Genomic DNA, 72,089 nt, shown 5'->3' with positions numbered 1-72,089 from the left:
CTCGGGAAAACACTTTTTTTATTAATTTTGGTGCGTGGAATCCAAAACAATTCGTACTTTTTCGATTAGACTTCCCAATCAAAAGTTATGGACTAGAATCCAATTTCGAAAGAAAATTCAAAGGGCTGTAACTTTTGAACTTGTAGTCCAATCTTGGAACTGTTTGAAATTATGGATTCTACAGGCCACATTCTATAAAAAAAATTTTTTTCCGGGTCGGTCTGACACAATTTTTTTTCGGGCCTCAAAAAAAGGCAGTGTATAAACCTTCTTTTTTTACCAAAAATCGACTACACCAAAATTTCTCGGGAATTTTGGTGCGTAGAATCTTACACGTATAATGATACGGCACATTGGCAAAGAATTCTTAGTTAATTTATAACAGTCCTCAATCTGGGCAAATTCTAATAGTAATTGACTATTCTCCTCTACTCAATGTAGCTATGGTCCAGAAGTCATCCTCGAGCCAAAAATGGAATAAATAAAAGAGAAATATTTGACGATTTTAAAGTAACACATCGATGTAGCGAAACGGGATGTTTCATTAATAAAAAATGAAGTCAACGTGCCGTTGTGAATATTATAAAGGGTTAATAGGGCGAATAATTAAAATAAACGTCAGTTAATTGTGCGCAAAATAAGATAAGCTCTTTACAAAAAAAAAGCGAGATTAACAAGCAGTTTGAAATACAGGTTAGAGTGTATGATCCAGTCGACATATGTACAGAATTAAAAGTACACTCCATTTTCTTTACCGTATTCAATTGTTTCCAATTTCTAAAGAATAAAAGGTGCGTAATAGAGCATCTTAAAATGAAATGATATACATATTTTTGCGAGCACAATCCAATGTGTTCTTCTCAATCATGTTCGTAGTATAATCCATTGTTACTTTTCTACAAGAATAGTGAAGGTTTTAGGTTTTAGCTCAATAGTCCTTTGAGCAGGATTCGTATTACTAGATATTACGTCAGGACATCAGGACAAGATGCCTTTCCTCCGAAAGGAAACAAACAAATGGTTATTTTGAGATTGTGTACCCATTCTCTGTAATACACACTAAATAAAAGTTCTGTTCTCAACGTTTCATTGCCTTAAAATCTATATGGAAAGAAAAGGTCGACTAAACGCTGTACCCCTTCCTATTTTTATATTATATTAATCATCATTTTTGAATATTTTTATTGGTATTGTATGAATTTTTGTGATTAGTTAAACACTTTTCATCCAAACTCGACGTACGTGCACTTTAAGCATAAAGATTAATATACTTGCTGCGTGTGCGGTAAGTTCGCCCCGGAAAACTCGCCTCAGTAAATTCACCCCTTAAGATTCGCTCTAAGAATATTCGCGCCTCAAGAAAATTCCTCGCCAGAATATTGGTACCCGGAATATTCGCACCTGAAGACTCGACCCCCCCCCCCCCCATCGATACTACGCCAGCTCTCGTAAGGACGATATTACAAAATTACTAACCCCTGGGGTGACACTCAATTTTGCCAATTTTTTAAAAATTATAAAAATTGGATGACCCTAAAAATTGTGTGTGTTCGAAACTTCCACGAATAAATCTTCCGAAGGCGAATTTATCAGGCGCGAATATTCTGGAGGTGTAATATGTCGGAGGCGAATTTTCCAGGGGAAAACTTTCAAAATGCTTGTCAATACAGAAGGAACTTTTTGAGATCAATATATTCTCGAGATCCAAAATTGTTTCTCGTCCAAACTACAACTCCTCCTCGCTCTAATGTACAAAAGTAAGGGCTTAATTTCTGGTCAGATTCTGTAAAACATATACAAATTTTAAATTGTGGTAAAGACCTTTGTCAGTGTTTAGGTACACTTTACATTGAGTATAACAAAAAGTCAGGTTCAAGTGTAGGTGCTGGGTGAGTATCGAAGTCTTCGTGGGCAGATTTTGGCGGTCACTGATTAAAAAACCGCGTATTCTTTCGCCTTCGAAGTTCCACGTTGTATCCCCTTGTCCAACTATAGAAAATAGCCCGTCGACTGTCCGTCCGTCGCTTATGCCTCATCGCATATTTCAGCTTCTATAGGTACACTACACAAAATGTGTGTCGGTACACCCCTCGTACCCATTTAGAAGTTTCCTAAAATGATAGCTTATGAAAAATGCGACTATTTTTAGAATTGTTGCAATTAATTATAAATCGGTGATAAGTATGATTGAGGAGTGTGAAAAGTAAGGATTTTGCATATTCAACTTTTAAATTATAAATAACGATATGAGTGACGGAGAGGAATAGAAAAGAACGATAAAAAATGATAGACGTCCAACTTTTACACAAAGGATATCTTGCAATCACCATCTGTAAATGTGATAAACGACTCTCTTTTGTCATGAAGAGTTTTAGAAGTGAGTAAGCCTTCAGCGGTCTTCAATATAGAAGAACCTTAGGCGGGCACATAACAATTTAAAATCTAATTACAAGAGTTTGCCGTCCCACCTTTCAACTACTTCAAACTTACTGTTTAGTTTATATTAATATTGAAAGTGTAATCTGGACACAGACCTCTTTTAGCATCGCCCGGAGCACTCATAATTCCTATCATGAACACTACTTCCAGCTAACTTTGTAAAATTACTAATAAAAAACCTATTTAGGCTGTTTAAACTTAATCATTGTTGAAAACTTTCTTAAGATAGAACGGATATTTTACGATCCCGGTGTCATCATATCGGAAATTACCTAAGTCCCAATTTTACTTTAAGTGTCGTAGTCCCACCGATTTGGAAATACTGCATAAGTCTTACCTATACTGGCCCGTACAATCCTTTTCATAGATTAATGGGAAGAGATGTGGATCGCGAGAAAAGGGGACAGCTTAAAGCGATTTGACAGACTTCATTGGCGAATTCTTGAATACTGGCAATCGAAAGCTTTAGCATAAACCATTTATCTTTGTTATTTAACAGATCAATTTTGTCAACGAGCCGTTTTTAATTAATAGCGATACAATGCAAACTCGAATTCATTTGCATTTCTTTCAATATCTCGGTTATTAAGACACCTTCAAATTGCATTTCGGTTATCGGGTATTATTCTAACTATTATTATAAAGTTGCCCATTTCAATTAATCTGCCATTGCCTCGATTTAGTCGCATTATTGGTAAGGTAATTACTGCGTTTTCTACGACAATACCCTTCATCGATCATTATTTGACAAATGCAACTTGTACTTTATCGTCACCATTTTAGAGCGAATACCTAGTCATTTACTTTTATTTTCTAATAGAGATGATAATATTGCTGTTTTCATTAATTGTTTCAAATTTGATATTTGATATGATTTGTGACATTCTGTCTTTTACGGGAACATGATTGTCGATACACATTAAGGGGAATGTAGGGTGAAATCCATGAGGTTCTAATTGCAATTTCCAAGTATAATTATTCTGGCGATTGAACCTATATTTTGTGGATCCTCGATTTAGTTTGGAAGGGTTCTGAATTTTTCTCCAAGTTTGGGAGGCTATACCTTGGGTTTCACTAATTGCGTGGGTACGACCTTTTTGTCTTATCATTTGTGCCTCTTTTAGGTTTCTGCTCTTTGACGTTCAGCCGATTTAAATTCCACTGTTGCCGTAATATCTTAATTGTCTAATATCCCTCAGTTCTACATTTTAATTTTAATTACACATGTTACAGTCACGGAATTTTTCCATTTATCTTTACGCCTACCTCAATTACGACTATCAAAACCAAGCAAATCCTAATTTCCTATTCAAAATTCTATGGTCTGACGAATGCCACCTTTACAAACCGAAGATACACCGGAAAAGCATTTTGGAAAATTTCGTATGAGAAGATTTGGAGAGGCGCGATCTACTATATCCAGGACACTTCATCCAACGAGTTCACAAAGAGAGAATGGGACACCCTGTATGTTGATATTCATGAATTTGTATTTATGCATTGAATTACATTCGTAAACTGACTAATATTTCGTGTGAATTCAATTTTAGTTCCAATATAAAACCTGTAGCATTACTTATGAAATACCCCACGTTCAACTTTTGGGACTATATGTAAGATCTCATAATAAGGGATCATTTCCACCCACAATTGAATACCTAAGCATTAAAACGAAACGAAGAAAATCAATATCAGTTGATGAACGCTTAAATGAATATATTTTATGAAAACATAATGAATGTAGGTAAGAGAATATGAAAGTGAAATGTCAATGCAGAAGAATATAAGGAAAAATGGTAAAAAAAGTCACGATACTTCGCAAGAGTTGGGTAGAATCAAAATCCGACGACTGCGATGTGATGAACACTCGACTTGGTCGTTGCCGTTTGAGTGTCTCATTATACAAGCAAATATAACGACGAACAATAACAATCGAGTAGTGTGTAGTGTATTTCCATCAATGGCAGACAGAAGTTAAGGTTCCAACAGCATTCATTCGTTGAAAGTTTTTGAAAATGTAAGGTAAATGTGACGAATAACTTCCGAGCGAATAAATTCATAACGAGGTGATCCTTTTATGCCATTCCATTTTTATTAGGGAAAAATAACGTTAATGAGAATTACGTTAAAATGGAAACATTAAAATTATGATTATGTGTAATTAAGGCACTACAATCCTGTCATAATTATTAAAATGGTTAATTCTATTATTGCTAAATTTAAAAAATTAGTTCAGGCTCCTATTTCAAACTAACTATTGAACCGATAGGGTCGTTTGAAACTCAACTTGAAAGTTGAACACTTCTAATCAAGTAAATGAAACGGATCTTCGAACAGTGCTGATGTTCAATCAGTACTAGTACACCAGTGATTTTAATCCGAACCATCCTTTTGCTGACCATCTAGTAATAAATACATCCAGCATTTGTTAATTACTCAAAATTTATTGCAAAGTGACACCTTTCCCCAATTTCTTTTAAATTTACTCTCATGCAAAAATTACGGGTAAGCCTTTTTTTTCGAATGCTTTTTTTTTTAACAAAACAGAGTCGCTAGCTTACAATCTTTGACACATAAACTAATAATTTATCACGTGGGGCATAAACAGAATTCGGTTATGAGATGAAATTTACGTTCCTAACATGCCCGATTGTTTATGTGGTTCTTAAGGAATTGATATTTAGAAAGCGTTCGGGGGGTAGTCAAGAAAATGACTTGGTGCAGAGTAACCTGCTGAGTAGAAACATGCAATTTAGAGTGTTTCAATGAAATTCATCGAGTAAAGTGTCACCGGACTTCAGTTTCCACTGTACTTAAGGCAATATCTTTCTTTTACTATACGCTCACTGAATTCAAAATATATTAATTTGCAATAATCCTACATAAATCTGTGTGTGGTCTGATATGAATAAATGCAACAAATGGGGGCGTTAGTCAGGGACGGATTAAAGTTAAAAAGTTGCAGATTTGAGTATGTGTGTAATTGTGCAAGCTGCTAGTAAATTATATTAACTTAGCTGAAAGAATTAATTAATGCATCCTCTTATAATTGACTCATATTTTAATTTTATCATTTCACGAATATGCAAGTGTTCGAAAGAAGGTTACATTGGGTTTAGATAAATTGGTTACTACGTCTGACAGTAAGGTCAAATGGTGCCTTAAAAGCGACTAATCAAATTTTTCCCTTTACATATTGAAACTCTTTAAATGTAACAATGTAACACAAATCAACCACTCACCAACCTAAAGGGAATCGCCCGTCAGAGTTTTCAAACTAACAAAAATACATCCATCCTATACTCACGGCATGTTGCAACCATACTCAACCACAACTCAAAGACTGATGGCTAAAAAGCGTAAATTTGTGTGTGGAAAGGCCGTTAAAGTAAAAACTCCACAATGCGATAGTATGGCAGTAAATTTGCATTTATTTTATAGTGTCCGTAAGCTCTGTGTTGCGTTCGAAAACTCGCTCCCTCTTTTGATTTTCGAGGAATTTACAGGAAGCCTCGCGCCTTTTTGTGTCTTATGGTTCTCCAGCTTGCGTACCCGCATCCCTGATTTTTCGGTGTTAACTGCTTGATAGTAGAGAACTTTTGCGATCGCGTATACCAGTTTGCTACATCTCACGTGTGGGACTGCATGAGTGACGTTTGAGGGGTCGGACCACTCTATAATGAGAGCGATTATTTTGTGTTAATTTTTTTGCGATTTGTTCTATTGAAATATGAGGAAGAACAATTTCTACGTTCAAAAAGAGTCAAGGTCTCAGGAACATTCCACCAAACAAATATTCCTTATGTCAAGTTCAAGTTTTTAGTTTGTAGATTGTAATCCTTTTTTACTTTTTTAGTCATCTTCGTGCCGTCAATGAATTAATGTTTTAAACTGTAGCTGTCGCCATTGGGATGTGGTGTTCAGTTCCACGCTGGAAAAGTGAAACAAGCCATATTAGGTTACGTATATTACGGTGCAAATTAAGCATTTTTGTAGACAGTCCTGAAAGCAGGCGAAGCAATGAAAATTAAGACATATCTCCGCCATTCCTATTTGACCATTAAATAGGCGTTGCAAAATTGACTTAGCGTTGAGAGAGGGAATTATTTTGCACTAAATTACGCATTCTCGTTTTGATCAACTTCTGAATCCAGGATTATCTGCTAAAAGGTCGAATTGCCATTTGCCGATACGGGAGTCGACAAATCGGACTCGACCATGACAGATGACTTGTTAAAAGTTATAACGGAAACCTTATTAACACAAGTAGGTATACTCAGAGAAGTTGGAGCCTCAGGGATTAGCCACCCCTACCCATATAAGGTCTGAGGAGCTGTAGTTGCTTAAAGTAGGGTAAAAGATATTCAATTCTCAATAGGAACAAATTATCCCTACCATCTACACGGGGTGCCCGAAAAAACTGGATACGTGGAAAACTATAAAAATTTTTTTGTAATCATATTAACTCGTTTCGTTTACGTCCCCGTACATTGAAAAACTTTGAGCCTCTTCTCTCGTACCCCCTCCCCGCCCCCACCCACAAGTTTTCCAAGATAAGAACTTGTTTTAGTTTTTCCTCTCCTAGTTCTAGGCATAGAGTGGAGATCATTATGAAAATTACTTCCCCACCTACGACGACGATTCAATGCTGGGGGTGATTATAAAGCCAACTGGGGTTCCAGACTTACTAGGCCCAAAGGACTATAAAGCGCAACCACCTGAATTACCTATCCACCAGAGAACCTACAGATAGAAATAAAGTACCTACCTGACCTAGCACATTTCGGTATAGTACAAGAGGCAATGACTACGCTACTGCAAAATCGTGCTTCGAATTATCTTCTGACTACTCTCCTATTTTAATCACTTTATCAACATCCGCAAAAGGCATCTGATTATATGTAATAAAAACATAAACTGAGATGTCTTTTAAACCAGCGGTTCCCAAGTGGTGTTCCGGGGTTCCGCGAAGGATTCACGGGGGTTCCATGGGTAACAGCAGCACCAACTACAATTTTTTCACGTTTAAAGGCACACTTAATTATTTGGAATTAGATATACTAGCTAGGCTAGTTTATTTCCCTTCAAAGGCTGCCCCACTGCGAATCCTCTAGGTTTCGGAATCCCCAATCCATTGACTGGGACTGCTATATGGCGAAACCGGTCAGAGCGGTCGGATGTACCTTTGCTCGATCGAAAAGCAAGGCAGGTGGAAGAGGTGGCCGCATTAGTAAGCGTCATATAAGGACAGCATAACACGTCGATAGAACTCAGACCTGATAAGATTCGTAAGGAGGTTCGCAGCCACACTAGCTACCTGCGGACTGCAGACCTGCCTGTCTGGGAGTCACTGGAGCCATGAAAATCACGCCAACTTTGACCATGGACGCTACTCTTCTGAGACTAGAGTCTATACACTTGGCTGCGGAGGCAGAGGTCCGCATGGCTTCCATGGCTCAACGATTGAGACGAATGGAAGGATCGGGGCATGTGATCCGGGCTGTCTTACTAAGACTAAAGAATTATAAAGTTTCTCTCCCGGATAGAGAGCAGTGGCTGAATTCTGATCGCCCAATCCTCAAACCTGAGGGGCTGGTGTGGTTTACAGACGGTTCCCTAATGGAAAGGGGAACGGGCATGGGTATACGAGTGCATAGTGATCGACCGAGAGCTGACTTCAGCTTCTCCCTTGGTCACCATAGCACAATGTTTCAGGCTCTAGAGATGTTAGCCATCATGACCTGTACACAGGAAAACCCCCGTAGAAGTTAGCATATATACATATGCAGTGACAGTCAGGTGGCGCTGAGGGTCCTGTCAGCAGAGAGCTGATTGTAGGCGAACTCTAGGTATAGTGGTGGATAATGACATTTCGCGTTTTCAAGAAGCGCATAGAGCAAAGTCAGTGACGTCCATTTTAAATTTTGCAACAGTATCTGTGTTCTACTCATAATAATTTTGTCAATTAAATCTAAGGGAACTGCGGTGCTGATGGAATTGGAATGATTGCCCCCAGTAATTGGAGACGTTAATTATTGTATCGCACATTCTGTATAGGTAATTATCCAAATTGCTGGAAGCAGGCACGAATTGTATCATTGCCTAAAATTTCCAATCCTACCTCACTTAAAGACCTACGTCAAATTCGCATATACTACCAGATTTGTGTAAGACCATGGAGAAGGGGATTGCTATTCAATGTTCATCGCATTTGCAGCTTCATAAGATAATACCCATCGAACTGCAATCGGGTTTAAATCCCCGGCCACAGTTGGAATCCTGCGCTATTGAAAATTCTAGAGGATATAATTCATGCATAAGAAAGGAAACAATTAACTTGGTTAACCTTGGTTTTGCTAGACTACACCAAAGTTTTTGATACAATTAACCATGAATTATTGCCATGTTGCAGTACATGGGGCTATCCAGCGGAGCCAGGGAGTTAATGAACTGCTATCTCGCACTTCCTACGTGTGGACTATGGCGTACCACAAGGTCAATTTTGTTCAGTTCTTCCCGTCTATATTTTTGGAAGTAAGAAAGTTTGTAATATAAGCAAAGAGGGGGACTCTTTGATATAAGCATAGGTAGATAATAAAAATGAAACTGTAGGTGACAATGTAAAAATCTAGATGTGGTTATTATTGATACAGATCTGCGCTTCAAAGATCACTCACTTGCAGAACACAAAACAATTTTATATACTTAACTCTGTGGTACTGTGAAAACTAAATTATTTTGACTCTATAACGCCTGCCTTGATTCAATCCATGAAAGGAGAATACAAAAACTACTTACATCAGAAGTCATATGCTTGAGGCTTATGCTTATCTTTGGAATAAAAAAGTACAATCACATTAGTGATATGAGCTATAAGTGCATGTGGTTGGCTTAATCTGAAGCAGATGCGTTTCTTGCATCTGAGTCACCTACGTACAGTACCTGTATCAGAAAATCTCCTTTTAGAACATGACCTCAATTTACGGTTTAAAGGACACCGCCTTTTTTCAAACGATCCTTTTCAGATAGGATCATAAAACCGTACCTACAATATTGAGCTGGCTCGCGAAGGCAGTGGTGGGGTCTTTATCAGGTCCGATCCTACCCTAGGAATTGCTCCCTCACTTGTCAGGGCTAGGATTAAAAACGGGGTGATTGTCTATTCCAGTCTCAGAGGCAACAAACAGTCCACTTCTAAGCTTCCAAAACTGAAAGAAACCAAATTGGGAAGAAAACCAGTGTGCCTACACAGGGCACTGTGTGATCAACTATCACTTGCAGAACATTGGTCATGTAGGATAGCCCAAGTGCAGGCTCTGTGACGAGGTAGATGAAACTATCGCGCATGTGATCTGTCACTGTGACGCCTTGATCAGAGACAGACATGAGCTCCGGGGCAACAGTTATTTGAAACTGGGGAGAGTAAAGCAACTTAGGCTAAACAGAGGTCCTATGCTTTATTGAGAGGAACACGGGCTCTGTACCTGGTTGCGAAGGAAAAAGTCCCTTAGTATCCCAAAGTGCTCATCAGGCTCTCCTTATAGAATGGAATATTTTATATTATAAAAATTGCAGTCGACAGACTACTAAAAAATAGCAACCTCTAATAATATTCATAGAAGGTCGACTTAAAAATGAACATTTCTGAAGAGCTGGCAGACATGAGAAAAATTATGCGACTTTGATTGTAGCATAGATATATTCTTTGTGTAGGTATATCTGTGACTATATTAAGCGGTACAATGGACAAACTACCAAAAAATATAGCAGACAGATAATCTTGCCTTGAAAATTGTATTATGGTAAAAATTATGCTGTGAAAAATTTTAGAGGTAAGTTAAAAAATTGCGATGCGAGGAAAGATGCGGTCTTTGAATATAAAATTTATATTCAAAGATACGGTTCAGTGTAAAGTCACTAGATATAGAAAGTACCGCAATCATCCGCCATTTTTGGGCAAATTTGCTGCCAACTTAAAAAAATTGACAAATAAAATCTGAATAGCTGTCATTTTTTATAACCTAACTTCATAGTACTGTCATGTTTTATAAAAATATATACAGATATCTCCAAACAGGTGGAACAATCCCTAACATTAAAGTTACTAGATTCTAGTAACTTCCGCCATTTTTGGGCAAAAATCATGCGTTCTCTCTCTAACACACGAGCCCAATGGATTGCGGTACTTTCTATATTTAGTGACTTTAGTTCAGTGCAGATGGTAGCGCCCCCTATGATCCAATGAAGATATTATTCTTTGAAAGAATGTACGATCACAGACAAAAATAATGATAAAATGAAGCTTACTGCCACTTAGGCAACCAACCATACACTATCTAAATTGGCAACATTCTTCGTCACTGCCTTGAGACACACGCTACAGTAAGTAAAATTACAAAAATTATATAGTAATTACATACCTGCTGTAGCGTGTATATCAAGGCAGTGAAGAAGAAACACCGAAACAAAGACAACATGCACGATGCCGTGCGGCCACGACTCACCGTCGGAAAACTTACCTTTCAATGTTGCCATTTTATATAGTGTATGGTTGGTTGCCTAAGTAGAAGTAAGCTTCATTTATCATTATTTTTGTCGGCGATTGTACATAAAAATATATAAGTATACGTATACCTTATACCACACACAACGATTATGTCAAGGCGTTTCCAAGTTACTAATACAAATGAGGGGTGCAACTTTGTACTCAGGTATAAGTCATCTTATTTATATATACAATACTCACTCATGATCCTTCATTTGAGAACACCCTGCATAAACCCAGCACTGATTATGTCAGATCAATTTGTACATAGTCAAATAAAGGGGCAGAAACACATACTTCGTTAGGAATAAATGTCATTATTATTAGTAAAATATATTTTTCCAGCAAGTTATACAGCGTCTACAAGTTGAAGTGATGAAAGTAAACAATTAAAACAATTTTGGTACTATCAATAGAAAAATGTAATATTATAAAATACTGAAGATAACTAAGCTGCAACAATACAAAGTAAAAAATACATTAATCTTCACATAAAAGAGCTCCATAACAATTAAACATCTTTGTCAAATTCGAAAAAAACAATTATCTAGTTACTAATGTGCACTAATAAACAACAAAATGTAAGTTGGACAATATATTTGTAAAAGCCACATTGCAACGCCATTGTTCGGAAAGGAACGTCAGCATTTATTATCTGATAATCTAAGTTGTTAATTATAAAATGATATTGCTCGTAAAGTCGTAACTTATTTATGGTAAAAAATTCGAAGCTTTATATGATTTATACGAATAACTATCAGAAAAAAATTACGATGTTGCTACATCCTCCAATGAACACAGAAATGTGGTATTACTGCACACAACATGAGTTCTTATGACCATTCTTTAGCTTTAGTCGAGATTTGGGACGGTATTTCTCAAGAAAACCTAATTGCTTTGCGTTTATTGCTCCCCTCCTTTTCCTGCAACAGATACATCTCTCATTAATATAAATCATTCCCGCAATAGCAAAATGGCAACTGAAGATGAAGCGCAACAACATAGTTTTTAGAAGTGCGCTTACACTTAATCTACTTACTCTCTTATTAATTCTACGGCCTCTTCGTACTTCAGACCCAGCTCGATTAAGGCTAAAGCCACCATTACGGGCGCCCTTCCGAGGCCAGAAACACAATGAACGGCGACACAGGCATCGGGATTTTCGTGAAGCTGATTTTTGAGTAGTTTAAACCATTCATCCACCACTTCGCTAGGAGGAAACGTGCCATCATCATATACTAAATCGATTACTTCAATTCCAATGCTGTTTAAATCGTCGGTTTTGTACGAGGGTTCGCAAACTCTTACCACTGCAGAGACGTTGTGCTTCTTAAGCTCCTACAATGACGCGTTTATTAGTGGAACGCTATTACGGAAATCTAAATTTTGAATGAAATTCGCCGTCCTGAGAATATATTTCTGCAGTTCTTACACCCAAATATACAGGGTGTCAACATGATAAACTTTTAGGGGCTATGTGATATCAGCCTGTATAACAATCTATGACATTAGGTACTCAATGATTGGGTAGGTTTGTTGGCAATAGATAGCAATAAAGGATAAATTTATTACACGATGTGATGTTAGTTAAAATGATAGAAAAGTTCCACTAATTAAGAGAAAAAGAGAAACAATAACACAAAACAGAGATAACAGTTAAAAAATGTGATACCATAGTCAAAAATAATTATGGTATACAAAAACAAAAAGCAGCAGTGCACCAGTGCAGATAATCCCAATGATATTTGTGCATTCATAAACCATTTTTGTAAATTGAGTGAGTGAGTTACATAGAGATTAAATTATATGGTTATTACACAATGCCACGTTTTTCTTCTGGTTAATAGGTGGGTAAATATTTAGCCAAATTATAAATAGCGTAATGATATTGCATTTATTTTTAAAGATAAAGTACGTGAACAGTAATGCACAGATTTTTGCAAATCATGATGCTTCAGTATCATGTGTGCAAATGATTAATGCAATGATATGTTAAGCGCAGATTATAAACACAACGTAAGAACTTTATACACAGCATGTTTCAAATACAGTTAACACTAAAATATTACCATTGGAGCTTTTTGAGGTGAACTGAAGGAATATATCATTTTCGTGGAAGGCGCTATATATTTTGCATGTTTATTACTAAACCAAAAATGCGATTGGAGCAGCAAATACTCACTGGATATCTCCGTTAGATTTTATGAAAAATCTCTAACGATTAAAATTTAGAACCTATACAGAGAACAAAACAAACGGTTCACCATAAAATAAGCTAAATTATTAGCCCCTTCCATATATGCATCATATTTAACTTTCCATACATGGTGGATTATTTATCATACACAGCATTAGAATCTCGAAATCTACTTAACAATATCGTTTAAATGAGAAAAAATGGTGTCTGCATTGAATCGTGCGAAATTGACGAAAAACCAAAATGGACCTTTTTTCTCTCTTTCATTATTATGAGACACAAAAAAAACTGCAAAGGTAACAGTTTGGTATATTTTCGCGTAGAAATCATTGGGGTAGAAAACATATTTGTAACCACCACAGTTTTTGAGAAATGGCACAGTTTTAATTTTTCTAATAGGAGCAATGTTTCACCAAGATATATTTTTTAATTGTGGATATACGGGGTGTTACGAAATTCGCGCCCACGGATAATGAGGGCTTAATTCGAGGCTTAATTCTAACACAAAACTGAAAAGTTCAAAATGTCCACCATTTTCTGCTAAACATGCTTCTGCACATGTTTGGACAATTTGAATGGCATTATTTATGATTTCTGGTGTTATTGAATGTATTGCTTGGGTTTTCAATTATTAAAATGAACATAATCTGGGCTAATGAGAATCCATGTGCACCACGATCGATTTTAGTAAAGAGGTCAAATACCTGCGAGTCAACTTTGACCAGAGAATAATATGTAACTCTCACAAGGGCAAGGTTATAAAAAAGGTGAGACAGGCATCCCAGGCCTATAGGACCCATGAGCACCTGTTCCACAGATGGTTCAAAACAAAAAGACGGTAAAACAGGGATAGGGGTTAGTGGCCAAAACTGCAGAATCTCTGAATCACTGGGATAAAAGTCACAGTCTTTCAAGCGGAGATCTATGCCATAAACCGCTGTGCCCTCATAAACCTTGAAGTGGGTGAGAAGGGGGGAAAATAGATGTTCTCACAAACAGTCACTGAAGGCGTTAGTAGCCCGTACCTACGACTCCAAAGTAGTCTGGGGGTGCATCTGCAATCTAAAAAAATTGGCAACTGGTAACCGTATCACACTACGGTGAGTGCCATGGACTGCAAAGCCACATAAAAGAAGCCCTAAACCAGTGGGAGGAGTTGAATAGGATCCATCACTGACATCAGAGGATACCAAGACAATGGCAGGTCAAATTATTCAATCAAGGCCACGTTACAAAAAGGCAAGAAAGAAAGCTTTAGTCCTCAATAGGAAAGACCTAAGGTCCATTACAGGGATGTTCACAGACCATACAACGCTTAAATACCATCTACATAAGATTGGCGCAGCGGCAGAGGCCACATGCAGAACTTGTGGACAGGCAGCTATGCGGATGCGAGGCTGCTACCGGGCCAAAGACTAAATGACCTCGGCGGGGACTAGCTGAAACCGCATGAGATGGAGGAACTAAACCTCAGAGCAGTAATTAGCCTCTATCATCGGCTGAAACTACTCTAAGCACAAGAATCCTTCCTTAGAGGATTAGGCTACACTGCCTTACCCTCCCACACACACACAATACAATACAATACCTACCTAATGAGGTTAAGCCATAAAAACAACTGATCATGAAAAATCCTTGCCCCAACCTTTGTTTTTTTTTCAAAAATTGTAGCGGATCAAAGCTATCAAGCTTTTGAAAATCATCAGGAGGAAGTTTTTGGGCATTTTTACGGACCTACAAATCATGGCGTACAAATAATTTTCCTCGTAATTTTCATATCTACTAGCTACTACAATTTTTGAGAAATAACACAGAGGTTGAAAAACTTTTTTTCATGTTGACTCGTTTTCATGGATACCTTCCTGTTCGTCCGTTCGTCTGTGTACAGTGTGATCCACTTTTGATGGGGTTAAATGGGCAACTTTCTTATTAGCGCAGATAAACGAAAACCGCTTAGGTACTCATTACCTCTTTTTTCATGCTTATACCATTACCATTGCAAGAAATAAGCTGCAGTCTTTTGTTTTTTCACTTTAGAGAAAAACTGAAAAATGGCCGATTCCTTCAATCTGCTGTAACTCCTTTATTTTTGAAGCTAGTCAAAATGGTTTTAGCATTATTCAGGCACTTTTTAACATAGAAATGCGTTGTAACTCAAACTTGATTTTTTTAAATGGAAGTTACACCTTACCATGGTTTTAAAAGATTATTATTGTATTGCTAGCTTTCCCAAAATGTATAATATATCATACTTATTTTCAACAATAAGTTTTCCAAAATAAATTTTGCTTATTAATACATCTTGTCTGAAAGTAAATACCAAAAGATGGTCAACTATAATTTCCATTAAAAAAATTAATTTCGAGTAACGGTAATGGAATAAGCATGAAAAAAGAGGTCACGAGTACCAAGCGGTTTCCGTTTATCTGCGCTAATAAGAAAGTTACCCATTTAATCCCTTCGAAATTGGACCACACTGTACATGGTAACTCGCGAACGGTTTCAAATTTTGCAATTCTCTTTTCAGTAATAAGTCCACAATGGTCAAGGGGCTAACTGATTACATTTTTGTCATTTGGACTTTCTACCCGTCCGTCTGTGAACCGGATATCTTGCAAACAGTTTTGAATTTTCCAATTCTGTTTTCAGTAATAGGTAGACAATGGTCAAGGGACTAACTGATTAAATTTTGGTCATTTGGACTTTCCGTCTGTCTGTTTTGTCACTCCTTGTCTGTATTAGTTAAACAAAATTCATTTTTGCTTAAATTTGTCCACAATTCTGAAAACTGAACATGGCTACCCCTATTATCGTTGAAAGGATCGAAAAATACCCTATTTAAGGATGATATGAAATATTCCTTCCATTAAAAAAGTGTACGAAACGTTGCCTTTCCAATTTTTTTCATAATTTTTTTGTTATTTGTCGATATATAGTAGGCGATCCAGACCATCCATGAAAAACAGTAGCACGATTCAAGGCGCCCCCAAAATAGACACATTTAACCGACATTGTCATTCCTAAAGATTCTGAAAACCGAATGCTGAGCACGATAAATAAGCCACCCTGTATACCAAAACCCAAACGTAAATCGCACCACTGGATGAAATCGTTAGGAGTAAACCGTTGAAGAAATGCAGTAATAATTCTAAGCCAGTACTGCAATTACAGGGAAGTACACGAAAGGAAAAAATTATAAAGAAGTACAAGGATAAAAAAATTGAATTACCTATGGGAATGTAAGAATTATGATTTATGAAGAAGTGCAATGGGAAATAATCACCCCTATCATTATTCCTTCTCAAACCAATGCAAAAATTTGCTACAGCTTTCATTTGATAAAAAGACTCCTTTAACTCTTCCCAAACGCTACAACAAAAACGAAGTGATCCCAAGCGAGTGAAAATTGGTCCCGAAACGTCACCCAAACCCGCGCATCGACTTATCTACCATGTCTATGATGATGGGACAAGATGCATGATGTTTGAATTTAAATGAAAATGTATATTTATGCGCCGTCGTACAATGATATGGGTATTCATCAGAAGAAAGAATTGCTCGGAACATACAAAAAAAACATACTTGAAAGCTTACCTGAATGTATGTTAAAATACTCTGATCAGAAGGCCGGTCAGTTATGAGGAATTTAAATCCTTTGTACTGTATTTCTGCTGGCGCAGGTCTGATATCCTTTTGACGCATTGTTGCTAAAACGGTTTTTTTCACAAGACACTAATGAACAACGCGTTTTGAATTTTAGAATATTTTTCTGGTGTATTTTTATTACACAAGGAGATCAAAAAGCTAACTTCTTGCTCTGGATTAACAAATAATTTGAAATTATGCTCAATATCGTAAACCAAAGAATACTAGATAGCACTGAGATGTAGTGATTATTCGATAACAAATAATTTATCTAGATATATTATTCAATGTTAATTTTCTTATTCAGTCTTTCAATAACTTAATATAATAATCTTTTTATCTAAATTGCAGTTCAGTTGAATTGTATACACAAATTTTTGCTTGATATGCTTAGCAAAAGTACTGTTGATAGTAGGATTAACTAAAAAACAAGAGTTTATTATCTAATCGAAAAGCTTAAATCCGGATGCTCTTACTCAACTGCAGATGAGGTACAGCGGACAATGTGTAACTAAGGAATATGGCGACAATGACTTAGTTCTTATAGTCTTCTAAAACTTGATAGCTTATTTGTGTTGGGCCTGGCAATATTCTGCGCTGTCCAAATGGAACTCCATGTAAGCGAGAAAGGTCTCACCAAAAAGCTGGAAAAAAAAATTCGTTACATTCTGGTATTTTAACTCGAAGACGTTAGGTGGCGTAATAAGTCACATGACAGCCAAATTTGTTTCCCAAAATTTTTGAATCTACGCCAAAAATTAACACGTTTTAATGTAAACACATCGACCAGAACGCACAATAATCACGAGTATACCAAACGTTAACAAAGTCACCTTGAAACATTAGTACAATAACATTAAATTAACAGCTTTTTAATATTGTAGGTAATTACTTTAGTAATATGCCCATAGATGAGATAAGTCTCAATGACAAAATTGCGTGCAGGTTATTCGTGCAAGTGCAATCGTTATGGAAATTAAAAATAGGACAATGTAATTAAAATCTGATCTTACTGGTACATTTACACCTATTCGGTAAGAGTAAGTAGCTTATTTGATTCAGTTTGCAGTACACACAATGATAACACGCTGTCATCAACAAGTTACTTATCAATTAAAGATAGAAAATATCCCCCCATAAGTACTCCCACAATGTACTCCCTCTGTACTTAGCATTGCCAAAATTGTATAAGTTGACGTGACGTGAACGTGCCCACGCCTTATTTTCAAACAAAGAATGTAAATATTATCTATTCGAGACAATCATGGGAACAATTTTGGGTAATTATCAATGAAGATAATACTGCATTTATTAGCGAAAATAGTAAAAATATCCCTAAAATGACTTTTTCTTATATGACGACTGAGAATGATGGGTATCCAGAGCCAAACACGTACACAAACAAACCACTAAATTTTAATAGACGAGGTTAAGCCCTTCCAAAAAGTATACAGTTCTAGTTGTTGCCATGGTGCCTTTCACGCGTCGTCAATTTGTTCTTTATACGCAATTTCGATCTCAAAAAGTTTGCAGTTGGTAACAATTTCAGATTCGTCCAAGAGAACGCGTTTGATAGTTTTCAAATGAGGTCTTCGCGTGTTTCAACCCTTTTTATGGTGGAGACTTCCACAGAAAAGGCCACCGACGGTAGAAAAGATGACGAATGTGAAAAATATTTCGTTGTGTGTGGTTCTCGAGGTAATGCACGGAGGGGCTTTTTGAACCCCTTTAGACGGCAGCATTTTTGTTTCGTATTCTCGAAATATTACTCCCCCACGTAAGTTTCGTAGTGATAAGCAGAGAAAATCCGGTGTTTTCGGAAAATTAATAAATGTTTCGGTCCAAAAATCCTTTTTTTTTCAAATTTTCAAAAACGAGTTGGTAAGAACAATATGCAAATTGTGAAGAAAAAAAAATGAGAGGAAAATATATTTCTTTTTTGTTGTATAAAGTTTCCACATGATACAGTTGCCCATTTATGTGATGCTCTTCTAGGTTCTATTAGAAACCTTATTTTGTTGATATAATGAAAATGGAAACGTAAACCAGTACAAAAATATGTCGTAAATGATTTGAGTGATTAATCATCAAGTATACGTACATCTGTCTGTGGTCCTGTTTTAGGATTTACTTTTCAATTATTACACCCTCCCTAATTATATGGGTGAGAGATAACCAATATTGCATATATTTTGTGAAATTTCCCGACGTCTGTCCGTCTATTCACCAAACTTCCAAAACCACGCACCAGCCTGGGGCAGACTGAATCAAAAAAGAACAATCGTGTTTTTAATAACACGTCCCGATCTTATTTGTTTCTTTATTTACAAAAATCAGAGTTTCATATTAACAAATTCCTTTTCTCTTTGTATCTTCTTCATAGCCCACGTTCCGACTCCACCGATGGATACAACTCGTCCAAACCTTACCACGTTCTCTTTGAAAATACAACGTTTCCATACTTTGTTTTTGAGATACTATCACGCACTCTTTTGCCTTTTATCATCCGTCCCCATTTGGTGATACTATTAAAGTCTAAAGGTACAGGTCAGTCAATTCTACCTGTCAAAACGCCTCTTAATCCACACCTACAGGTCCATCGTCCATCTCAGTTGCTTAAAAATGTTTCAAAATGGAGGAATCTACCGTGGACAAGGTCTACAAGTGGAAGAGTGGGGTGCGGCAAGTGCCTAGACATAGTATGGGCGGGTGCACTTGCGACCTGTCGACTTTCACGGCCAGCGTCAGGTCGCTTGACAGTTACGAAAACTGTTTTTGGTCATCCATATTCCCAGGTCGATTTAACAAGTCACCTGCGACAAGTAGCATTGGAAAAAATTAGTTACCCCTGCCAAACTCGGAAAAAAGCACCCGCAACTAAACATGTTGGCTCCACACACACACAATCAATTTTCTGACATATGTTAACATATTGCTTTTTTAAGAAGCATCATCCGTTAAAAAGTCCGCGCATTTTTGCAAATTTATTTGCAAATAGGTAGCTTTTAATCTCACTTTGGGCGGCGGGCTGGGTGGCAGCAAATCACAGCCCATAAAAGATAACTTGTCACTCGTGACCGTGTAATTAACAACTTTAGGGACGAGGTTACACGATGTGGGGTCGGCGACATCTGGGCGCCATCCCCGAGCCTGGTTTACTAACGGTTTTTTCCTATCTTTTACAGTGTTGGTCTGCTTGTTTTTAAAGTCGTCGGAAAAGTCTTGTAAACGCGCACAATTCCCGCGTGGCATTTTTTTCTATGGGCGAAATTAACCATCTTTGGTAAAGCGTGCGTCTTCGAGAGGTAGTCGACTCAGGGCGTCCAAAAGTTCCCTTCCGCTGCGAATTTTGTCACGCGGTTTAAAATTTCTTAAACTTCAAATCGCAGTCTCTCTTTCTGGTGTCACCAATAGAATCTCGAGCTGTGAGAAGTGCCCCAAAATGGCGCATTTATATGGCTGTGGGGGCACATGAAGCGTTTGTTTGCCATTTATAAGCAGCACCTTCTATTAAAATTTCGGAAAAATGCGACCGCAGGTCAAAAATGAGCACTGCGCATGCGGAATTCATTTTTTGACACATTTTCCATTCGAGGCATCTTGTGCTGAAATTTCAGAGGAATTGGTTCACAAAATAAAATGTAAGACTGCGCATGCGCAATAATTTTTTCGTGTTTTTTCGTCTGCGTACCTATATACAATCTACCTTTTATATTCATTTAAATCCGTCCTTCCATAAAATAGAAAGTTCAGTTTGGGCACGTGCAATCCATTTTTAGCGCATTTTTGCAAAAAATTTTTTTTGTAAAAAGTAGCTTTTAATCTCACTTTGGCTGGCTGGCTGGCTGGCTGGCTGGCTGGCTGGCTGGCTGGTCGGCTGGCTGGCTGGCTGGCTGGCAGTAAATGCGCGCCCGTAGAAAAACGCTTGTAAAAAGACAAGGAGTGTACATGTAACTATCGGGGCCGTGTAATTAAGAACGTTAGGGATGGGGCTACAAGATTTGGAGTCGACGACATCTGGACGCCATCCCCGAGCGTATTATACTAACCTGGAGATTTTTCAGTTTTTATCTATCTTCTTCTACAGTTTTTCTCCGATTGTTTTCAAATTGGTGTCGTCGGGAAGATCTTGTCAACGCGCACAACTCCTGCGTGGCGGAATTTTGTTTTTTTTTCCTAGGGGCGAAATAAACCACCTTTTGCGCGGCGCGCTTCGAGGGGTAGTCGACTTTGGGCGCCCAAAAGTTTCTTACAGCGCGAATCGCGGTCTCTCTTTCTCGTGTCACTAATAGAAGGTCGAGCTATGTGAAGTACCCAAAAGTTGAATACGATTTTATGCCGGGATTTTAGCGAAATCTACCAAAATGTGAATTACGAATGAACGGGACGTCGGAACTGTGTATCGACAAAGGGAATGTGGTAACCCCCGACGAGATCTTACTGATGGTGGAGTCGAAACTTCAAATCCGAATTGTTGCGGGTGATCAGAAGTGGGTGTCGACAAAGGGAATATGGTAACCCCCAAAGGATTTTACTGATGGTGGAGTCAAAACTTCAAACGCGAATTGCGAGTGCACGGTAAGTGAGAAAATGGTACCGACAAAGTGAACGTGGTAGCTTTCGGCAAGATCTTATTGATGGTGGAGTCAATATTGGCTAATAAAACACTGATCTGCCACACAAAAATGCGCTGAAGTCCCTTCGATCTCACACGAGGACTTTGATCATTTTTTAAAGAATGGCCAACCACGGATGCGAACAGCGCTAATTTTCTATTTCTCCATAAATGCATTTAAAAGCTTCCTAACTCATATTGGGATTTAGCTCGATATCGAGTTGAGTTTCTGCGTTCCAAAATGATCGCTGACCCTGAGCAAACTTAATTTTTGAGTTATGGCTAATCAAGAAACCAAATGAAACTAACGTATTCCATTTATAAACACAAATAGCAAGAAAGGTAGGTCAATAGCTCTTAAGATAACAATCTGATAGTGACCGCCGTTTTCAAGTTCATTCTTTTTGCATTCGGTAGATTATAGCTCTGGCACCCGAGTCAAAAAGATGTTGACGATAAATGTGCGCATGTGCAGACTGTGCAACATCCATTTTCTTATTTATTAATATATTTTGATGAAATGTTAACCACACATGCTTCTAGTAAAGGCAAACATATCGCATATTGTAAAAATCATACTACTTCATTTACAGTTTGAATTAATGAGATTACATTGTTTAGTTATTTGTGCATCCTAAAGTAGTTTTCTTGAAGTTAACGTCATGATTTGTACAGACGATCCGTGGTCGATCAAAGTTTTGTTTTTGCTAGTCTAAAATCATTTGAATTATTGATTCCTTTTGGGTATTAATTACGGTATGAGTGTCAGACGTTAGACATTGTTATACCGCAATATGTTTGTGTTGTTATCTGATAAGGCAGAACGCGCCCTTCTGAGCTCAAAAGGTTGCGACCTGAATTTCAAGGGTAATTTTTTCGATACAATCAAATTTTAATTACCGCATTTGTTTGATAGTCATTTAACAATTATAGCTCCGTTGTGTCGATTCCCCTTTTTGCCGAAAATTGATTTAAATTTAAATGTTAACATTTCAGATCTAGATATTATACAGTGTCCTATTTGTAATATTTTGAGATCATTTATTAACTTAGCCTCGATCGTGACATCATTTCTTGTTTAGATTCTACCCTGTCCATTATTTTATTTCTTTAGCTTATCAAGACCAAAACAAGGATCTCTCTTAGTCTGCCTTGTTCCACTCCTTTGGGTCAATAAAAAGTTAGGAAGAATTGCATACGATTTTCAGTAGGAACATTTTTGCTACTCGGCTCACATTCGGAATCCAGACTTTTAATTCGGCTCATGTTCAATAGCACTGATACTTCAATTCGTAGAAATCGATTGGCGAAGGTTTAACATCGTTGCCTCATTTCGGTCTCCAGTTAGACGAGGAACAGACGGATAAAACCATCACATAAAGGAAATTTTTTTCTTTTGAAAAATTCCCCTAAAAATCAAGGCAATGACCTTTTCAAATAAAGCAACAAAAAATTAACTCGTTTACAACTCCCCTAAGCGACGTGTGAAAAACATTCTGATCCTGACGGAATTTAATACAATAGTACAATAATACAATGAAAATCAAAATTAGTTTTAGAAAATTCTAAGCGTCTTCAAAAAAAAAACAAAAATCTGAAAGTTGAATATCCCAAAAAGCGCAAGATACAACCCTCTATGTTGAAATTCATTGAATTTTTTAGCGTGAATAAGTCCTCACATTTCTGTTAATTGTCTAATTTTTGAATTTTCCAAATTTCTCATTTTTTTAATTTTCTGAATGGATTAAAAAATTCGAAATTGATTTAAATGTTTAGATACGAGAAGTTTAGGAAATTCAGTATGTTATCAAGTGGGGGGGTGGGGGGGGGGGGGGGTGAGAATTGAAGGATAACTTTTTTGAGTAACGGAAAAGTGTGCTTTGCTGCAGAAATGTATAGCGACTAGAAAATTCCTTCCTTAGAACAAGGCCTTAAGATTATACTAAACAAAAATACATTATAAGGGAATCGGCGGGCGAACGTACTAGTAAAAGCGGTCACAATTGCGTTTATTTTTGGACATTTGTTAACGAACTTTACTTACACCGTTAAACTAAATCTTCCAAAATTGGAAACTGCATCCTCGTTTTATTACATCGTAGGTGTACCTAGTTTTATTCACTGCCTTGTTTTCTTACCATAACTTGGTACACAGCCACTTATGATTTTCATCTCTTGAACTGAAAGTTCGACAAAAAAAATTGGTCTAAATATACTAAGCCCTAACAAATAACCGATTGGCCAACCCCAAGGAACGCTTGGACGTAGTTACTTTGGCAAACTAAGGCCAAAAAAATGACGAACTAATATAACCACGTTGACATGTGACAAAGATTATTTCGAAATGAGTTCTCGATGGAGAAAATACAGGTCCCTCAACTGCCACGGCCACAGGAGCCAAGAGTGCGAATATGCAACACCATCGCATTTAGTAAAACAAAATTAGTAAAGCTCAAATGGATAATCGTGCTGAACAGCTGGACTTGGTCCAAAATTAATTCTAATCAAAACAATGCAAAAAACAGTAGCGGTGTATTTCGATAAATGTTGATATAAAAACATGTTACAGTCTCGCACGTGCTCATTGTACCACCTTCAGATTAAAATAGTGGCAAAATTGATCCAACGATCGCACGATCACAAACCAATAATTGTCTGTCCAATTTGGTACAAAGATTGTTGTATGTTATCAGCAGGGCGCAGAGATTTTGACAAGGCGCAGAGATTTTGACAAAGCGCCGGTTTTGTGAGAAACACTTCCAAACGCATCATGATTTTCAATTTCGTTTGACCTCGCCTTAATTAGTATTGAAAAAATCGAGTTTCATTGATGTACAAATCAAACATTTAGTAGTGAGTGATTTAAGATTTCTTGCGGAGTAAATGTGGTGTTCAAGTTTGAGAAAATATAGCCGTGCTCTTAAAAAGTCTTGCCTCTGAAAGCGAATGAAAAACCGTTATCCGAGATCGGCCAGATCAGATTTTCTGATGATATTGATCAGTACTTCGCGAAAGGGAAATCCTACAAAGGAAAATAAGTTATGGCATAAATATTCTTAAAAATAAGTAGTAAATATAAACGAATAGAAGAACCGAGACCCAAAAAAATTTTTTTTTCTCTTTTGAAGGAATTTAGGCGTTACTCCATTGATTTTGGCAGTATGTAAGAAGTATAGATGTTGTTCGTTTTTATGACGTTTTATTAATGTAAATTTCAGCTGGTGGAATTTTTCGAGATGCCTTTTTATAACTTTGTTGACGAAGAGCTCCATTATATGTTTTACCAAACTGGAATTTTTCACCCACATAAAACGGTAAAATCAAAATTTGAAAATACATGCTCACGGGGAAAAATTAAAAGATTGTGAATTTCAAAATGATCCTATATTTTCTTTGATATAGAGATACTTTCTCTGTAATGATTTTTGAATAATCTGCCGTTTCAGAATATGTATAAGGAGTCAGCTAAAGAAGTTATCGGACCTTACCTCATTTTCTTTAAATAGAACAACCTGTACATTTTAATCTAAAAAGATAGCATATTAAATTCCCCATTCAAAACTATCGTACACTGGAAAAGATATTTATAAAAATTCAAAAATATGAAACACAAATTTCAAAAATATTTTTAGACCTTACAATTTTTTAAAGAATATTGAACCAATATTGAATTTTTTTGAATTTTTTGTGTTATATTTTTGAAAAGAAAATTAATATACTTTTTAGAATAAAATATACAGATTGCTTCATTTAAAAAAATGAGGTTAGAACCGATAACTTTTTACCTGACCACGTATAGTTACTCGTATTTTGAAAACATTCTGAAATTGACCATTTTTTTATTATTCTTAAGTGAGCAAAGATATTCAAATTTTGATTTTACCATTTTACGTTTGATCCTGATTTTACCATTTTACGTTTGATCCTGATTTTACCATTTTACGTTTGATCCTGATTTTACCATTTTACGTTTGATCCAAGATCATGTATTACTTTTTTGGTAGCACTATCAATTACCCTATAAGTGTCGAAAATGGGAACAATTTTTTACGGAATGGACATCCCTCAATTAAAGACGAGTTTTTTTAAAAACGCGCGGACACATCCATTGTAAGTATCGAAGCGGGCATGTTTTACGATATGTCACTAAATTCTTTATCTCTTAGCGCAATAAGCACAGAATTGGTTAATTTCATTTGAATTGGTGTCTTAGTGTTATTTTTCCTTTTAGAATTACATATTTAGATTTGTTTATGTAATTGTAAAACGTGAAATTGCGTGTTAAGATGTAGGCACATCTGGTCGTTTACGATAAGAGATGTGGTTATCGGACAAAATTTAATTAACGCACGTGTTTTTTATGTCTGTTAGAAGAGATAACGGATTATACAGGTGTTCAACGATGTGCGCGTTATTTTGCGGCAGTAAGTGGGGGCGCGTCCCATCACATCTGGCGTTATCAAGGCTAATATTATTATGATTGGCGCTTTATTTGTAAAAACCGGAAGAAAATTTATTTTATTATGGAAGTGGTGCTCTGCCACAGATGAAAAATTCCAACCTCAGCTCAGGTTCGAACACCCAACTTCCGGTTTTGTAGCCCAACGCTCTACCACTGAGCTATACAGCCGATACTGAGCTACTAAGCCGAAAAATTAAAAAGTTCAAATTAATTATAAGCATACAAACAATTTCAAAACAATTTTTCAATTTTTTTTAATTTTTTTTGGGCCAATATTAATTTTTTTCAATTTTTTCCTTGGTTCCCGTTTTTCCTTCGCTGATGAAACCAAAAAATTAAAACTGTTACTACACATATCGGATCTAATTAACCATTACTTATGATCGAAAGTTAACTACATATTTTGAAATACAAAGATAAATCTTTATCTAGGGATTTATTGCGGAAGTGCAATCTTGACGCTAATCGGCACTCAATCTTTCCTTCAAGAAAATGAAACTAAAAATGTTTTTATTTTTTTTTTGTTTTTAGTTTTAAGTGAGTGGGGTTTCAGCCGAAGCTGCTCTATTACATTAACAAATATACATCTCCGAACCCAGATTCGAACCAATATATTGCGAGGATGCTAGTTTGACGCTAAACGTGTTGTGTCAAAGTTGGAGTAAATTCTTGCCTCACATTTTTGATCTAATTTGCATTACGTATGGTAAAAAATAAACAATTTTGGAAAACAAACGACAATAAAACGAGATTGATTGCAAGTCAGCATTCAACCCTTGCTTCAAAAAGCTATAATTAAAATTGTTTCAACGTTGGGGGTGTGTTTTCCAGCATTTACTTCGTTGATGAATCCAAAAACTGAAAACTTTGGCTTCACATGATAGTAATAACTAATAAAGTACTTATGGTCAAAAGTAAAACAAAATTTTGGAATGCTCGAGCTTAACCGTCGTCAGTATACAACCTTCTCTTCAAAACGGGTAAAGCTAAAAAAGCTGTGTCAAAATTGGGGGTGTGTTTTCCGGTTGATGAAACAATTTTTGATTCACATTTCTGATCTAATTAAGCATCACTTATGGTGAAAAATAAACAATTTTGGAATACTCGATGTATTGCGAGGGTGGTACCTTGACCGTCGTCAGCATTTGACCTTCCCTTTAAAAAAAAATTAAGTCGGGGGTGTTCCGTTGTTATGAAACCTTCACTATTCTAGTCAAATGAAATTTTACTAAAAGTGAATAATTTTGGAACAGAAAACTAAAGAATTTACTGTGAAAATGCCAGTCGAACTAAACATGTTGTACCATACTTGGGTGTGTCTTTTTCGGCATTAAATTCACCGATAGTTAAAATACATTGGTTTTCGATAGTGGCAATACAACAAAAATGACAGTATCCTCCTTTTCGAGGGAAGCAAATACATAACAATTTGTATGAATAATGCAACATAAATGGGGCACAACGGAAAACAACCAAGAAGGTACATACCTACTTTTATCTTGTTGACTTTTTCCGCCTGAGTTGAAATATTTCCGTTGAGTAAGAGAGAGATGAGAGCGAGATGTTTAAATAATACTGATTTTCTTTGTTTTGCAGTTTTTCAAAAACACTACCTTCACATGTTGACAAATCGTTTCGAGCACTTTCAAAGACGGGTCAACTAATGGCACCGGGGCCTAAACGACTGTCGTCTATCCACTCTTGCCCGATAATATACTAATTGAAATTATCTAATCTCGTAATAAACGGTGAGAAAAGTGACTAATGTTGCAGAGTCCTTCAATCTCTTCGAACTGAATATTGCACCCATTTTTTGTTCACAAGGGCATAGCAAAAAATCATACATGGAGGGGAAACTTGAAGGTGGGATGATCGACAAAAATAAATCAATATGACTAACTCATTATCAGCACTTACTTTGAGAACAATAGTGCTTACTGAGGGCATATTTCTACAATAAAACGACTATGGAAAAAGGGCCACTTTGTCAGACGAAAATTATTTTTCCCTCTGAAAGGACTATGATGTCACTTGTCAGTTGAACTGAAACCATGGTCCAAAGTAAATCCAAATTTAACCAAGACTAAACCGGTAAGATAGTGCTGTTTATAGAGTAATTGATTAAATGTCATGGGGTCATCAGCAGTGCCCACAAAAATCTGGCCCAACAAAACGTAGGTCGACAATTTTTTAAATCCTTTAATCGAGCACGTAATAATCCCAGATGGGCTAAATCAGATTACGTTTCGATAAATGAATTACCGTTAAGTGATACTAAACTGCAATTGCATCAATTGAATTTCTTAACCTATGTCAATGCTGATTTGATTTGGTCAAAACGCTTCTCTCTCCTTGGAGTACGTAGTAGGAATTTCTCCAACTGAATTTTACACTGCATAATATCACTGCAACTGCCTTGTCCATTTATCCTTTCTAATAATTTTCTTCAATTATATACATCAAACTTTATATTTACAAAAAAAAATGAAGTTGCGTAACCTACCAAGTAATCGATTAAACAAATACGTAAATATCTCTGTGTTCGGTTTTCCTTTGTTTACCAGTCACGTTGCCCATCAAGTCAATAATTTCGAATTTTATCTTAACAGAACATTTTATTGCAAGCACGTGTAGAATTGTGCACGGTATCTTTTATGTAGGTAATGGGTAACACGCCCTTGAGAACGTATAAATACACATCTTGGTTCTTCCTGAGCCAAATCCAGGAAAGTACATTTGGTGACTTTTTTAGAAGCATTTCAAACAATAAAACACAAAAGCTATCATCACGCGAAAACCTGAGGTCACTGAGGTACTGTCGTGGTTTAGATTTTAACGAAACATTGGGTCGGTTTCTATTTTCTACGCCGTTCAAGCTATAAGTGATACAATGAAAATCAGGAGATCCGCCGACGTAAGAGATATCGTGGCGCCTAGGTCAAAAATGTTAACCTTTACGTATTGGTTGTTTACTTATCAGTTCCAAATATAAACCTTTTTGTGAATCCCTACAAGCTTAAATGGCGCGACCTCATTAATTCTAGAATTCTACAAACCGCAAAAGTGCGCTTAATTACCAACCGAATGAGGAAGTGTCCATTGTGTCCGTATCGTAATTCGTAATTAACCTTACAATTGCTATTAATGCGCGCCTAAATATTTTGAATTAAAGTTCCGTTGAATGGTGTATTGTGGTACCAAAATTGGAAATTTTGACATTCCGATAAAGGGAAGTTGATCACTCAGTTGTCGAGATAATGAAAATCAAAATTTCTTCTAGGACAGTTAAACAATGCGTTTGGAAGTTTAAGCCATTAAATTGTAAAGTAACAAAAAAATCACTGAAAAGAGTATGTACATTAAAAATTCCCGTGGTTTTTAAAACAAGATTTCTCAAAGGCGGTACGAAGTTCCCGGGGTCTGCTACTTTTTTTATAAGATTTTACACACAACTCAAAACGTAATAAAATAAAAATTCTACAAGGGAGTTCGCCGGATGTGCGAGGTGAGGCGGCCCAGCCGTCGAAACCGAGCGTATGTCCCATATACAGACATTTTTGTGCTCCTGCGAAACGAGTCGACCGATTTTTATGAATTTTTTGTATACCTATTTGCTCACTGGGCATGCGAGGTGTGGCGGTGCAGCGGCCGAAACGGAGCGTACGTCCCATGCAAGAAATCATTGACTGATAGAGGGTTTGAAGCTCGCCGGATGTGTGAGAGGGAAATGTTGGTAGTCGAAATCTCCGAAACGGCTTGACCGATTTTTGTATATTTGCTAAGTATGAAAATAGGTTGTAAAGTTGTAACGTTGTTTTCTTACCGATTGATATTTCTGAATGATATGCCGCTTAAGTAACTATTTCATTTGTGCTCTTATTTAAATTCTGCGCCATCTAGGTATTTTCTTTCTAATCCACTAGTTTAGATATAGTACAGTTCTTTTACCTAGTTCTATGTTTTGCCGTTAGAGGTCATCCTTATGTTATAGGTTTCTTTTACAATACTTCTTTGTCTTATTGCTGGAGTTCACGCTTTGTACCTTTCTGCACTTAATTTTATCGCTTCTTACATTTTATCTTTCCAACAAGTCGTCTTTCTTTGCCCCTCAGTGAAGTTTCTGCCGTCACATTTGTTACATGCAAATTTTTCTCTCGTCAATAAAGTTGGTACCCCCACTTGTACCGAATGTGCAATTAATTTGGTTCGAATTTGTACTCGCCCGCGTAGTATGGTCCGTAAACCGATTTTAAAGTGGGAGTGCTCACTTCACCATTCCTAATTAACCTTTTGACAAATGAACTTAATAGTTTGAATTAACGACTAATTTATACCCAAGTTAGCTTCGTGATTGTTTAAACAATTTATTAATTACTAAACAAATTATTAGTAAATAATTCAGATTATAGATATGTATCTCCAGATATAAATTTAAGACTAATTTGTAATACCTACAGCTCCAGGATTGGCGCGACTTAATTCATATGTATTAAGTTAGTGATTTAATTCACCAATTAATTCAAAAAAAGTCTAAGAATTATTTTTTCGCGACTTTTTCCAACCCTGACCCTGACCTAGACCAATCAGGTGTTGGGTTTAAAAAAAAATGCACGCACATGTCTATCAAATATTTCTTGCGCATTTTTGCCCTAAATAGAAAATATAAGGTGCGTCAAAAAGTAGATTTTGATACCAAGGTTGATTTTTTTTAATGGAACAGTATTTTTTTAATCCATTTTCGAATTATTTTTATTATGCCTAGAATTTGACACAGAATTCGAAAGTCGATTTTTTAAAAATACCGTTCCATTAAAAAATCAACTTTGGTATCAAAATCTACTTTTTGACGCACTCCGTATATTTTCTCTTTAGTGCAAAAAATACGCCAGAAAAAATTGATAGACGTGTGCGAGCATTATTTTAAACCCAACGCAAATTAATTTGTTTCATATTTTAGTCGCTCACTGTATATTACAAAGAAGCCATAGTTACTAAATACACTCACGCAAATGGCCAATCGCTCGAGAAAATACAGTTTTTATCGTTATGCGACTAAAAATTGCAGTTGAATTTTGTTTCAAAAATCAAAAATGGATTAATTATTTTTGTGCTACAAAATGCTTTTTTTTACAAAATCAGAGGAAAATATCTCAAATCCTACGTAAAGCCCTTAATTTCATCCCTCTGTCTGTTCCGGTTAGTGAAAGAACAAAAGTAGATTTTGGGACTTGTGAAAACGAAAATTGGGTACTCAGTGAAACTGAAAAATTTCCAGATTTTCCTCATCTGTGTATAAAGTATGTACTATAAAGAAGGCATACTTACTAAATAAAACAATAGCAAAGTCGTCGCACTCGCGCCAATGGCCGATTTGTATTTTTTATACATGGCGGTGGAGGAAAGTGGCTGCTCGCTCCGAGCATTTAAATACATATGGAGATGCTCGAAATTATCTACAAATATATTACCTATATTACTGTAAGTTCTCTAGCCTTGCACAACGAATTTAAGTTGCATGAACAGAATTTAGCGAGATTTCCACAAAATGAAAAAAAAACCAATATCAAAATTTTAATATTGGTAGTAAAAATGACCTCGTACTAAACTAATACACTTGTAATAAAAGAATGCACAAAAATCCCCCCTCATCAGGTTTACTGAAACAAAAAAAAATTTTAAAAAAACAATCAATAAGATTTTAGTAACTCCCCAATAACACATTTTTGGCCCTCGGTTTAATTGGAAAACTTTCACCACCAGGCGAGGAACTTTTACAAATAAAAAATATACATAAATAATAAATGTACATAAAAAAATTACAATAATTTGCCATGTGTACCAATAAACTTTTATTTGAAACATTTTTCCATACAGAGGGTGTAGCAAGTCAAAAAAAATTAGAACCACAACCACGCATTAACGAGGCGAGGATTAGATTTTGGTTTTCCGATATCCTCTTTGGGTTTTTTTAATTTTCTTAGATTCCCAAAAGCGGGGGTACGAAAAATTACAATTTCGACTGAAGTTTTTTTTTCTTCGGCAACAATAACGAATCTACTTAAATTTTGATTTTTCGGTTTTTCTTTAGAATTATATAATTTTCTTTAATTTTTTTGCTAAAATTTTAATATTATTGCAAAAATCTCTGGAAGTTTAAAAACAATATGCTGGAAATCTCTGATCTTCAAACGCTTAGGTATGTGAGAAGTGTAGACTAGCATGTCTAAATGACCAAATTATGGTTATTCATAACCGCTAGATGGCGCTTTTGTTCCTTCTCATCTTATTTCACAGGGCAGAGAAAATAGCATAGGAGCACTTCATATAAAACAGAGTAAATTTGTTTATAAAATCCCGTTTCTCTATTTTAGTGCCCCCTAGCGCTTATGGTAGGAAAAAGAATTTACAGTTTGATCCCTTTTATAAAAAAACTCTAAAACTTTTTCTCTGTCTGAGAGCTGCGTACATGCTTATGTGACAGTGACAAAATGGATAGAGCAGGTTTTCTATTTCACAAAAAAGATCACACGTGACAAGCGGAATGTGGAAGGTCACGTGTAAAGTAAAGTATAAGCACACGCGAAGGTGACGACTTTATCAGTTGATTAAACCAAGCACGTGCCAATCTCCCGTCAACAGTTCAGATACTTGAAACTTTGCCGCAAGTTGCAGGCTAGCAGTTTTGAAATCTCAGTAACAGACAAAAAACAGATCATCGAAATTCCCACCAGAATGCTCAATTGACGCAATTTATAGTCGAATTAACATAATTTATGAATGAAGGCTGATATTACGCCAAGGTCGACGTCTGGCCGAGGGATTTGATAAGATTATGAAATTCAGAATAAAATTAGATACCCAACATCCAACACATTTCCCACAAAATCACGAGTTCCATTTTCTGTCTGTACAAATCAAGATTTAGTGGCTAAATAAGTGTCCGTGCGTAAAAAATGCGGAGAATGAGGGAACCAACGCAACAATTCTTCCTTAATTTTTTCTCTGCAAATTGCTTCGACTACTAAATGTTCCTAAATCCCATCCCATGACGGGATGCCAAAAAAATTGTAAGATAATGGATCTAAACTTTTTGAAAATACGAAATAACTTTTTTTGGTACCTATGGCAAGAAAAAAGGGAACAATTTTGTTCTTAAATATGTACAGGGTACTTGGTAAATTGCGTGACATTCTAAAAATAAAATTTTCGTTGAAAAGGTGGGATTTAAAAAAAATCTGAATATTGAAAAGATCCCTACATTTGTTCGACGAAAGTCTTATTTTTGACTTTTTAGTGCGGATTCTGTGTTTTGTTGGCAGAAAGTGTTTTTTGTAATTTTTTTTTATTTTTGCCGTTTTAGTAATTTATATTGTCACTATTGTGACGGACGTTTCCTAGCTTGTGTTCGCTGGGCATTGGTTTGAGCACGCACAGAGGGTGACACATTCATGACTGACGCATAAAACACACTCAACAGAAAGTAACCATAGAGTAAAAAAATTTTTAAAAACACTTTTCGTTAAGAGAACACAGAATCTGAACTAAAAAATCAAAAATAAAATTTTCGTTGAAAAAGTGTGTTTGTGTGTCAGTCATGAATTTGTCACCCTTTGTGCGTGCTCAATCCAAATCAAAAATGGCATATCCAAATTTCAATGGAAAAATTTTTTATGAAACAATGCTTGTGGATAAGAAATGGTTCTAAATTCCAAATGAAAGTTTCTCGGGTTCCGTGATTTTAGCTGGCATTCTCTAGAGATCGTCTCGCTGCATTATCATCATTGATATTGTGAACAACAATAAGATAATTTGTTCATAAAAAAAGCGCGTGGGTACAAGTTAGTCCTTAATTTATAGGCACCAATTTTCATATTAAATCTCAAATTTACATTTTTTATTAATATACTGTTTAAATAATTCATCAATGGTTTAAACAATTACGAAAGTTACAAGTTACTCTTTAATTCAAACTATTTAGGTTCACTTGTCGGAGAGGAGGCAAGTGAGGTTGCCGAATTTACTAACGCTATTTTCTCGTTGCTATTGGACTGAAAGTGTACAATTTATTTTTTAATAAGGCCACAATAAAGCAAAATAAATTTCAAAACAGGTCGGCTACATTATTTTCAGTGTTTTTTATTAAATAAAGCTTAGACTGTACTTAATATGAAACAATTCTCCAAATGTTAGTACAGAACGCCAAGGAATTTCACATTTCTCAGTTGTGAATGTGAGGAAGCGTTTTTTTAACGGAAAGCTTTTCTTTCTAACATTGGAAAATAAGACCAATTTGTAATTAATTTTTAATCATTAAAAATGCGACTGAGGTGACCCGCCTATCTCGAACGCACTGTATTTGCCAGTTAAAGTCGTAAAGTATATTTCATACCCTAGGTGATTATATAGTTCGTCGGATATGCAAGGTGAGGCGGCGCAGCCACCGAAACTGAGCATACGTGCCATCCAAAAAAACATTGACTGATAGGCGGTATGAAGGTTGCTGGGGGTGGGAGGTGAGTTGGCGCAGCCGCCGAAACCGAGCGTATATCCCATATACAGAAATGTTTGTGGTCGAACTCTCCGAAACAGCTCGATCGATATTTATGAATTTTTGTTGCATATTTGCTAGGTCTGAGAATAGGTCGTAAAGAATATTTCATACCGCTAGGTGATTGTATAGCTTGCCGGATATGCGAGGTGGAGCAGCGCAACTGCAGAAGCCGAGCGTACGTCCCATCCAAGTAAACATATTAACTGATAGCCGGTATGAAGTTCATTGGGTGCGCGAGGTGAGGCGGCGCAGCCGCCGAAACCGAGCGTATGTCCCATATACAGAAATATATGTGATGGAAATCCTCTGAAACGACTAGACCAATTTTGATTTTTTTATGAAAATAGGTCGTAAAGTATATGTCATACCGCTAGGTGATTACATAGTTCGCCAGGCGTACGAGGTGATGCGGCTGCGTCGCCAAAAACCGAACGTGCTTTCCAAAAAACATTGACTGATAAAGTTTACCGGGTGTGCGAGGCCACTGAAACCGAGCATATGTCCCATATAAAAAAAAAAACGAGATTTCCCAAAGCCGGTACGAAGTTCGCCCTTTTGATAACGTTTTTTATTATTTACCTATAGCGCTTTGTGGCGGCTTATCAAAAAGTTGTAGACCCTCTCTAGGCCTTTATAGAACGTCCATTGAAAAGAATTCGAAGGTTCTCAAAGACATTTTCAGAGTGCCTTTTTGGAGCATTCGAAGTCTCTTCTCCAAAGCGTTCTGGAGCTTCCTTTCACCTCTCTGAGGTCAATTCCTGAGCTTAATATGCTAAGATCACTTAGATCCCGCAAAGCTTTTTAGGTCAATGATGTTGTTTTATAGACCCATATAGAACTTGCTGGGTCTACAGCCACATTTAGAGATTAGTGTGAATGGTTTAGATGAAACCGCGAAATTAATGCATATGACGTCATAACTCAAAACCTACCACGAGTTGGAACGGCCACTCAATTTTTTTTTTAAGTCGTAATGGTCCTCTTCAAGAAAAAAATGGGTGATGCTCTATACACCACATTGCATACAGGATCTTCTGGTCAGCCAATGGATTAAAATAAATATGTGGCTGGGATCACTAAACTCCGGGAAACTACTAAATTCCTAGAAAAATCTGGCAGCTCCTTGGAATTCCCACAGAAATATCTATCTACATGTAAATTAATTGAAAAAACGTCCCGTTTCCGTGACCTTTTTTTTTCTTGGGGAAATGGTTACACGTATCTATTGAAACGAAACATCAATTTACATGAAATGTGCTTTTTGTGTAGTTAATGTAAAACATCGGTAACTAATATACGTGAAGGTCGTCACAGTAATTTGTTCATTACAATAAATGTATGATATTTACAAATTTCAAGATTGTTAATTGGATTACGTCAATATTGCACGTATACCTAATGTATGTAATTTTTGATTAGTCAGTTCGACCGGCACAATTCACAATAACTATTGCTAATGAAAATCAAAACAAGTGCCAATTGTGAACCAACAAAATTGGTCATCTATTTACAAAACTGGATTCTTCCATCGGTTATAGTTTTTGAACCTTGGCCACTGACACCGGCTCGTCTAATTGCATATTGCGCTTCAGAACCGTAAATGAAAAAAACAATTTCAATCCTACCAAGGAATACTAAAAACGTTAGAAAAAAATGCAACAATCGACCAAGACTTAATTAATTTAATTACTAATTTGCTGATATTGTTTTTTGAAAGTATCATTAGATCTAAGAATTTTTAGCTAGGTGGCTATTGCGATCACCGTTTTTTGTACATGTCAAAATGTCGACGTTTTAGATCACTTTTAAAGAATAAAATTTTTTTCCGTCTGTATGCACGTACGTACAGTACGTGAGTTGGCAATTTTCCAAGGTAACGGCCCGACGAATTTTGTTCAAATTTTGGATATTATATTAGGCATACAGATTTCTGTATTTCTGAAGGGCATTTTCCAATAATATATCAGAAGCGACATGTCACAATTCAAAATTTATAGGCATGGGGGTTGAAGTGTACTTACCTATATGGCCATTTTGGTTCCCTCTCGATCCTAACAGTTTGGCCATTTTGTGATATCGCTAATGAGACAAAAGATATCGCCCATTGAAAGTTTTAAAAGTGCTAATGGCTTTTAGTTTCATATTCATGCAACCACCCCATTGTTAAACAACTAGGTACTACTATCTGTAGCTAAATTGGTCGACCTATAAAAAGTTACAGAAAATAGGATTTCAGAAATGTATCTATTTATGCTTACTGTTCGCACATAATAGGTTTCAATGTCACCTTTATGTAAACGATATTCCAACATTTGCTTCATGTTTCATAATCTCAAACAATCGGAGAAGCACGTGCTTGTTTAAATTACAGTCACGGAATGCGAATTAATCAGGTGTCAAATTTGAGATCAGTGTAACACCGGAAAGTACATTTACAAATATGCCATGACGTCATGACATTTTTTAATGAATAAATTCACGAAAGTTAAGTGCATATCAACGGTCGATCAAGGTCTATCAAATGTATTTCACAAGATTCAATGCCAAACTTGTACCATATAGCGAATCGACTTAGTGATTATATCGAAAATGACAGTGACCCTCAAAATATTTATTCCGTACGTAAACGAGGACAAAACATACTGACCCTTAATTTATAATTGCCAAGACCATAAATTTTATCAGAGTTCTGTCCCCAAAAAATCACAGTGTACTCGTGTATAAATCCTATTGGTGTTATTTAAGGGTTGATATATGGAATCGCGAGATTTAAAATTTATAAGGTGCAAACAATCCTAAATTGCACTTCGGAGCGATCCATTGCGCGTTGAGGGGGAAGGAGGGGTTCTTCGCAAAAATCACGAAATATCACAAGGGGGATGAGGGAGTTTAGAGTGAGATCACGTGTATTTATTTTTTCGCTAAAACGCACGACGTCTCAGGACACTGTCTATTAAATACGAGTATGTTCACGTGGCATGTACAGTGGTTCAAGTTCGTGGCTCACCATTAAGATCTCCGTAACGGTGAGAGATACAGTATATATTAAATGGAGCAAAGTTACCCCTTTTTGGAACTAAAAAAACGCATAGCAAATTTTTGAAAAATCTTTGAAAATAACTCGGAGACCACTGAAAATGTCAAATTTCGTTTTCATTTTCCATAACTTAAACCGTCGGAAATGAACGGTTCCAGTTAGCACCTTCTATGGCAACTTTTTTGTCGGAGAATCTGAATCTTATCGGAACTTCCATAACACGCTAGATATAGAAGCAACACTCTATTACTTTCTTATTCCTCATGGACACCATATTGGATTTTTATGGAATGAAATAGGCAACAAAAAAGAAATTGTCTTGTTGAAAAATGAATGTATTTTTCTTACAAATGCAAAAGTATGACAAGTTATTATTTTCCTTTTTCTTGTCCTCTATCTCATTCCGTTAAAATCCATTATGGTGCCCCTAAGAAATTAGAAAGTAGTGACCTGCAGCTTCTTTAGCGTGTTGGGGATATTCGAATAACAAATTCAGATTCTCCGAAAAAAGTGCACATACAAGGTGCTAACGGAAAAGTTACTAAAAATTTCACATGATTAGTGGACGACCCCCTATCCGTCCTCACTTCGTATACATAAAAAACGACAACATTTAGAAATTATTTCCAAAAAAAATTAAGCATCTTAATTTTATAAAATTCATTGACGCTATTTAAGGGTTGATATGCGTGGATTTAACATCAAGCAGGATTTGATATATTCAATGTCCAAACATCCCTGAACGTCCCCACTTCGTATTATGATATACGTAAGAAAAATGACTAAATTTAAAAATGAAGCGTACGTGTATATCTCGGTGTATATACAGGGTTTTTTTTCACTATCTATGGGGATCTCGTAAACCACAAGAGATACAAAGTTACTTAAAGGCCAAAGTTATGCAGAATTTGATGCTAATTAGCAAAGTTATGGCCAAGAAATGCGCTGTCGTTCACATACAGTGTGTAAAGCGATGGAGTATACAAGAGGGAATTTTTGTTTAAATATTGATTTATGAAAAAAATTTATTCTTCATGATATTTTTTGCTTGCTTTGAAAGTACCAATAACTTCGATAATCTAAAATTTATTTATAGAAATCTGGAAAAAGAATAAAACTAATTTTTTTAATTGAAAGTTATCATTCTACAATATAATTAAGATACAAACCACAAACAATCGAAACGTTATTGGTACTTTCAAAGCAATCAAAACATATCATGAAGAATAATTTTTTTTCATAAATCAATATTTAAAAAAAAATTCCCTCTTGTATACCTCATCGCTTTACACACTGTATTTTCAAAGATATCAAAAATAATTTTAACAAACGCTTAGTAATTTTCTCTCAGCTTTCTGATGGTGCCAAAATAAAATGTTTATGACCTGTGGGTTTCGAGTAACATCAACTCTCTTATTTTTTATGGACGCCATATTGAATCTTTTACGTCACTCGATTCGAGAAAAAAATTACCAACTCGACGATATCGAATATTTGGTATTTCATTTGGAAATTAATCTTGAATTTTCGCCTTAAAGTTTACACTGTATTTCTTATGGCAATAATTCCATGGCCGGTTGTGATTGAAACCAAAGTCGTTCGTTCATTGTCTCGCATAGTCGTCATCAATACGGCCGTGAAAGTATTGCAATCAGAAATACAAAGCAAACATTCCAGATTAATTCCCAAATGACCAATTTTATAATTTTTGTTCTATAATCAAAGCGTCTATAAGAAATAATAAACTTGATATGATTTACTCGAACCCCACAAGGATAAAAATTTTATTTTAGCACCATCAGAAAGCTGAAAAAAAATTACTACCTAAGCGTTTGTCTTCTTTGTTGACATCTTTTAAAATAAATGAACGCTTTTCGGTTTTTTTAGCCGTAACTTCGCTATTTATGATGTTACGAGAAAGTTTAAATGAGAAAATGAATCAGGATAGAATTCTGCATAACTTTGCCCATTTAAGAGACTTTGGATCTCATAAGGTTTACGAGATCTCCTTAGTGAAAATGCAAAAAAACTCTCCCTGTATTGTATTGCCGTTATTTATACAAGGTGTTTTTAAATATGGTGTAAATACGAAAGGAGCTAATTTTTTGAGTTATTTTATGACTAAAAGTTCAAATAAACAAACGCTTCGATACCGATCTACTGGGTAAAATTTCAAGATTTTTTAAATTTTTTCTTAATTATCTCCTGAAGTTTTTGAGATATTGGTCATGTCAATGGTGGTGAGAGTCTACAAGGTGTTTTTTTCAGGGGTCATATTACATTTTCTACCCCTGAAATTTTTTTCGGTGCACCACTGGTAGATTGTGAAACAAGAATTTAATATTCCGGTTTGTTTAGAAACTGTTTGGTCTCTTGTAATGTTTTCGTATCTTTGACCGTTAACAGGAAAAAACAAGTAAAAATCAATTTTCGGTAGTTAGCTAAATGAAAGTATATTTTCAAAATGGTTCAGCGGCTCCTGGCTTTATTTTGATAATATCTTACTTTATTAGTTTTGACAATTACCGTATCATGTGTTTGCATATGTAACACCCTGTAGATCGGCAACTCAATCGGCAACAAAGCGTTTGCGGACCTATGGTTATATGAAAGTTTAGTCATAAAATGAGTCAAAGAATTTGCCCCTTCCGGATTTACATCATATTTAGCCACGCCCTGTATAATTTCCAACCTCCCGATTTGGACATCCGTCTCTACTAAGAAAATGTCTCAATTTAAAAACTATTTTCAAAAAATGAAAATTATGTGTATACATTTTATTGACTTTATTAACGGATTCAAAATATTTAGTGTCCATAAACCCCTAAATTGGGCTTATCTGCACTTTGTATACCTAATAAAAACGACAAAATTTTGAAAATTATTTCCAGAAAACATGAAACCTACGTGTATACATTTTATTGATATATACAGGGGGTTCCGGGAAGGCAAATCCTATTAAGCGGTTGTTACTAGGATTATACTGTATTTTTTCCGTGATTCTTGCAGCGTGCTCGCTGATCCTAACTTATTTTTGCAGTTGTCTTTTTTCAATGAACTCACTAAATTCTTTAAAGCGCAAAGCACCTTCTTCGACGGTATCCGAAATATTATCCATGGTTCGCATGACAGCAACAATGTAAAAGACACAGTTTATGACGCTCATGTTGAGCATGTATTGAAGAAGGGTCGGTTTTAAAATAATTTGATGTTTGTGTTTTCCAATTAGCTGATCACTTTATTTATGGTAGAGCGTTGGGCTATAAATCCGGAGGTCGCGTGTTCGAGCCTGGGTTAAGGTGAAATTTTTCGTATGTGGCAGAGATGGAAATTACCTTAGACCAATTTCGAGCATTCTGCCGGCTACTCCGAATTACGTTTTCCCTCGGGTTTTCCTGCAGGTTTCCTAATTCGTAAGATAAATATCGGAGTGGTATAGAACAACTTAAGACCTTCTGCAGAGACACCTTTAAAAAGCTGTATACGGGTCACTCTGTAATTGGGCGCAAACCTGTTGAGGGCCCAGAACAAGAGAGGAATAAATAACTAAAATGTTTAGATTAGAATCACTGATAAGAGAATCCTTTCCTTAGTTTGTTTAAAATTCGATTGTCCTAAAATCATGGCTGACTACTAAAAAGAAAAACCCGAAAAAATGGTATCAATTCAATAAAATGGGAATAAGTCAAAAACTGTTAAAGATAGCAAAGAGTATATTACTCTTTGAAGATAGCTATAGGAACAGAACATGTAATAGCAAAATATATCTACCAATTTCGATTCTCTACCTATGCAATAGTAAGAAAATGATCATTCCATTTAAAAAATTGAATTTTTGGTCTTTAAAGTTTCCTAAACCTTACACCCTGTAGGTATTTAGTATCCAAACACCACTGAATTGAATTTGTCCGTCTCCTCTTCGTATACCTAAGAAAGACGACTAAATTTATGCCATTTAAGGATAGACTTGTATCAATTTAATATCAATCGCAAGATTTGAAGTATACACCTAAATTGTACTGTACTTCGTTTCCTCCGTACTTATACCGAAAAACGACTGCATCTGAAAATTATTTTCCAAAAAAATGTGTAGGTATAAATGGTAGTGAAGTTATTTTAAGAGTTGATACTTATGTGAAGATATAAAATCAAATTTGGTCTCTTCACTTCACCTAAGAAAAACGACAAAATTCAAAAATTATTTGTAGATTTAATATCAATGGCAAGATTTAATTTTTGATTGCATACTTTTGCATATTTAGTTACGTATAGTAATCGAAGTACCTACCTATAAAATGTACTGCTGACTGTGGTTACGGCTATAACTTTGCGCGGGTAAGCAAATTAGCGAATGGTTTAGTAGAACAATTATGTGTGCAAACAAGGGTGTAAATAGCACTACCAAGAAAGCCTTTGTTTGAAAAAGGGCAGTGGGCGCGGTCCGCCTTAAGATCTTACTTTGTCTAAAATTTAAATTTTGTTTCATTTCCCATGATCGCGATGGGGTAGGTAATTTTGTGGAACTTTTTTCAAAATCGATCTAAAATTTGGAAAACCCTGCAAATCGGAACTGGAACCAGAGCTCTGTAGAACAATGTTATGGGTGCTTGTCCGTCTGTCCCTCGAGAACTCTGTCTTCACCAATCAATAGCTCAAACGTGAGTTTCGGAAACACGTGATGCGATCCGAATTTCAAGATGAACCAACAGGTGAAGGTTACTACAACTTTCATAGACGAAGATAAATGATTTTCCTCAGAATGTGTTAAAATGCTCGAAGCCGTAAAGTGGCGGTCCCACGCACGCCCACATTAAAAACGTTGCACAGGGTTTATTAGGGCGAAAGTACCTACACCCCCACATTCCACGAATAGAAAGCTTTCGCCATTTAATTAAGACTGCGTTATATTTAGATAATTCCAGTTTTGCACAAGGTTAAATAACAGATCGATACAAAGCCAAAATTGTAATCAATATTTGCCAATGGGCGAAATTATTCCAACCCTAAGTAGTCTTGAACGTTATTCTATGGACCAAGGTCCAAGATCACAATCAGATTGTGGCAGAGTACATTAAAATAGAAAGTATTTGCACATTTCCGATTGCAATTATGTACATTAGACATTATGGCAAAGACGATCACTCTCACTTCCAAAATAAGAAGTTGGAGAAACGTTTCCAACTTGCACCATACCTATACAGAATTGTAATTTATGGCCTAATTTCGATCGTTGTGACCTCTTCGTCGACTACTGACCCAGTTTTAGACAGTAACAGCCCTGTACACGCGAAACGCCGGATTGTCTCAGATACGTATATAGAGGGCGCGTGAATTTACATTACGCCCTTAAGATAAGAGATCGATTTAACGACTGGAGGCGTACGTACTACTCAAAAGATTGTAATTTTATCATTTCCAACGCAAAACAAAAATAGTTAGGCTGTAATCTTTGAAGTTCAAGATCATTTAATTGGCATAATAACAAAAATAGAATGATGCCGTATGACGTTTGTTAGATGCGCGTGAACTCGCGCGCCAGAAGCAGACAGGGTGCGGGTGAAATCCCAAACGAAGGGTCATCGCCCCTAAACGGAAAATGGCAGTGAACTCCCATCATCCTAAAGGAGAAAAATTCATACAGAATGAGACCTGCACTGTTTACATTTTTCTTGGGCTGTTCCAGCCATTGATTATAATGCTAAGGGTGCAAAGGTCGATTATACGTCCGGTCTGGTGTAGTAAGAAAAAGGTGAAAATGCTATTAATGCAGGCGCTACTTTGAGATTTGTTATTTTTAGCATAGAGAACAATTTCATAACATTACATAAAATTACACCCCCGAATCCCTCCACAATTCTTCGTTAAGCGATGGCACGTTTTTTACAATGTGATTCATCTCAATATAACATTCGCACGTTTTTAATGCAATTGTTTATTCCTGCTTTATTACCCTCAAAATTGTTCATTTAATAATTACACACAACGTGAAAGTTAACAGTCCCACTTTATTTTATCAACGGATGTAGGCATTGATTTGACCTTTTTGGTTGTTATATAAGTAAAATAAATTATTTACTCACCACAAGAGCCATACACATTGAAAAAGGGGTAAACTTTGAAACCCTTAAAGCCACAAAGGTAGCTGGATAAGAACAACACGTCTGCAAAGAAACGAGTACTACAAACTGGACGAGGACGACCCGACCCCTCAACCTTCCCGAACGTGGAAACGACATCCTCGGCTACACTCGCGCACGTCATTACAATTTACCACCAACGTGACGCAGATCCAGTGACATCACACTTTTCCCGAAACTACTCCTCCCTAACGAGAATATTGAATTGGGGTGCTTTCCCGGAACGTCATTACTTTATGTTGCGAAATATTAGTAAACCGATAATTACGATTTGGCGCACTTCTCTCGTTTGCAATTAGCAGAAATAAATACAAAACATAACGATAACGATATGTCTCATATAGTCTAGTCTAGGCGATAGAGACTGTAAAATTTGCAAACTGAACATTTTGAGGTGGAAAAGAAAAAATTGGTGGAATACGTTCAGTTAGATGTCAGAAACAACATATTAAAAATCCCACCCTCCAGACCCTGTGCTAAAAGCTCCAGCCACGCCACCACCCCCGAAAAACCGTGTTTTCGCCATTTTTGGCTGATATCTCGCGATCTATGAGGTCTAGATGAAATATTTTTTGCTGAAAATATTTCTCGTGAAAATTGATACAAGATAGATACTGAGCAGTTAGCCTAGGTCTACCTCTTAGCCTAGAAAATTCATAAAAGAGGCGAAAATCATCAATTTTCGTGGCTTTTGCGGTTTTTTGCAAATATATCGGTTTACCTGATTTCCTGAAACTGCAAGCAGTCATGCAACCACGTTCATAGCCACATGAAAGAAGTTTGAGGAGACTTTCCGGGGCTGGATCCGAAGTCGTTGTGATAGGCGTCAGGAAAGTCTCCTCAAACTTATTTCATGTGGCTATGAACGTGGTTGCATGACTGCTTGCAGTTTCAGGAAATCAGGTAAACCGTCTCCACCGGACAATTAGGACACACGAGAGAATATTATATTCGTATACATAACTATAAAAAAATTTTCGACATAATGGCCCGTATGAATAAAAGTAAGCAAATTCTTATACTTGCAAAATTCAAAGTAAATACTCGTAACTGCCCCTTCATACTGGTCTGTTTAGCATGATTTAGCAGCTCTGCACTGCGTCCTGTCCTTCTGCTTAGAAGCGCTGCTAAGTCGCCCAGTGCGAAGGAGCATTTACGAGTATTTACTTTGAATTTTTCAAGTATAAGCATTTGCTTACTTTTATTCATACGGGCCAATGCTTCATTTTGTAGGTATAAAGTGTAACGAACTTTGAGTCCAGTGTCATGGAACATCGTGCCTAAATGCCACGTCGTCTCTTCAGGGTACCCATGCAGGTAAAGCGGAAGACGAGGAGAACTACGAGTCGGAAATTTCAGACGACCCACTAGAGGACGTCGAAGAGCCTGAAGAAGTGGAATCCGCAGAGGAGAATGATTACGTTGAGATATAAATGAATGTGTGAATATTTTGTTATGAAAATACTGTTTTACGTGAATAAATGGTACATAGAAATACTTTGTTTTACATAATGAATATTTTCCTCACACGTGAAAATTGAAGGTGAAAGGTGGCTTTACGCCAACTCTTCAGTTACCTACCTCGTATGAAATTGCACGAAAGCATTTTCAGCTAAACATATTTCATCTAGCCCTGAAGGTCGCGATATATTTGCAAAAAACCGCAAAAGCCACGAAAATTGATGATTTTCGCCTCTTTTATGAATTTCCTAGGCTAAGAGGTACACCTAGGCTAACTTCTGAGTATCTACCTTGTAAGAAATTTCACGAGAGGCATTTTCAGCTAAAACTATTTCATCTAGCCCTAAAGGTCGCGATATATTTGCAAAAAACCGCAAAAAGACACGAAAATTCATGATTTTGGCCTCTTTTATGAATTTTCTAGGCTAAGAGGTAGACCTAGGCTAACTTCTCAGTATCTACCTTTTATCAAATCACGAGAAATATTTTCAGCAAAAAAGATTTCATCTAGACCTCATAGATCGCGAGATATCAGCCAAAAAGGGCGAAAGGACGGTTTTTTGGGGGTGGTGGGGTGGCTGGAGCCTTTAGCACAGGGTCTGGGGGGTGGGATTTTTAATATGTTGTTTAGTACACCTAATTGAACATATTCCACCATTTTTTCTTTTCCACCCCAAAATGTCCAGTTAGATGTCTTTATCGCCTAGCCTAATAAGGCCATGGGATGGCACACAATTTGTCCTCACTTTTACGTCCCTCTGTCTGTCGTTTCGCTGTTCCGCGCTATAGCTCAGTCCTCAAACCTGGTATGGACTTCGGGTTTTCGCTAAAGCTTATGGGTTCCAGATGTGCAGCTATCAAAAACTAACTTCGGCATCTATCACGATCACGTTGTTGCCCGAAATCGGTCAAAATCGTTATTTATGCACCAATTTTGTTGGAAAAAAAAATAAACTCTATCGTATGATGCCCAAGAAGTGATCCATATGCACTTTCGACAACCAAAATATTTTTAGCCAAAAGATGTCGAAATCCTTATTTATTCGTCCATTTTCTTGGAAAAAAAAACTGAACTTCCCAAGAAGTGATCCATAATGTATTTATGGCTAGCAAATTATTTTTACCCAAAAGTTGTCAAAAGGAGTACTTATGCACCGCCGAACTCGATTGCTCGATGCATGTGTATTTTTGGTAACCCAACACGTTTTTGGCCAATAAATATGGGGCGCCGTTTGTGTCATAATTATACACCCCTAAAAAATATTTATTTCCGGTAATATATAGTTTGTCCCAATATATATTCCATCGTCCACTTATATATTAGTGGCGTTTGATCATCTAAGTACCTATGCATATTGATGTCAAAAGATTTTTAATTTTAGATTTAGATTTAGGAGATAATGTAAGAATTTGAGCAAAAACCAAGACTTTTGCGTGTACGTTTAAGTATAAGGGGGGTATTATCATGTATGACTTGAATCAGCAGAAAAATCCAAATTCTCCAGACAGTTTTTCTTGGAGCCTTCAATAAACGGTATTATTTTTTTTTTTTCGTACATTCAGATAATTATGTAATGGTAGTAAATCTGGTGCACATAACAGAGTTAAAGGAACTGTACACGGACCGATCCTTGTTAAAGGCTACCTGTTAAGATAAGGAAGAAGAATAACAATCCTGTTCATGACGGAACACAACTTGTTCAATCGACCAATTAAATAACTACGCATCCAAGTTGATACAGCATCACTACATCCTACTGTACCTATATGCAAGTTTAGTTTAGTTTTTAGTTCGTGAGGCAGACTGTCGAAGACCTTGGAATAATAGAGTATAGAATAGCCCTCATTTTACCAACGACTGTCCTTGCTTTTCGGCCACCAAATGTCACATGAAGATTTTGCTCCTGATGGGTGAGTGACAGGGGTCGTGGGACGCATCCACTACTAAAGGACGCAATACACGGAGAAAAATGTATGTTAAAGGTAATTAAAAATATAATAATAACTATCAAAAAATATAATACGTATAGGGATAGCTATGAAGAATTATAAAATGTATCATACTTATTGTTGCAAGTGTATAGCTAGTTTTACTATATATTGTTTTAACTCATACAAAAAAACTGTATGTAACGCCAACCATCTTATATGCATGCTTTTGTAATACGACAGTAGTTGAATTAACATCTCCGCATTGTATTAATAAGTAACTTAGATTATTGCAACTAATATACACACCCTGCCAAAAATAGACTGCACCAAAATTTCTCGGGAAAACACTTTTTCTTATTAATTTTGGTGCGTAGAATCCAAAACAATTCGTACTTTTTCGATCAGACTCCTCAATCAAAAGTTATAGACCAATTTCTAAAGAAAATTCAAAGGGCTGTAACTTTTGAACTAGTAGCCCAATCTTGGAACTGTTTGAAATTATGGATTCTACAGGCCACATTCTATAAGAAACAATTTTTCGGGGCTCAAAAAAAGGCAGTGTATAACCTTCCTTTTTTACCAAAAATCAGGATACACACATATTGGTTTCGAATATATAAAATTATAAGTTCAAAAATCATGATATCAAAATCTCTGGAACATCACTCATGATTATAAGTGGTATAGAATTCATCTATAAACTTCACCAAAATTGCGAGCCACATACACATACGCACTGAACTGACTGTCGACTGAACAAAAAACGGCATACAATATAGAGCTTTTAATAATTTAATGCAACCTTTGCATGCAAGGGTTGTTCTCAAAATAAGCTTATGCTTATCTTGCAGATTCAGCATCATTACAATTACATCATATGTTAAAAATTATTATGTGGGTTGTTAAACTAACAATCTTTCAACCGCAAGGTTTTCATTTAAGAATGCGTTATATAATACTAAACTGTAATACACAAATAATAAACCCATTTCATTAATAAACTATATTTTAATGTTTATTATCTTTTTGCTCTTGGATATATTTAAATATCTAAGATCATATTTAATACAATATCATTATTATATAGTGAGAATAATTTTGATTAGACATATTCATATTGTACAGCGTGTGTCAAGGTTTGTTTGATTTAATAATAATAGCTTCTCGTACTGATTACAATATAATTTTTACTATATGATTTTAACAATCCATTTTTCTCCGTGTACCTACGCCTATCCCGAAACGGCTACACCAGAATCATGTCTCCAGACGTGCGCATCGCGGTTTCCGATGATGATCATCGATCGACGTGGAGGTGTGGGTATCGCTCCAGTCCTTACGCTGATTCTCCTCAGATATGGATGTTTACCTATTTGCGCTCAAGTAGATTAAAACATTTTGAATTTTCATATAGAAAAGGATGTACCAACTCCTAACTTGATCCATCTCAAGGAGCCTTTGTAGTGCTAACCACTCCCTTCCTTCATCCTTTCTTTATGTAACTGTTCTGCGGCACCTTTTGAAGGTAAATGGGACACGCGCGCTAGTTGATATGATGTTCTCCGCAATAGGCACAGGTCGCTTTTTTCTTCGTCTCTAGCAAAGATCATACTACACTAGATAGACAGCGCTGTATAAATTTTAGACTCTCATAATTCGTCCCGCCACATAAGTCGACTGCGTCCTCCAGCGGCTATGTTTTTATGAGAATAGTACAAACTACATGGCGGGGTAAGAAGACGCGCGAAATGGCAAAGCACAGTTATTTTTAGAATAAAGGGCTATTGTATGGGATATCGGTGTCATTCTTAAGCGCAACCTTGCGTGGGTGTTATAGATGTTTTTATCTGGTTACCTTACTGTAAATTAAAATTCCGATATTCACATCTTGTTTTAAATTAAATTTTTTATTGTAACACAACGAAGTTGAGGTAAAGCTTATGTGCTCGTGTTTCCGTCTGTCCGTCCGTCCGTCCATCCGTTCCATCGAGATCTCGGCCCCTGGGCCACTTAGAGACTTCGGGTTTTCGCTAATTGATAGCCGCTATGGTCTATATTTGCCCATTTCGATCAGTTTCGTATTTTCCATATTTTGCGCACACGGCGGAATGCCAACTTTCATATTTATGGAGATATTTCTTTGAAATGTTAACCACAGACGCATCTAGTTCCGACTCACTTTTGCTGGACACAATTTTATTATGTAGGAGGCTAAGCGGGATATCTCGTTTATCCCAATCATAAAATGCTTAATTACAAACAAATCTAAATTAGATAAATGTGTGGTTACAATGTAAATATGCCTGGATAAGTAGGTGCATATTATATTTGAAGATTTGCTAAAGTATCGTTTTCAGAAATTATGCTAAGAAAAAAGACGCTTTTGCAATTATTAATTAAATCCGAAAATCTGGAAAATGTATTGGTTAGCGCTGGTTAAAAAAAAGCAAAGGGAATATTGTGTACAACTTTTAAATTATTTCTTTCATTGTAACGTCCTGTCTGTAATAGAATCTACCTTGTCTGGAATGACACCCACGTACTACAAATGTAATTTTATCCCAATGATAGTGAGGAGTATTGAGTAGGTCATGTTTATGTGTCTCGTGTTTAGACAATAATCACTCTTTGTATTTATGATATGATTCGAACTCGTACGAAGACGGCTTCGGATGAATCAGTTACGTTACGTTCTTAACTTCGAAAGCCCCCTATAAATATTTTTATGGAACTACTTAAACGCGAAACAACTCTTGCATATACGCTGGCTATCTAGTGTAGTATGATCTTTGTCTCTAGGAAGCGTAAACGAGATGTTTCCTTCTGTATTGGGCGCAACATAGAACATAACCGTAAACCTCCTCCTGTCTATCGAACCGTATTTGAGTATTTTCTTAATATCTCTAATTTAATTCTTCCTAATTACTTCTCTGCTAGAGGTCCAAAGAGTTAGAGGAATCCTATAGATAGGAGGGGCAACATGAGAATCGGGTATACCTCCATGCAGTACATGATCATCGGGTCGCTCTCTTCCTCTCTATACAATTAAATTTGTTATTGTTTCTAATTTGATGTCATAGTGTTCCTACATAAGTAGAACAACTAAAAACATAAAACGTTTGCAGAAACCGAAAAATGCTTACCTACAAAAATAATAAAAGATAGAACTGCCTAAGGTACTCAAATCCCATATTGTTTCTTGAACAAATTGAACAAATGAACAAACATAGGGGAGGTCGAGTAAGTTGGGGATGTTAAGAACATATTTTCATGTTCTGTTAAATGTTGTGATTTGTAAAAGATCTCTTGTGGACTTGCAAAGTCTTACATATTCAAATGTACAGAAAAAGCATGCATTGGTCATAAAATTTCAAAATGCAGACTTCTTTTGCTAAAAAAATTCTTTATCTTACCATTAAATAAGCAATTATAATTACTTATTCAATGATCTTACCCAATTGGTCGGTTATAAGATCGTGTATTAATTATAAACCAGTTTTGCTGTTAGACATCCATGTTCCTCATACATTTCCTTAGAAAAGATAAATTTTTGTCGGGAGCATAGACTGATTATAGCGGGGTTTACAACCCACACGACGCACATCCGGGTGCGGTCTTTAAATACGGCATTTTTTGGGCCACTAACAACATTTTATTAGCAAGGAGTTGTTAATTATTGTTGTTAAGCCGTTACTGATCCAAAAGCAAAGTTTTTAATAAAGCATAAAGGTTGAAAGGCTTTTTAGAAGATGCGGAATTGAACCATATTACCTACCTTATAATATTCTTTGTGACGAGTACTTTGCTACCTACAGCAGAAACGTTCGAGAGGGATAAGTTCGTCCCATTCCAAACTTAGTAAATTCATGGGCAAACGAGGGCCAAAAACGAAAAGAAATCTTTTTGAGTTATTCTTTACCAAAGACACGCTGCTCCCAACCCAAAAGACAGGAAAACATACAGAGAAAGAAAATGGCGGGGAAGTGTGATTACCGGAACTTTTATGAAGAATCAGTTAAATTCAAAATAGGAACAAGTAGTACGTGAATATTGTGGTACCTACTCGATGTCAATACACTTAGGTTCCTATTACGTTTAATATGAGCGATCGTCGAGAACCCTTTCGGATTTCTCTACTCCATGAAGCATTTGAATGATATACATTGATACGGCCAGATTTACTGGAATTGGGTAGCTAGGCACTAAACTTTTGATGGGTAAAAACCATGGAGTCTAATAATTACCCGCGTATACGTATAAGATGCTTGGCTTCGCCACGAAATTGTGACTACTAAGCCCCACACGAACCTTAGCAAATGCTAAGTGTATATACTTTTCGTTTCGCCAGAAGGTGTAAGGAAACCACGGACGTCAAGGAAACGCACCAACAGTAGTAAAACGAACGCACTGCAACAGATACAAGAGTGATATTAGGCTATTATATCGAGAGGTCCAATCCACGAACATTTCCAAAAACCAAGACCACTTCCCTAACACAAATGTTTCACCCAAACGTGAACAACACGCCTATACCAAAATGGATATGTCCAAAACCAATGCCAATTTCCTCTTCATAAGAGCTTAACCTATTCAAAATAGAGGAATAGGCTTTTGCAGAATAAGGCACAATCCAATCGTCCCAACTACAGTAGACGCGCCTACCCTCTATTAGTGTTGAGTAATACTTAAGTACCAGGGTACTTAAGTACATAATATGTACTGGATACTTGTACCTAAGTACTTTATTTGCGACGAATTAGAAAGTCCTTGACATTGAAGTACGTACTTGATACTTATACCTATACAAACTACAAAGTGCACTAGGCGACTAAATTTTAAACCAGAGGGTGAACAAGTTAACTATATGTGGTTACTGTGGGTGGTTTTATAGAGATTATAGCAAAGAGTAACCATAATACTCTTTGATTATAGGTGAAAACGCCCCTTTGCGTCGCCTTGGTGAACAACCCATCCTTCATCACTCACACTGCAGCATAAGAAAAACTATGAGGGGGTAAAGGGGAAAAGAGATTCGGCGTAACAAACCCGAAACAGAAATACGCATCTTGCTGAAAATTGTCACAGACAAACTCCACTGTCAGAACACGCTAACGGAGCTTTCGACCTCTCAGAACTTATAACACGAGCCACGAGTTCCCGTCTCTCACTGGGTCCCTCGACTTTTATCTCAAGAAAAATTTACCGCTGAATTTACATAGTGTTCCACAGAGACATCCTCAAAAATATTTTGGCAAAGTTCCCTGTGGGAAAATATGATAAGTCTGCCCATTTAGCCACGATGGTAAAATGTAAGGGTAAGTGAAGTTTTCATTGAGATCCCTGACACATTTATTCATTGTAACTTTGCTGAAGGGGGGAAAAATTGCCTTTTTTGGCACAACTCGATCATGAAAGCTCACCCTCAGAACAATTAAAACTCGACGCCATCTTAAATAATATATCCTCCCCCTCCCTGAGGCAACTAGCTCCAGGTTTTCATGGAAAATTCAACTCAAAAGGCATATGCTGTTAGAGTGTACCCCTCTTTTTCGAGTTTCTTAGTAGTAAATATTGCGAGTTCTAAGTGAATTTATCTATACGGGCGATCCTTTCTGGGACAATTACTATAGAACGAACATTCTGAATGGGAGCATCCGGGGCCGAAGTTGCACTGTGGAGGGAATTTTCTGTGTACCTACTTACATTAAAATACATTACTTTTAGATGCAACATTAACAAAATGTTATTGGGGCTGTTGGAAAAACTGCATTCCTCTTTCCACCAAAAAGTCGCAACCGCATTTTAGGGAAATGTTCCCTACCCTACCACCATCCTTTTAAAATAGGTGAAAGTAGAGCCGACAAAGGTCGTTTGCCTATTTTTAATTGAATAATTATTAGAGAAAGGTTTACATTACGAGAGGATACAAACGTCACTTTGCGGCACCGTTTTTCAAATACACGAACAAACATTCGCATCATGGGTGTGCAGTTTTATGGAGAGGTCCAGCACTGTATTTCACCATAATTATTATTGTCACATATGCACAGGTTGAATACCAAAGCACACATATGTACCTACCATATTTGATTACGTCTTGATGGCATATTTTCACAAACCACAAGAGGGTCAGAAGAAGCTATATTATATTGGAAACGTAAACTATAATTTGCTTTGAATAAAAGAGGTCCCATCGTTTTATAATTACCAATTTATTATAAAAAAAGAACGCATATTCCTCATACTTAAATGAATAAAAAATCAAGAGTTAACAATGCAGTCATTAAAAACCCTGTGTTTGATAATCATTTATATCTGTGAGAGAAAAAGTTTAGCACAAAAATCTCGAATTGCAGTAATTAACTTTTCAAGATTCTTGTTGTAACAACCTTAGAAAAGCAATTTTTCATAAATTTGCTTTTTGAGTATGAATGACATGACCAAAATTTTTTTTATCATCACAGGCTTTACAACTCAACTACCTAGTATCTACCTACAAAAATAAGAATACTGCATAAGTGCATATACTAATCATTCCTTTATCATATTGTATATTTAACACCAAACTAATTGGTGCCTGGATGTTTATAGCAGACCAGTTATTTAATTTTATGTCCAACTGTACCAGTTCATAATCCTAAGGGCTAAATGGTCATGTGTCAAAGTCAGCATCTGTTGTTATATGGGAAAAATGTGATAGGATACATTTCCTTGTAGCTACAGGACGAGTTTGTTTTCCAACGGTTAGTTTATCAACAATTGCAGTTTTACTAACTCAATTATAAAGGCATCAGTCCAGAAAAAAAATTCGAAAATTGCGTAACCACTACACCAAATGGAGCTCGTTCTCCATTTTGGACTCACAGTCTAGGTACTGTTTAAGATCCAAATGTTAAACATCAGAAAGAAACCACTCTGTACAAAAGTTCAGTTGGACATAAAATACTGTACGTGCACAACTTTGGCTAACTGACATCCTGTCTAAAATTCATCCTAGTACCTACATTTACCTTATTAATATTCAATATATCTTCATTGCTTTGATTGAAACACAAACTGAAAGCTATATAACCGGAGCGCCACTGTGTAATGATGTGGTGTACTAGAATGCTTTTAGACAGAATAACCTGTATTATTAAACTAAGAAGCGTTTGAACATAGGCAAATTAATTAGCAACCTAGATTACCAAACTGTGCTGTAAACGGTAATGCACCAACTTTTCTGTTCTGTTTAGTACTGTTAAGTGGTTGTTTCTTCTCCCGACAAATTTGTAAAAAACATACAAACAGTACAGTTACACCAATACATAATCACAGTTACATATAATAATCAGCACAAAAGTGTTACAAATATTTGTTACATAATAACAGTAGAAACAGTTGTACAAACAACATTAGGCATAATGGGCGGGGTCTACACATGTAACGTCAAATGATCTTGTTCTTGATCATCTCGATTTGAAGACAATAAAGTCAATTACGTTTAAAGACATTATGAGCGTAAGCATATTGTGCTGGTATTACATCTGTGGGGTGCAGATACACATTTTTTTCAACATGGATGAGAGAGGATAATTGTCACAGAAATATCGCATATTTTAATAACCATATAGATCAGGCTATGGAAGGACATACAGAAACCTACTTTTTCTAAATTTACACACTTTAATTTTTAATCATACAGGGCCAATAGGTATTTTGAATAAATCACCCTACAGTTTATTGAAAATTTGGACCTAATAAATATTAATAAGTGCAAGACATGTGAAAACCTGCAGGAAAGTTGACTCTTTGAAAATCAAAGGGAGATCAAAAATTGAAAAGCCAGTGTGCTACTACTTCTATTTTCCGTATGTCCTTAACGCCTTAGCATTAATTGACACTGTACACTTATCTATTATTCTGAAATATTGTAGATTAAAAAAATGTGTATCATAGAATCTGATACAAGAATTATTCAATATGCATTTCAATAATGTTACATTAGAATTATCGTATGAGAAGCTGAAACATTAAAAGTATACATATACTTCCAGGATAAATTGTGCTTGCATTGCGTATTCATATCATTATTTAGAAATAGTAAGAAGTGTACAGAGTGTACCAAAAAGATGCAGGTACTCAACAGTATTATTCAAAGTTGAATTGGTTTATTTGTTTATTCACATCCTTAATAAATTATGAGGTTCAGATTTTTTGGAACTCCCTGTAAATACTATACCACATATTTTTAACACATAGTGTAGTCCCTCTCCCCAATAACGAAACCTGTTGGAAACATCAGAATCCCAACGTTTTTCAATTCTATCACGAACTCATAAATAACCACAAAATTACTTTAGAATTTGATATTTCGGTTATACTTTTCTAACGCACTAGCCTATTAGATAAATCAAAATCCGACTCTTTTGAACGATTAGTATTGACTTTTAAAGTTTCCAAAAAAATATGTTTTATCATTTTAAAAAGCTTTCTTTAAAGGATTTGGTTAAGGCATATATGAACTTTTGAGCATATACTGATCTGTTTTTATCAATTAGAACTTGGATTCCGACTCTTTCTTAGCGCGAATGCCAATATAAACCGAATAACTCAAAAAAGAAAAAAAAAAACTGTGATCAAAACCATTTATTACAAATAAATAAAATACAAAAATTTGGTTTAAACTAGAATAAATGTCATCCGAATTATCATTGGCAGTGAGTACAACTCATCTGCTATCACTTATTTTATATTAATAAAATATTTGTTTGTTTCATGTATTAATAAAATACATTCATTTTAACACGCCTTTTATGTAACCCTAATTGCTCCTTAATAATATATTTCAAATGGAACGTACTACATGATAGGTTTGCAGTTTGAAACTGTGGCACCACTTATTGCAAAATGTCGACTTTTAATTTTAAGTACTCAAAATTGTGAATTACGATTGTGCATTCTTAATTTTATGCAAAATGGCCATATAGTATAAGGATTATGTAGAACTAACATTAACCAAAAAGGATCAACATTTGATTTTCTGTGCCTACTTCAAGTTCCAATTAACCAATGCAATACAGTTAAATAACACATTTACTAAATCCTATCATGCAAACATAAAATTTTATTCGGTGGTGTCCGAATCTATTCATGGGGACGGTTAATTCCAATTTAATGTAAAGCTGATTGCTTGCACCAATCACGAATCATGCAGTTCTGTGTCACTAAAAACTAAAAGTTTAAAGTAGCATCAAAGCATTTTTGAATATGTCCATTCAAGCTGTTTAAATGAAATGAATGTTTTGGTATCAAATTAGTACCAAATTTTGGTTCGGTTGTACTGCATTGGTTATACTTTAAGCACATGTACAACTGTGACATGAAAAAATTGGGTGGATTAATAGTATTTAACAATTTCTGTATTTACATTATTCAGTATAAAAGGGCGAATCGTCTAAGTGCATTTATTGTCAAAATGATCATAACCACAACCATTTTTGGTTTAGACGAGTGTTACATGGTCCAACTTATAAATAATTGACTTTTGTTTTAGAATGAAGTTTTCACATGCTGAAGTAGGCGTCAAAGGTAGAAATACTGATATGAATTGTTTATTGACTTTCCTTGTGATCTGGGTTAGGATAATATTGACACTTTTTTGTATTGATACTTTCAAAAGTTTATCAACCACATTACGAAAGAAGGGGTAAGAATACACATCATACTAATCATGATCAAATTGTAATTAGAATTCTGAAATTCAATAAGTAGTGACAATATGCTTTAAGACAAAGTTCAGTTGGAAGGTTTATTTGGCAAAAGAAGGGTTGAAAAAAGATACAGTGACTTTATGAAACTTAACCGTCATTATCTATAGTTTTGGATTTAAAAATTCCTACATAATCCTTCATCTTAGTTTATTTCGAAGTATTACTGGTTAAGTAAGTGGTCTCATAAGACTACTTAGATATTTATGGTTTTTAAGTACGTGTCAAAAAATAAAAACAGATTATTGCTATAGTGCAATTTTTAAGTTCCCTTACACAATATTGGTACAAAAGGCGAAACAAAGACAAAATCAAAAAGAGAACTCTCTGCATTCTACCATAGTGGTGTATATGTTAATAGTTAAGTGTGCACTCATATGCAAGTATTAGGCTTTATTAACCGAATAGGTGCAATAGTAAGTGGCTATTATGTTTACTGCCTTGCTAAAATATAATGCTAATTTACATTTTTATTAACATTGTACTTTTCAAACTACTTGTTCTCGATGAAAATCTAAAAAAATCACGTTGCATAGTTCTTTCTTAATACTTAGCTAATTTGTACAGTGTCTACAGCATATCCAGAAACGCCTTAAATTAGTAATATCATATAACAATAGTCGTCTAGCTAATCTGTTATTCCCAAAAAGAACTGAAAGAATATGCTGTAATTAATATTGCAATACTGTTTAAGCACCATCAAATGATTCATACGAAATACATAACCACTGTTTGTTTGAAGCAATAACTAATGGTTAATAAAAATCTAACCATCTAAATTAATGTTTTTCAAAAGTTAGATACCTTTAGTAGTAAAATTTCAAGCTCATCTGCTACTAAATAGCTACCGTTCAAGAAATAATAGCAGCATTAGGATAAGTAACATAAACTAAGTAAGCACTTGAACTTTGCCAAAAAAAATAGGATCCATTTGACTTTCTCCAAATAAACTAAGGCAAGAAGTTACTTTGGAAGCAACTGGGATAACTAATCGGTGTTATACAACAAGTGTCAGATGAAATGACCATTTAAAATGATCTAACTGTGCAAAATTGCCTAGGTGTTATTCTAATTATAACTGCCCTTCCTTTTCTTTCAAACTGATATTGCCACACGAAACAGCATCATTCTGACAGTTAGGGTCATCCTCTTTGTTTTCGCATGATGCCTTAGCAGCCGTGGATTTTAAATCAGTACCACCAGGTGGGGAGTTAGTTTTAAGGCCGGATGTAGACGGATTTGGAGAAGCAGGAATTTCGTACGTTGAAACAGAGCTAATATTACGCCGATGACCAGCTGTAAATCCTTTCTCTTCAAATACTGTAAGCCGACTTATACAAAACTCTGAAATTGAAAAATGCTACTCACATTTATCTAAACTAATAATAGAGCCAACAATTTCGTTTGCCGTCATTCCTGCAATTTCATCCATTTGCCGGCGACGTCTAATCAGCCACCAATCGGTTATGAAAATTGCTAAAGCCAGAATTTTAATTCCGGCACATAATCCGACGTACTTATAACGAAATTTTTCGATGTCGTACAAGAGACATCGCCCACCTTTGGTACCACACGTACTCTTCCAAAGCAAGCACGTAGAGTCTATTAGGTTGCCAAACAAAATCGGAGCGGGTATATAACCAAACAGTCGAAATATTACAAATTGCATTCCTAAAGCAAACGACCTCTCTTCCTCACCGACGGATCTGCAAATACGAAATTTAATACGGGAACAGGTCGTTTACTACGGTTACCTAAGCACAATCATTAGTAATGGCATTTGAGTTACAGCTACAATAAATGTCATAAAAAACAATAAAATCAGAAATGGATAAATAGTATGGCAGGAAGAGTTGCATGGACCAGCAGTAGCGACGGGAACTACTGTGACTTCAGCATATTCAGCATCGGCAGTTCGAGCACCCAGTGTAACTGCAGATGTTGTCCCCGTTATTAAACTCATATTACCGTGTATGCCTGCAAAAAACTATGTTTCCAAATAGAAAACTATAAATAAACTTACAGGCACAGTTGGTGTAATTGGACCTTAAAATGGAGGTGCAACCGGCGTGACACGGACTAAAATAGGTTAACCCATTATTTCCACATACAGGCTCAACGTCATTCATGCTACATTCACATCCAAAATTACAAGATGACGTAAGATTCACTTGGAATGGTTCGGTATGAGTACTATTAAAATATGGAATCGTAGTGCCGGCCATTTTGAGATTGTCGCAGCCCAAGAAGAACAGCAAGGCGTAACAAGAGAGACAAATAAAGTTGGCAAAAAGTACAAATTGTATCGCTCCTTTCGGTCGCAATTCCATACGCTTCAAAATGCAACCACCCATAAATATGCCAATGCACGCACCGGGTATAGCGATGGAACCTAAAACAAAAATTATTACATCTTCTCTTTCATGCCAGTCTTTAATATCGGTTATATTTTTGCCAAGGAAGTAATTTTGATAAAAGGTTGTGGGCGCATGCGCAAATGAACTTTTTTTCACAAATGAAAAAAGGTAATATTAGAAGACGCATTCAGAACACCTAACCAGATAGGGTGAAAATGAAAAAAATTCCAGTAAAGTCTTACGAGGCGTTTTTAAACTGCACCTAATGGATTGAAAAAAAATGGGAGATACCTATCTAAAAACCAACTGCATACGTAACTCTTTCCACATAAATGTCCACGTTGATTTTACTTAGACCAAGAAAAATATAAACTACAACCTTCCGATCGAGAGTTATCGTGCGCACAGACGGACGAACGTAGAACGGTCACAATTTTGAGAGAAAGGAAATAGTACTTCCTCCAATCAAAAATTGCGACAAACCGGTCAGTAATCAAAATATAATCAACTTGGTGAAATGTGCGCATGCGCAGGATCCCCTTTCTGCAAATATTATTGTGCAATTTTTACAATTTCTAATCAAACCAAACGTAGTGCTAATGTCAAATTTCTTATCTGAATGTTAACCACATTTGTGTTTCTACTGAAGCCAAACGTAATGCCCATGCCAAAGGTGTGCATTTTAATTTTGGAAATATTTTTCTGAAATTCTAACCAATAAAGACCAGTTTCAAAAATTAATTGGACGCATGCGCAAAACACGCAAGTTTATTCTCATATTCCCTTTTGTCCAATGGACGTACTAAGTATGTTAAGATTGTCATGTAAATTATATAAGTAAATTTTACTTTGCATCACCTGGAAGTACAGGAACACAGGCATCAACATTATTTATTAGTGGACGCAAAATATGTAGGATAGGATAAGGATCTTCTGGAATTGGGTACATACTGGTTTTTGCAAGTCTTTTGAATTCTTTTGTGGTGAACGTGAATTTTTCTTCGGGAAAAATAACATCCTAGTGAGCGAGTATTCCAGCAGTGGCGAATTTTTCCCGGTGGAGAGGGGAGGGGGATCTCAGAGGCGTATTTACTTGGGACCAGCAGGAATCTGGGTTTATATCAGTCACTCCAAGAGAGACTCGTTTTCTCTAGTTCTTCTGGATCAAGTTGATCGGTTGATTTTTTAAGAGTAGGGTCCTAGTAAGCAAGTATGGCGAATTTAGCGAGGATGCAATTCTTTGTGAATCGAGTTGTCTTGAACGTAAATTTTTCTTCAAAGGTAATGTTGTGAGAGAGTGTCTGCAGGGGAGAATATTCTTCGGATTGTACTTTTTGACTATTATGTATGTAGAATGTATATACTATCTACAATTTACGTACTGTAGATGGCGTAAATACTGTAGGTACAAATGGACTGAAAATGTACGAGGGTGGTCTGAAAGTTTCCGAGCTCAACGTCAAGATGGCAGCAGTCGTCAATAAAATCTGTTGGCGCAGTAAATCAGTTTTGGCGAAGATTAATACTGTAGATGAAACTTGGATACACTATTATACAGTCAAAGCAGTGGACTGCGAAGGGAGAATCAGCTCCAAATAAAGCAAAACTGTTTTTCGGCTGGGAAAGTGATGGCGACTGTTTTTTGGTATAACCATGGAGTTATCTTAATGGATTAGCTTCAAACAGGAGAAACCATTACAGGAGCATACTACGCATCATTACAAGTTTAAAGGCAGAAATTGCGGAAAAAAGGTCACATTTGCAGAAAAAAAATTCTGTTTCACGAAGACAATGTACCGTCTCACACCTCTGTGGTTGCCATGACGAAAATCCACAAATTACGATTTGTACTGCTTGACCACCCTTCTTATTCACCAGATGTAGCCTCACGCGACCTCTTTTTGTTCCCTAATACAAAAATTGCGCTCGGAGGACAAAGAGGAAGCCATCACATTCGTAAACAATTACAAAAAAACTTTCTTGAGAACTGTACAACAGTACTGACAACAATAGTGACTTGTTAAAAAATGGCCACGAAGAACTGAAACTTATACAACAGGGGCGGAATTAGGTTTGGTATTATTTTATTCGAAAATTCAGCTGAGAGAAATAAGTATAAATGCGAGTAAAAGTGGGCCTGCTGGAGCAGCAAAAGGCTACAAGTTTGAACTCGAGTGAAAATAGACCTACACTGTCCAAGCGTAATGCGTAATAAACAAATAGTCAAATGCAAATCATTAAATATATCAAAAATATTGAATACTTTAATAAGTTAATTGAGATGGAAGGGAGATGACCAAAACCGATGTCGCGCATGCGCGCCTTGATTTCTCTTCTGTTAACATATCAAGATCTAAAATTTCAAAAAAATTATGTATTACTCTTGAGTTATCGAAATTTCAGTTTCCAATCAATGTCAAACAAAATGTCTGAACTATATCTTAAACCGATACTTACCAGTAAACACACTCGCTTGACTTTTTCCTAAACTGAACTGTGTTTCTAAATATTTAGGTAAGAATACAACAAATCCAGACACTATAATGAGTTCCATACACGCGCCAAGACACGTTACAATGTAAATTGGATTACACACCAACCTCCACATTGATTGAGGAATATCTGCAAAGGAACCATCAGAAAACGATTAAAAAGTACGTGGAATACCTTTAACATCCTTGCCGTATCCGCTATCATTTTTTGTTGTGTGTTGAACAGGTGCAGTCGACGCAGAAGTATTATTGTTTCCATTGGATTTGGCAGCCGCCTTCTCCATAAGTCTTATTTTTTCTTTTTCGTGAGTTAATTCTTTTGGAAATGAGAAAAATGGTATTGATACCAGAATCAGTAATAGTCCACCTAGTAAAAATCCCCCCCACCACAAACCCACCCACTTATGATTTCCAGGATCTGAAATCAAAGTGTTATTACAAATTTTGATACTAACAACAGACAAACCGATTGATATAATTTTGGAAAACGAGTCCATATGAAAGGACAACAAATAAGCTCCTAACAGGAAACCCAGAACTGGTCCGAACGCAGCCATACTATACATACAGCCTGAAAAAAAAAGTTAAGCTATACTACTCAATATTACTTACGCACAGACCTATATAAATAGACGAACTATCAGAACGCACGTGATCATCAATATAAGTCGTTCCTAACGTAAAAAGCGGGGAACCTCCACATCCCAAAAGCAATTGAGCAAGAACAAACAACATGACAGGTCCTGTTGTCGATGGCGATCCTTGGATGCAATTATCGCCCCGTAAATTATTATGCGGAGCAAGGGGAGGCGATGATAAGCCCGACGATAAGAGACTGAGTCCCATGTTTTGTTCTCGCACCGAAACGATCCGGCACATATTTTCCTCGGTTGTATTAGTAGTAACTGCACTAACAGTTTCCTCGGCGATAAAATGCGGCACCATAAATATTATGGATCCGACGCCCATTATAACAGCACCCACTCCAATCCAAACGGGTATGTGACGCCTGCTTCCTAAGTAACTAACAAATATAACCGTTATCACATTTCCTATTTCATACGAAGACGCTATTAGACCAGATAGACTTGATGGGATTTCAAATCGTTTTTCAATGGTTGTTATCACAGAATTGATGTAACCAGAACTGAGCGCTTGTTGAAGAGTTACAAGAAAAGACAAAAGAAGTACAAAAGACTAAAATTTCATCAGTAAGTTTTACAGCAGTCGCGTTCATTTACTACCTTAATTCCTGCATATTTTTGTATAAACGGGGGTCGGCACTTTAGGATTCCACAATCATTTGTATCCCTTAATATCACAGTTGGAGTTTCATTAAATGAAGTAGTGTGAGCTGCTTTTTCTCTATTAAAATAACACAGCTTAAATCAAAATGCGCACGAAAGGGATATACCTACCTATCAAATCCGGAAGATGGATTTCGACTGTGACATTTAATGACAGTGTCGTGACAAAAATTTGTAGTCGTATGTTTTTCGGGTTCTCCATCATCTTCTGGAACGCTCTCAGAATATAATCCCGTCATGGCATACATTGATTCCTGCCTTCGGTGACCCTTACGATGTGTGGAGCCACCACCTCCATCACTAGGGGTTGCGGGCGAAGTAACCTGGCCCCCAGTCATGATGCGATGTTGACACAGCCTGATTTACTGATTAAGTGTTACAAATCGACACCATCATACCTGTAACAAGAAATGCATTTTAGCTATATGGCATGGTGAGGACTATTTTTTATGTATTCAGAAGACTAAACCCTCTATGAAAAGGACCAGTGATCTACGTTAAGACTTAACACCAAATCTATGGAACTTTAGCCACCATATTGAATTTGTAAAATTTGTTATTGTTCTATTTCAAACTTAGGGTTTTCCTAGAGCTCTCTTGTTTCTAGTTTGGTTTTCTATTTTTGTAGTGTGTCAAAATGTTCTTTGTGGATAATAAATTACTTCAATAACTGTGCCTTAAAAAATATATGCGTATATATTATATATTATATATTCGAACCTCGATATGCGAATTGAAATCCCAATACTTAATCCAGCAGTCAAATTCAGGCATCCACATTTAGATGCCCATCATTGATATCTGAGTTATTAAAGGAGATAGAAAGAAGGTAGTTTTGCAGAATTCTAAGCTGATATGAAAAAACAAATAAAGCGAGATTAAAGTTAAGCCAAACTTCTGATTTAAACTTTCTTAATAACCGAGATACTGTGGGTGGGCATTAGAAAAGCAGGTCTCTGCACTATTGGATATCTCCCAGTAGCGCATGCACAATCATCTGTCTACCATATCCATGGGCGATTGTGGAATATTACTAGTAAGTTCTCGTATAGCACCGGAAGTAAAGGGTCGGTGAAGGTTTGGCACACTCTACAACATTAAAATCCATTTAAATTATCAAAATTTAGATTTTTATACAGATTATGCGTTCTTAAACATGATATTTTACTTTTTCTTTGTACATTTAAGACGGTTGACTTATGTTTGCATATTATAAATGATGTGATGACTGATAGACATGCACGCATGCCAACAGTAAAAATTAGCTGATAATCAGTTTGAAATTTAATCATGCATAGCGAAAGGTCGATTAACTTTAAAGATAGAAATGGGTCTATTGTGGGTCATAAAAAGAATTTCCTGTAATATATTTATAAGGTAAATTGCGTAAAAAGAAAGGTAGCTTCTCAAACCATCTCCCTTATTCACTACAGTAAAGAAATAAGTAAATTTTGTTTGGGCTTTGTCCGCCTGTGTGCCTATGTAAAGCCATACTCTTTCCTTAGGTGTATTTTTTATGAATTACCTAAAGTGCCATTGGTGGTAGAATACCCCGACTTGGTCATAATTTGTGGGTTCATGACTACGCAAATTTTTTTGTTTTTAAACGCCGTCTATCAAATTTTAGAAAAAGTTCACGAATAAGTAAGTTAGTCTTCCCTTCGTGAAATAAACAAAAGATGATAATGTACTGAAAGATCCAAAGCAGTCAACTAACCAACAGCAGATCACCAAAGGGTGGATGGCCGTCAAATTTAAGGTAAATAGAAACTTTTACAAAATTCTTCTCTAAACCTCTACTATAAAGTACGTTATTCAACATAAAACAATTGTGGTCAATAAACCTTTTCAACTTTTAGCTGACAGACAAAGAACCTTCTAGGTCACCAAAGATAAGCAATCAAGACAGATGTTTTTTTAATATAAGCAAAAAAGGACCCAAAGGCATAACCTGATTGATTAAATTGACCTAAGTCCTAATGGACTAATAGTCCATGTAGCGGAAGCAGCAAACATGGGCAAAACAACCGTTGCCGTCTCGCTAGACAACGAGAAGGCATTCGACAAGGTGTGGAAAGCGGGTTTGCTGGTCAAGCCACAGTTACTTACAAGGCAGAACCTTTAGGGTGAGGGTAGAAGATCACCTTTCACGAGTCACACCGGCGTATGCAGGCGTCAACGTCTACATAAACGACGTACCAAAGCCTCTACGCCGACGACCTACTAATGTTCACTGATAACAGGCGCAAGGAACCGGCAATTAGAAGAGCACAGGACACCCTGTCCAAGTCGTTTCGTGATCGGGTCGCTGAAGGCTAAAATTCAATGCTGCAAAGACAGAGACCATCATCTTCGGCAAACAAAAAACCGATCGACTTGCGGCATTACAACTCTAGAGAAAAGAGCTGCAGTGGAAAAACGAAATCACCTACTTGAGCGTAGCAATAGACATGTGGCTAACGTTCACTAGACACATTTCCGCTGCTGGCAGTAAGCTCATTAGAAACCAGAACAAAACCAAAGCCTGCATAAGGCCCATAATCACATACGCATCCGCAGGATGGATGATGTACTGATCGCCAACCAAGAACCAACGTCCGAAAGAGTACAATCAAGTACCCTCCGAACCATATTCAGAGCACCGTGGTTCGTCAGGAACGACACTATACGAGACAACCTCAAGATTACCGCCGTCGGAGATCACCTACGCTTGTGGGCCGAGATCTTCGACGGAATAGACAACTCCACCATCGCCCAGAGTAGGCGAATTGCACCAGTTTCGGGAACGCAAGAGAAACACAAGAAACATGTCATGAAGATTTGGGAGTGACCACAAAGCAATAAAGAAAAATTTAAAAAACGCAACAGTAAATTCTCTTCAGAATTGACCTCGGCGTTTTTCAAAAAATCGCTATCTGAAAATAGTGGAGGAGTGGCGAGAGTGGCAATGTAAACATATATACTTTTAAAAACACATTTTGTCACTTTCAGGGCTTTACTAAAATAAAACATTCCGACGTCACAGAAGGCTATCTTATGAATTAATTTAGTGCAAGGTTTAGTGGTTATAAACACCACTTTCGATCATAATGAGTTATTGTAAACACTAGTAATTGCAGTAACAGGCGTTTAATAATTGTTCTGGTCATATCGCGTCCCCTACAAACATGAAATAGACGGTGCGAAGCGATTTACAGAAATTGAAATATGGGCCTGTTTCGTAACAAAGGATTCATATTACAACCGAGCTAGCTTCAGACAGAAGAGAAGATGGTTCCTATACGGACAACCTCTCAGCAGAGGTACTGAGGCTCACTTTCACGGAGCCACCACTACGTCATACCTCAACTGGCCAGACGCAACCGCCTTCACTCGGAAAATAAGTCGGGCGAGGCTGGATTGTGCAGTTGCTGAAACTCAGAGCAGTGCACATCAATGTTGGCAATGAAACACTGAGGTGCAGGTGCATAGTAGTGAGACGATGCCCCCAAGCTGGGGTGTTATCACCACTTCTGTGGAACTCAACTGTAAATCGTCTACTCTGTCGCCTCAACGACAATGGTTACTATACGCTGGGGTATGGGGTATCCATACTAAAACACCGAAAAATTTAATGCAGTTTGATGCAATGGTCCCGAGGATAACTACCTACTCCTTATCCATAAACCCACCCGACAAAAACGGACCTAGTTCTCTTCACAAGAAAGAGAAAGGTAGGGAGTTTCAGAGTTCCCCTGCTACTCTAAAATCAACTTCAATTGTCAGAGTCAGTGAAATATCTAGGTATCACACTTGACAATAAACTCAATTGGAGCAAACATCAGCCCATATCGTAATCTAGTGCGTTTTTGCACAAGGCTATCACGAAAAAACCTGAGGTCACTTGTGGGTATACTTTGTGGGCATTGTAAACTAAACAGGCACATGCACCACATGGATCTGGTAGAATCACCATCTTGTAGAGGATGTTACATAGGCGACGAGACGGCACACCACATATTTTGTGAATGTCCCGCTCTAGTCCAACTGAGACGATCCATGTTGGAGGTATCCTTCCCTTCCAGCACCCTTAGGTTCATCTCACGTGTGGGATGGCTTGAGTGATGTGGGGTCGGGCGACTCTAGTCAGGCATGTAGTACACAGGGCCCGAATGGGAGGCCTAAGCACGTGTAGTCCTAATCCACCCTCCTATCATAATCCAGCATTCAATACCCGCTTGTTAGGATAATGGAACCATGTCATCAGGAAAAGTTGGGTACTTTTTACCTCGCTTTTTACCAAAATCTTGTTAAAATGTTCACTTATTTTGTACAAAACGTAAGGTTCCAATTCCAATGCGGTTGAAAAAATTTCTAGGAAATTCCAACAAAGCTTCACTATACAGGGTGTACATTTTTCACGCCTCCACTCCACGAATCTTCGTTGCTTAAGATGTCAGTTATAGAGAATAGGTGCTACATTTACCTATAGGCAAATAATGAATTTTTATTTTACATAATTATTGAAAATTGTTCCAAGTTTTCATTTTTGCCGTTATTTGTTCTAAAACCTTCACATCTTGCTTAAAGGTGCGACATGTGGTGGCAATTTTAGAATTTATTAAATTTATTTACCTAATTATTTTTGTTATGTATAAGTATATATTTGTAGAAATCAAGGTGCTTTGAAAACTTTCGCTTTGCGGAGTTCTAATACAAATCGACTGTCCATCATCAGACACAATTTAACCAAAAATAATGCGTTAATCTACCCTACCTTACTAATAAAACGTAATCCACCCCAACCCTCAATGGAACAACTTTGCCTTGAAAGTATTAGTTTGTATTATACTATGGTATTAGCTTTTACGTTGTAGAGTTTTTAATAAAAAAACGAGTTTTAACATTAAGAAACGCATGTTAGACAAAAACCAAATACAATTCTTTAATCTCCCGTACCTTAGAGCCCACGACAACGATCACAAAGCCAGTCCCGAGCCCAGTCCACCCCAACCTATAATGGAGCAACCTTGCCTAGAATGTATCAATTTTTACTTTGCGCGGTTTTTAATAAAATTTATTCAAAACCCACACAGTGCAACCCACTTAATGAATATATCCAGACCTTCAATTTTCTCTTTGTCCATAAAGTACTCTGTTGCGCTAAAATGAAATAATTTCTTTGATCCTTTCTATACATTAAATTAGTAAGTACATTTATATGGTACCTACCTACTTGTCACGACACTTTATTTTACGGTTTGGCTGTTGTCATTTCGAAGCTAAATAAATTTACGGCAATTATGGATAAAATCAATGCTACGGAAATGAAAACAATTGCCCAAAATTACGCAAGAGGATTGGCAAAAAAAAAGTTGTTAATGATCGGGCAGAGAAAATGCGATATCCGGAATAAATTTAGACGCAGCTACATGCATTGATTAACGTATTCCCAGGAACATGTTAATCAATGCAACAGGGAATATTGCAGGCGGCGCTCATTAAAATTTAGTTTCGCTGTCCATCGAATATCAATATGGAAACCACGCTCTAAAACTTTCAAAATTCTATTCTGTTTCCCACTAATCTAATTAAATTAATAGTTGCAGGAGCAGGAGCCATAAATTAATGATCCTCAAACCAATTATACGCTCTGCAAACGGTTACGTTACAGCCGGTATGACGCAAACAGTTGCTATTGACACAGGTTACAAAGAAAAACAAATTTATAAATTTACGTTCACTATCACAATTATGTATTAAAAAATAAGTAGGTTTAAAATTACGTAAATGCGTTTTTAGAAAGTTATAAAAGTGTAACTATAACAACGCTATGGGTATTTTATTTATAAAATCTTATATGCGTTAAGTAAGTGTAGCAAATTGATTATTTCAGTCTTACTCCTGCATTTAACTATACGAATAACTATAAAACCGTGGCACTCGCGCGAGTGGCTATACTTGTAAATTTCATTTTATTTAACTCAATTTCCTAACGCATACGACAATCCAGTTTATAAAATGATGACCTACACAATTGTATCTTTATTATTAGCAGTATCTGCAGTTGAATTTTCTTAAAATGAAGTCATAATAAAGATGAAACGCGGAAATTTTTCAATTTCCACAATTTCTTGTTAAAAAGATAAAACCTTGGCGAAACTCATGGCTGAACATTGTTTAAATAAATCATAATGATATTGGGTACGAGGCATTCCATATCAAATTAACAAATTTTTAATTTTAATAAACAAATTTAAGGAAGATCTTTGTATATTATTTGAATGAGGAATTAAAAAGTCCAAAAATATTAGAAGGTTTTCGAGTGAAATCACCAAATTTACTTTTTGGGCGTTGAGCTAATGCGTTCAGACGAATTCCAAACGAAATCATTTTGTTATTGTTCAGAAACCAGTTTAGATGCAACAGTTGTAACAATACTTACTTGGGATCCCATTCATCCCATATCGTCTGTCATGCATAGCCAAATGGTATTGTTGTCTGAAACAAAAAAGGCAACTTAAAACCAATACACTGAATTAGGAGGTAATCACTATTGTATTGTGATGCTAACGGTCCCTGGTTCGAATCCGGGTTCGGGAATGGATATTTTTAAATGTATAGTGGGTTGGGTTGGTAGAGCAGCCTTGGCGGAAACCCCGCCTACTCAAAAATAAAGGCAAAATAAAAAATATGTGCATGCACATTTCTGCTACCTAAGTATTAAATACAAATGCAATCTGTTGTGCGGTACCCTTAAGGATATGCATGTACTGGTTACCATTTAAATGACACCAGTCAGTACACGGAATATTGGTAACCAGAATCTAGAAAAACAGTAGTATTATTTTTCCGACACCGTTAGGGCTACACCAGACTGCGCAATGCCACCTATTGTCCCATAGCGAGATATTTTTTTAAAATTTAACCACAGATGCTTCTAGTAAGGGCAAGCATGTCCCATAATGCATTTTAATGATAGATGCTATTAGTAGAGAAAAAGATAGCGCACATAGCTATGGCCGAGGCTATGGCTGTTTAGGAAGTACTGCCTTCTCATGGAAAAACGCTAAAGTTACTCGCAATTTCAAAAGTACGGTATTCATAATATTAAGTAGTACTAAACGAATCTAATAAAATTTCCAAATAGCTAGTACACGGGATATCGAATGCCAAAAGCAGTTACCTCGGCCGTTACAGTGTACTACACACGCACAATCTGCATAACGCCTTTTAGTGCACTTTCAAGAAGTAAAGAAATTTGCTACTATTAAGCAGAGTGCACATTTTCTCGATCGGGCTACAACACTGGTGACAAACATACAGAGTTGGAGAAGAAGAAACATGGGGAACTTTTTCTAACCGAGAATGGGCTAAACCGAGGGGTAAAGGGCGTGTACCTGCTCAGACTAAAAAGTAAACCACGCGAGATGGAGAAGTGAGAGAGATGGGACAGGTCACGCAGTCCTGGAAAATGAAAGATGGAATTATAAGAGATTATGCCTAGAACTCACAATCGACGAGGAAATTGACAATATAATTAACCTCATGCTAAAGCGGCTTTATGGTTCAGTGGTAGAGCATTGGACTATAAATCCGGAGGTCGGGTGCTCGAACCTGGGTTGAAGTAAATTTTTCATCTGTGGCATAGATGGGACTTAGACCAGTTTCGAGCATTCTGCCGGCTACTCTGAATTAGGCTTTCCTGCAGTTTTCCTAATTCGTAAGGTAAATACCGGAGTAGTATAGAACAACTTAAAACCTTCTGCAGAGGCACCTCTAAAATGCATTATGCGGGTGATACTCTGTAATTGGGCGCAAGCCTGTTGAGGGCACAGAACAAGAGGGGGATAATAAATAAAAAAAAAAAAATAAATAAAATCAAAGCTGGAATGGCATCGCGAGCACGATAAATCATATAGTAAGAAGTAACGGAAGAATGCCGTCTGCGATGCTCGATACTGTTATCCGAGTGAGAAGAGGAGGGTCCAAGGCCCACACTCCCCCTGCACCGAACTCAACAGCAGAATAGTTTTTATAATAAAAGAAGACGTTCTAACCGCCCTTTGAGAGTACCCTTCTCCGACACTACGTCCTGGGGATATTCGCATTTAAAAGTTTTGACATCACCAGTTGATATTACTCATCCATAAATCTAGACGCGAGATATTCGCACTCTGAAATCACCAATGGATATTGTTTCTTCTAAACGTTCCCGTCGCTCTTTATGAGTACCCTCCTTCCACGATGCAATTCATTTCGAACTTGGAATGTTGTAAGCAATTAATGTCAAGACTCAAGAGTAGTTTAACATTGAAACCATGGGGGAAATAAATTTATTTTAGGCACTTTTGTGAGTAGTGTGCCCGTCACACAGTTTCAATTCAATTAACAAGTTATAAATGAAACAATTAATTTCAAACTCGGAATTTAGTACGCAATTAATATAGAGAGTGGTTTAGTATTAAAACCATAGCGACAATAAATTTATTTCAGGCAGTAAATAGGTTGTACCGCAAATCGTTAGTTAGCATCCCCAATTTAATAAATATAAAATCTGCCAAATGCGCGGAGCAATGAATTCCACACTACAGCAAAAAAGAGCAATAAATAAAGCACTTTATTATGCGCTATTACATTTAACAGAATTCGATGGTGAGGGTAGCACGAACGTCTTTTTATGGGATTCAAATTGCTGCCTTCAGAAATGTATGTCTATGAACTTCTTATCATCGAATTTTGAAATTTATTAATAGTTTCTATTTGCACCCAAATACTTCACCAATGCTTTATCCTCAAAAATCACGATTATAAAAATGATCCGAAATTTTAAAATTCCAGTTTTCATTGTAGGAAATGATCAATTTGGGACTTTGAGTTTATTTGGAAAAATTGCTTGTTCTCGCCCAGTTTTTGGTATAACTATTTATTTGTTACACCCTGTATTTGTTGTACCAGGTGGCGAAATGATAGTGGCATGTGAATATATCCCCGGAAGTAATAAAGCTAGAGCTTGCGGATAAAATCTTTTTATATAGAAGTGGTGAAGAGAAAATGCTGGAAATGATTTTTAGATTCTTAACGGGATTTTCTATAAAACTTTAGATCGAATGATCTAACAAAAGTGGCTGTAAGAGCAAATGGCATAGGAAAAAAAATTCTTCCACAGAGAGCTACTTTGGGG

General features: G+C 36.4%; 2 protein-coding genes across 5 annotated transcripts; both read right to left on the bottom strand.

The window, feature by feature from the left end:
- Positions 1–11,388: 11,388 nt before the first annotated feature.
- On the bottom strand, positions 11,389–43,722 carry LOC116165458 (protein tyrosine phosphatase type IVA 1). 4 transcript variants are annotated; one of them, XM_031479915.1, is made up of 5 exons: positions 43,572–43,722; positions 17,303–17,470; positions 16,776–17,247; positions 12,024–12,322; positions 11,389–11,907 (listed from the first exon to the last, which is right to left on the bottom strand). In XM_031479915.1, exons 3-5 carry the CDS (start codon positions 16,881–16,883, stop codon positions 11,796–11,798), a joined length of 519 nt encoding a protein of 172 aa, XP_031335775.1. In that variant the 5' UTR covers positions 16,884–17,247; positions 17,303–17,470; positions 43,572–43,722; the 3' UTR covers positions 11,389–11,795. The 4 variants fall into 4 exon arrangements, with proteins under 4 accessions (XP_031335775.1, XP_031335778.1, XP_031335777.1 ...); XM_031479918.1 differs by lacking the exon at positions 43,572–43,722 and adding an exon at positions 27,392–27,575; XM_031479917.1 differs by lacking the exon at positions 43,572–43,722 and adding an exon at positions 23,486–23,604.
- An 11,912-nt stretch (positions 43,723–55,634) lies between these two features.
- Positions 55,635–69,406, bottom strand: LOC116165455 (solute carrier organic anion transporter family member 3A1-like). The gene is made up of 11 exons (XM_031479912.1): positions 69,351–69,406; positions 63,038–63,324; positions 62,864–62,984; positions 62,240–62,816; positions 62,086–62,190; positions 61,795–62,037; positions 61,585–61,749; positions 58,794–59,162; positions 58,525–58,747; positions 58,139–58,476; positions 55,635–58,090 (listed from the first exon to the last, which is right to left on the bottom strand). The coding sequence occupies exons 2-11, from the start codon at positions 63,262–63,264 to the stop codon at positions 57,843–57,845; spliced, it is 2,616 nt and encodes an 871-aa protein (XP_031335772.1). The 5' UTR covers positions 63,265–63,324; positions 69,351–69,406; the 3' UTR covers positions 55,635–57,842.
- Positions 69,407–72,089: the final 2,683 nt, after the last annotated feature.

Source organism: Photinus pyralis, unplaced genomic scaffold (genome assembly GCF_008802855.1).
Source record: "Photinus pyralis isolate 1611_PpyrPB1 unplaced genomic scaffold, Ppyr1.3 Ppyr1.4_LG3a, whole genome shotgun sequence".
Taxonomy (NCBI): domain Eukaryota; kingdom Metazoa; phylum Arthropoda; class Insecta; order Coleoptera; family Lampyridae; genus Photinus; species Photinus pyralis.
This window is presented reverse-complemented; position numbering and strand designations above follow the sequence as displayed.

Coding starts and splice junctions, on each gene's coding strand:
- LOC116165458 (XM_031479915.1), bottom strand. CDS start 16,883: ATGCGTCAAAAGGATATCAGACCTGCGCCAGCAGAAATACAGTACAAA. Junction 12,323..16,775: donor GTATTTTAACATACATTCAG/GTAAGCTTTCAA, acceptor GCGTCATTGTAG/GAGCTTAAGAAGCACAACGT. Junction 11,908..12,023: donor GCCGTAGAATTAATAAGAGA/GTAAGTAGATTA, acceptor TATCTGTTGCAG/GAAAAGGAGGGGAGCAATAA.
- LOC116165455 (XM_031479912.1), bottom strand. CDS start 63,264: ATGACTGGGGGCCAGGTTACTTCGCCCGCAACCCCTAGTGATGGAGGT. Junction 62,191..62,239: donor TAGTTCGTCTATTTATATAG/GTCTGTGCGTAA, acceptor TTTTTTTTTCAG/GCTGTATGTATAGTATGGCT. Junction 58,091..58,138: donor TATTATTAGTTTAGATAAAT/GTGAGTAGCATT, acceptor GTCGGCTTACAG/TATTTGAAGAGAAAGGATTT.